Below are 72,089 nucleotides of genomic sequence, written 5' to 3'. Positions count from 1 at the left end.
GTTACAAAGGTAGGTCCAACAATTGTTTAATATCCTGTCACTCTGATTATAGCATCAAAAAGTGGGAATGTTTTACGAGATTGTTTTTCTCTTTTTCTGAATAAAACACTTTCTCTTAAAACTCCTTGTACTCTTTTCCACTTCAATTGAATAAATATTGCAGCCAGATAATTTTCAAGGTCATATTGGAACTTAAATTGTTTAGACATAAGGCAGATTATGCCAAATTTTTGCTCAAATTTTGACTTGCAGAAGTGAAAGAAAAAGCCTTAAATAGTCAACATGGAGTGCCATTAACCAGAAAATTAGTAATGTGTATGTTATAGCAGTCACTGTAAATTAAATATAAATAAAATTAGACCATGAAAAGTGTGTGGGTCAGACAAGAGGCAAGAAAGTAATGAAATCTCTGATTATGACACAACATGAATGAGCTGCTTCAAGAATCTGAGCTGAAGAAGAAACAAAGCATGAACTTCAGAATGGAATTTTCAATCTGATTGCATTCATATGTTTTAATCTCAAGGATGGAATGAGCATTTGGGAAGATTTTTTTTTTTTTTTAATTAAGAACCATGAGAAAAATTTTGGCTAACTCTGGGTCTCCCATAGACCATCAAACTATAGCTAACTTTGGTTTATAGCCTCCCAACAAACAAGTTGAAATTGGCAAACACAAGAAAAGTAAGTTATCTGGTCATTTACTAAAATGACATCAATCTTTTGAAAATCTTTAGCAGCCATAACTAAGATTAGAGATGACTGACACACTCTAGGGTTAATTGCACTTTTATCACGTCCATTTTGTCTTCTTCGTGGGCTTGTATGTACACAGAGCCAATATTTTGAATGGACTCTGCTAACAACACTTTATTCCAATTGTTTACTTACTCAGCAAATAAACGGATTCCATACATCTTAGTGCTCTCTTTGTTGTTTGAGATGGACTTTTTAAAGTTTCTAAAATATATACACTACCCCAGTCATGCTTGCTTCAATCTGTGTCAGCATTTAAAGAGAAAATTGTGGGGAAGTAAATCAAAATATGAACTAGGGTCTCTTTATCCCAGATCTATGCATTTTGTTAATTTTGTCCCTTTTTTAATATACTGTGGTTTACTTTATTGAGAGTTCATCTTAAGTGTTCTCACCACAAAAGAAAAAAAAATTATCTATGTGAGGTAATGGATATGTTAATTAGCTAATTATAAGAATCACATCACCTTTATATACATATATCAGAATATCATATTGTACACTGGAAATACATACAAATTTTATTTATCAATTATAATCTCTATAAAGCTGGAAAATATTTTTAAAATTTAAATAGAAAAGAAATAAAACATAAATTAAGCAAAATAAAAGAAATACAAAATTGCATTCTCCAAAAATATCAATTTTGTTTACCATGGTAGTTTTCAATCCTGTCCCTAAGCGTATTTACTGTTATAAATAAATTTTATTTTCTAGAATAATATTTTATATTGTACTGCAAATACTTTTTTGGTCACATTTATTTCTTTACCAAATTACAGCATTTCCATTACTTTTTACAATCTACAAATACAGTTAATTAATATTAATAGCATTCTGCAGTATCATTCATACAGAAAGAACTTTTAGAAAATCCTAATACATTATATTCCCTACAACTTACTTTTCTAACTTGAGAATTCATTGTTGGCATTTTTCTTGGCCAATAAAGATTAATTTTTGTTTTTTTCATTTTTAACACCAGCATACAACAGTGGAGCCCAGATTAATTACTTTGTATTTGACCTTTCTTTAACTGATGGACACTTGGTTGTTTGCAGGTTTTTATTTCTTTTGCCACTACTAAAAATGTTGTAATAAATAGCTTTGTGCTTATAACATGATATATGATTGCTTTTATTTCTAAAATAAATTCATAATGGTTCTTCCACATTCTATCTGTTGCTGGGTAAATGATTTACAAATTTGCATAATAATTTGAAATAAAAAAATAAAGCACTAAGAAAAAGTATTATGCACTGAGATTGTTCTTCCACGATTTAAAAAAAAATTCAAGAAGGGATACTAATATTTACTAACATATCGTTTTCATTGTGTGATGATAAAATTGCAAAGTGGCAATAATAGGTGAGTAACAGCAGCTATTATATATTGTAGATACAGTGTGAATGGTTCTAAAATGTTCCCTTCTTTTTAAACTTCACTAAGGTCACAATCTTAATTACCACAAAGCACATATTTCATCATAATTATAATGATGAATAGTTTAGAAATAATGCTTCCAACCTATGTAAAAGTCCCTTAGCATCTGTCCACTCACACCTCTTCCTCAGGTAGAACCTCTCATGTTCTTATGTTTACATTCACCACATATGTAATTAATGGCTTGATGCAGCAAAAGCTTTTAGTTAGGAAATTGGAATATATTTATATTAATTTTGAAATGGCAATAATTGTAAGGCCCTATTGACTCAATTGCATTCACTCAACCCCTAGTTATTTCTAAAAGTCCTTGTGATTGGTTTCCTGACTCTGGAATGATTTCTTCAATTCCTATCTAATTATTCCTCTATTAAGACAGCAAAGTATACTCTTTCTTGAAGGAACTTTCTCAAACACTTCAAGTTTCCCACATGTAACAGGAAGCCATTCTGACTTCAAGGTGTTGGGAAGAGACGTCTCCAAAAGGAAAAATTATCTCTTTTTAATATTTTATCCTCACCCTCTGAGTGACTCATCCCTTAAGTTAACTCTACAGTATTTAGACCAAAGTATACCTTTCAATAAGACTTAATTTTAAGTTCAAAATCAATTTTAATATTAAAATAATTTAATAACTGCTACTAAATGTGACCACTCTCGAAGTGAGCGGGCAAGTCTGGACCTATGCTCAAGGCGTAAAGTCAAGGTCGGTCATGTCTGGCTTTATGTCTGTTTCCATTTAGCAGAGAGAAGACCCAGAACAGCTGAAACAATTTCAAAGAAGAACAAAGTGAAAGAACTTACATGGCCAATTTCAAGACTATAAATTTATAATAATCAAAGTAGAGAAATATATGATAGAAATAGATACAAAGAGGAATGGAACAGAGTACAGAGTCCAAAAGATGTGCACATGTGTGTATTCAATTGATTATCAGCCAAGAAACAAAGTAAGTCAATGGGCTCCAAGATACACACAAATGTCCTCTATAAGTTAATGACTAAAAGACAACCTAAAGAAATGGGGGAAGGGACCTGAAAAAAACACTTCACAGAAGAGATATGAATAGTAAGTAAACACATTCAAAAAGGTTTAACATCCTTAGTCATCAGAGAAATGAAATTACAGTAACACTGAAATACTATTTGTCCACCAACTAGTGTGGGTAAAGTGAAAAATACTAGATTATCAAGTACAAAGCATCATATTGGTAACTAGGTTCAGCTCCTAGCTTAATAAATTTCCAAACCATATACATATGTTCAGCATTCCTCCATACTAAGAATACTCGTGAAGATTTTTATAGATTTTAATAATTTGTATTACTTCTGCAGAACAGATTTCAAGGAGCCATTTTCTGTCCACTGGAGATGTGCATGTTTTCAAGTGTTTTGAAACCTAGAGCAGGGTGTCCAGAATAAATACGCCCCTCAGTTCATGATGCCTTATCACTTTTAGGCCAGGTGAAGCCCCTCTTTTATTTACTTATTTTTCATTCCAATTTGTTCTGGGCTAAATTGTGTCCCACCAGAATTCATATGTTGAAGACTAAGTATCTCAGAATGTAAGTGTATTTGGGGGCAAGGCCTTTAAAGGAGTAATTAGTTCACATGGGTTGTCAAAGTGAGCCCTAATCCAATAATGATTGATCATTTATCTGAAAGCCAGGGAGACAGGCCTCACAGAAGATCCCAAATTTGCTAGCCTCTTGATCCAGGACTTCTAGAATCCAGAACTGAGGAAATATATTTCTGTTGTTTAAGCCACCAAGTCTGTGGTGTTTGGTTATGGCAGTCCAAGAAAACAAATACATTTCTCATCTTTATTTATTTATTCAGTCCCTGCTACCTCCATGAGGTAACCATCCCAGTGTATTCAAGGTGAATCTGTTTTCTTGTGTTCTTGCAAAGTATACACCACTGTTCCATGTGCATGCATGTATACCCTATATAAATGGCATTTCACTGTATACTTCAACTTCCAGCTTTAAATTTAAGGCCTACAGGGGAAAATCTTATGACAAAAAAATAAGTATTGTTGGAAAGAGGATTTAAGCACCAAAGAAGAGAATTCCTTCAGGCCAGTTTTCTTCCTACATAATTCTGTTAGTCTTTAAGCACACAAGAATGTGTATCTAAAACAGTTAGTCTTTAAAAAATATATTTGTGTGACTGGAAATTTATAGACATGACACAAAGGCTTTATTTTTAACTATTGTTTTGATTCCTCTCTAGGAGTTATCTTCTGCCTTTTCTTACCTGAAATATAATCATAAAGAAAATATTAAAATAATATTTTTATCACTGAGGATTATTTTTAGGAGAACACATCCTCCTTTTTTGGGGGGGGTGGAGGGAGTGGTAATTAGGTTTATTTATTTAATTTCATGGAGGTGCTGGGGATTGAACCCAGGACCTCTTGCACACTAAGCATGCGCTCTACCACTGAGCTCTACCCTCTCCCGACATCTTCCTTTTAACATCCACTCTATCCCATTTCTTAAAATAATAACTGTATGGATTTTGTGTCTTTGAAGTAAAAGTGGGAAAAAACCCACTAGAGATAGTGGCATAATACAAATATAATTTATAGATGGAGTTTGTTACAATTTCACCATTAGCCCAATGGTCTCTCGCTTTTCAATATTGCATTTTTGCAATAACAAATCTCTGATTGCAAATGAGTTACCTCTACAAATACACTTTAATCTGATGTCATGGAGTTGAGCTTCCTTCAGTAATGTAGGTGACTGACACAAAATAAGACTGCAGGGGTGTCTGGTTGAACTCCTACAGGGAGATCTTGTTAAGGAGCCAATCCCAAAAGACATCTTCCCAAAGGATGCAGAAGGCAATTTGTGGATGCTAGAGTGTCCAGTGCTTCAGAGTTGGGCTCTCAGTGGTTTATGAGGACCCATCAACCTTCACTGCCACAGAAATTTTAAGAAGCTAAAGCAGATTTTCCATTAGAGGTGGGTAGAAAATATTTATTTTATTTCTGTATAAATAACATTTAAAAGATCCAAAACTATACCTTAAACTGAGCCACTTCACTTTCATTTTGGAAGACAATGGGCATTATGAATGATCAAGTAATATGCTACTTAAAGTAAAGCTTATTTCCAAGATTTATAACATTTTTGGAGACAACACATCATTAAATATCATCCAGCTATTTATGTTTCAAAATTAGAATTGGCGTCCTTAGGTCTTCTGTATTTAAATAAATTATATCACTACTGAAACAATAGATTTTTGCTCACTGAGATTATTTATATCAGTTTTATTTCTATAATATTAGCTAAAATGAAAAAAAGTGTGTTTCACAAAAATAACCTGTGAAAGAAAACTGGGTACACAATTGCTCAAAATTTACATGATGTTCCTTTTTGAGAATATAACTATATATCACAAATTTTCTCACCAGGTTTCCTAAAGCAACTGCTTAAATTGTTCTAAAAATTTTGCTCATAATTTCTATCCTGTTCCAATCATTTAATTCATTATTTTCATAATAGAAATAGTTATTTTTTTAAAATGGAAAGCTGATCATATTATTCACTTACCTTAAAATTTACCAATGCCTTGCATTTCACTTAGAATAAAATTGAAATATTTATTGTGACCCACATCATCTGATTCTACTAATTCTGCATTTCCTCATTATTATTCCAGTCACACTGGCATCCATTAAATTCCTTCTCAAAAGCAAACAAGCAAGAAAAAACTCCAAAACTTAGTTACTTTTTACCCCAGAGCAGCATCTTCAAGAAATACACTCGTGCCTGGAATCCTGGAATGTTCGCCCTGTGGTTTATTCAATAGTAGGTTCCTTTCTGTCCTTTAGGTTTCAGTTCAAATGTCACCTCTCAGAAAGGTCTTCTCTCAATATCCTGTTTGAAATAGTTCTCCCAGGTTATCCTCATGCATATTTATGTGTAATTTACTGACTGTGCTTCCTGCAGTCTACAATTATCTTGTCCCTATGTTTTGTTACAGCCCTTTGTCTCTTTCTTATTATTGGAATTGTAGATCCAGAGGTGAGGGACAAGTAATTTAACTGAATCTTGAACATTCCTTGTCATGAGTAGGAAAGAAATGAATAAGAGCATGATTCAAAGAAATTAAGGGGAAGAATGATGTTTGGAGTCAGAAGCAAATGAATAACAAATGCTCAGTAATGTTAGGAGTTATTGTGGTCTTTATTACTTCAATTCTTTTTATATTGTTGCTTCATTCCCTTTCCTCACTGGAGAACAGTTTTCCTTTTTTTTTTAAATTGTATTCTTTTTCAAGAGATAAAATATTTCAAAAAGTCTTACAGTTCAGGCATTTATGATATATATCTTTTTTCAAACCTATTTCTTGAGGTATGATGAATGTGATTGACATGCAAAATGCTGTACCTCTTTAATGTACACAACTTGATGAATTTCTTGGCCACCTGAAGTCAAGTCTCATATACACATTCCTTTTTCTTATTAAAATTGCCACCAACCAATCTGGGATGACCTGCCTCTTTCTTTGGTCTCTCCTTTCCCTTCTTATATAGGTGGTTTTAGATTTCACCCAAGAAGCTCTCAAGTTTGCAAACCAATACCAAGTTTTCTTCATGCTGCTTGTCAAGCACTGCACTCTGAAAACTACTACCTCAAAAGACCTCTTTAACATATTTGTATGCAGCTCCTGGTGCATTTCCCCTCTTAAGAGGCAATGCTTACATCTCTTTTTTGGAGAACTGCTTCAGGTTACCTGAAGCGGTAATTCCTGCATGCCAGGGAGAAGTTACTGGAAATTTACATACCATGGAGGACAGCCCTTTGTCAATGACTGACAAGTGTGCAGAAGTATACAGTGGACCCTCAAACAATGCAGGTTTAAACTACATGGGTTCACTTACACATGGATATTTTCCAATGGTAAATACAGCAGTACTACAAGGTCTGTGGTTGGTTGAATTGGGGAATGCAGAGGAACTGCTGATATGGAGGACTGACTCTAAGTTATGCACAGATTAACTCATGCATTTATGGTTTAGGAGTTGTATAAGAGTCAGCTATAAATACTCAGTCTCCTTTGCTCACTCAGAGAAATTCTGAAGTTTAACTTACCATTTTCCCAGAAATCTTCCATGGAATCTGACCAAAATTTCTATCATGGGATGTTTACACTATACTATTCCTTGGCTTACTTCTTTTTTTAGGTCCCACCTCTCATCCCAATAACTATTTTGGGTACAATTCCTAATAAATCACAGTTACACAAAGCATTGACTCAGTGTCTCCTTTTGAGTGAACTCAACTTGGTATTATAATTTCTATACACTACATTATTTGTGTAATTTTCCAGCAAGCAATGTCATTTTGACAATAAACATATTTTGAAACATTAAAATTGTTTGGCATTTATCAACCTTTCTTAGCCATCTGAATCTTACTTGAGTACTTTCAGCATCTCTTCCTACCACAAAATTGGCTTAGAAGTTTAAAACACAAAACTTGGAAAATAAAAGTCTGAAGAATTCTTTAGAATATATAATCAGACCTAGTTTGTTCTTAATCACAAAATTCTGAGTCCTTTTTCTGAGGGAGAAGGAAGACAAATGAATAGATGTAGATGTTGGGAGGTATGGACTTGACTTATGATAGAACCACTAGCTGAATTACTTTTGGAAATTTACTGTTTCCCTTTTAAGGTGTGTATTTTCTCATTGGTAGAATAATGGGATTGTATTAGGTATATGGCTTTAATTTTTTTACAGAATTATTTTGCTCAAAAATGAATTTTTAATGTTAATAACAATAAACAATAAAAGCTACATTTACTCTGGTAGAATGAGGTGATAGACACAAATCTCTGTCCAGTTGTTGTTCTTAACACATTTTCTACACAAATTACTTCAGATGACTCAGAAACCACTTGAGTCCTTCCCAGAAAACCAGCTTATTTTTAAAGCACTGTCTGGAAATGGTGGGATTCAATATGGTATATGATCCCATGCTGCTCAGTAATTTTCTGGTTTTCAATTTCTCATAAGCATCCTAGGAATTCTACTTTGCCAAGGGAAATCCCTCTCACCAGTTGTTACTCCTGAACCATGACTAAATCTCCTCCATTCCTTATAACATTCATGTCCATTTTATCAGCAATTGTAAATTTTATTAAGTGCAGTATCACTCATGAGGATCTAAAGTCCACTATGGACTGAAAATTGTAAAATCTTAGATTAAAAAAATAAATTTTGTCTCTTGGAAAATTTGAGATCTGGATGGCCAACACTGGTTAGAAAATGTTATTCTTTTCAAACTGTTAAGGATAAATTTTCTTTAATAATGCTGCTAGGGAAAACATGAAATTGTGAAAATTACTGTGAGGTTCTGATTAAAAATATGTTATTGAAATGAGGTTAATTTTGAAGACATGTTTGGGGATCTAAAATTTCTATGATCCCCATTTGTCATAATTATTGTCATAATTTATTCCCAATACAAAGAAGTTTCTAAATAACTATATTAACACATTTAGTTTATTTATAAAGGCTCAATTCCCAGGTTCTTACCAATCACTCTCTGGTGACAACTCAAAAAGGAATGTGAAATAAATGAGCCCCAGTGGTACTTTCTCACTGGAGATGCAATGAAAACTTCTTTCAACTTTTCCTGGGCTTTCAAATAAAGATCTGCTGGGTGGGGGTTTAGGGAGACTCCCAAACTTTCTTTATACAAGTGAAAAACACAATGTTGAGGAGTGTTTCCCAGGGAAGAATTGAAGAGAACACTGTGCATATATACATATCCACATCCATATTCATGTAATATGCATATGTGTGTATGTATATATACATGTATATAAGTGTATATATATATATATGTATATAAGTGTATATATAAGGATAAATCTGAATTTATTCTGATATCACTCTTACCCTAATCCAGGGCCACAGGATTCACTCTAGCTTCAATTGCGTACTTATCTGTAAAGTTCCTCCCCGACAGTGAGAAACCTGGATCCACTTAAAAGATGTTTAATTATTTGTACAAACTTAACATATATGTAGAGTAATTCAAGAATTAACTTGAACTCTCCCAGGAAAGAAATTTACAAACTAGAACGTAAAGTTTGTATTCAGTTTCTTTTGCCTATAATTTTACACTTTCTAATCAAAACACCATTTTCCAAATTATTTAGGTCAGTAAATCCCCCAACTTGAGTGTAGTTATGTCATACATTGATAACAGAATTAAATACATTTGCCATAGTGTGGCCGGCATTCTGCCAGCCACTGGCATTGGCTAACAATCTAATTAACTTTTTATTAATTTGCATAGAAAATTTGCCCCTGCAGTATTCAGTTCTATGAATTTTATGACAAAAGTGCATAGAGTCAAGTAACTTAGGTAACATGCAGAACAGTTACTTCATCTTAAAAACTCCCTGAACGCATCTCCCAGTCAAGAACTGTCCCCTCCCCAAAGCTCTGATCAACTGAATTGGACTCTTTCTCCTGAAGTTTAAGAAATGAGAAGATAAAACATTCTCTGGGAAAAGCCTTTGATGATATATAAAAAACTCATGTTGAAATAACATTATAAAAACACAATTCTAACAAATTTTGGTTAATAACTCCTCTATGTTGTCATTCAAATTCAAACTAATTTATTTGTATGCATGAGTTTATATAGAAGATTTTTAGTTAATTTTCCAACATCCCTATACCAAGTACAAATCATGCCATTTTATAACAAAACATAAAAAAACCAGGGCATTTTTCCATCTGTATTAAGTATGTTTGCCCATTTAAAACAACATTAAGTACTGTGTATTCACAGAATAATTACTTATCTTAAGCATATTTCATGCTAGTACACATATCCTGATTTATACTGACAAATTGTGATCATGCCAAGCTGTGCGATGTAAAGATCTGCTGCTTCTTCCTGTTCAGTGAACCGCATGTGTTAATGCATCATGTACAGTGTCACACACTAACACACTGACCCTCCCATTGCCATTATATTAAAGCCCAGTGCCACATAGAAAACTACACAGTAAATTGTATATTCAAAGTCAGTATATGAAGCAGATAAGTCCCCTCCTGTTTCCTCACAAACCATATTCACTACCGTTTGCTTATCCATCATCAAATCCGCAATCCCTAAGGATGCAAACTTCCCCTTGCTTTGGACCCCAGGGTTTGCATCAAATGCCTTACTGATCCTCTCACTTATGTGTTTAATTCACCACGTATAAGTTAATTTGTGTTTTTCACCTTCTCTCTATTTGAGATCTCTCAGAGATATATCTGAAGTATCTAGTGCACCTTCAATTAAATGCTGGACCTCCTCAATTACTAAGACAACAGAAAATGTACTATATTGGAAAAAGAAAAATAATTCCATAATTCCTTTCCTCCCCCTCCCCCCACCAACCCAATAAAACACTTTTCAGTACTGAGGATTATTTTGTTTCTTTAAAGATGCTGTTTTTGTTAGTTTGAACTGCCATAACAAAATACTATTTTAAAAAACTGGGAGGCTTTTACCAACAGGAATTTATTTTCTCATGGTTCTGGAGGCAGGAAAGTTGAAGATCAAAATTCTGGACAATCTGGTTATTTGTAGACGCTCTCTTCCTGGATTGTAGATGGCTGCTACCTGACTGTGTGATCATGTGACCTCTTCTGTGTGAGTGCGTGTGGTGGGGGTGGGGGATAGGAGGGGAGTGTAGAATGAGAGAGAGATAGAGGGAACACTAGTGTTTTTCCTTATAAGGACACTAATTCCATCATGAAGGTCCCATTCTCATGACCTCATCTAACCCTGACCTCCTCTGGGAGGTACCCGAAGGCAATCTGCAAACACAATCACAATGGAGGGGAGGGCTTCAACCTGTGAATTTCAGGAGGATACAGTTGAGTTCATAGCAGATGCATTGTTTCTTAATAAGTTTTAAAATAATATTCTTCCTGAACACCCTTGCTGTGGACACAGATTGGCTAAGAATCAATCTGTAAGACTGCTCTTTAGAGTAGGTCACCAAGGAAATTAGGAATAAAGGATAGAGATAACCTGAAAGAGGAAATTAATATTTCATGAGCATTTCAAAGAGTAAGCCAAAGAGGGTCATGTCTCAACATGTTCAGAAATAGATCCTTGGAAGTGTTAGATATTTAGTTCTTTGAAAGACATGCTGTTGGAAAGATTCTTATCTTTTTTATGGATAGATTTAAATCCTGTTTTTGAGCAAAAACATTATGAACAATTATGACAGCAATCAGTAAATGATAGCAGCTCAAAAATGAGGGGATGCTAGGGTGGTTCCTCAAACAAGAGAGCAATGCTAATTGATCTCCAGCAGGCTGTGGGCTCCCTCTGGGGTGTGGTCTGTAACTTTCCTGATGATCTTACATCAGACCCTCAGTAAGATCCCTTGGGGTAGGTCATTGATAAAACCCTGCAGTTCACTGCTGCACAAACCCACTTGGAGAAGAAATAGGAACACCTTCTACCCAGGTAGTTTTAAAGGTTGTTTTTAAAAATTGTGACAAAAATCTGAATTTTTAAAATCAACTAGAATAGAATAGATTTTAAAATAAAGCTTTTTGGGTGACATTTTAGAAACGAGGGTAAAGAGTGTTTCTTCTAATTTTATTTCAGCTGTATAGGTAGGTGATATTATATGATACACATTTTATTTGTTTGGAGTAAAACTTTGAGATCTCTAAAATAGAGTCTATTCAATCATTTGGACAAGTCAGGCACTTAATTGATTATATTGTAAACTATGTCTAAACTGTTTTCATTTTTGCAAAAGCTAGTCATTTTACCCAGAATGAGAGGTGAGCACCTTATAATTGTCATCACTACATCCCTTAATATATTTGAAATAACTAAAGAACATTAATTATGAGCAGGAGAAATAAATTGAAATTTTATTACCAAAATTAACCTTTAATTCCCCATTGCCAAGCATCTAGAAGGGGCTACATTAGGAAATGAATCAAAAAGTCATGGTTTCTACCCATGGAGTCTACAGTCTCTCCAAAAAACAAATATGGAAACAGATGGAAACCACAAGTGATGTGCAAATAATTTATGCATAAAATGTTTCCAGAATGCAAAAATGAAAACTGGTAGGTAACAGCGCATGGGAATTGGAATTTAGGGAGATCTTTACAGGAACGGTGGGATTTTGATAGGCCTTGAAGGATAAATAGGAGTTTTTCCTCCAACCTTTCATTCACCACTCACCTGGTAGAGATGAGCACAGGAAAAAGAACATATGAAACAGGGATGCATGTACAGTCTTCTTATTGTAACCGAGGACCACAAAACAATTATTCTAAACAGATCAATGTGTGTTGGCTGTGGCAGAAGAGAAAAGATGTAAATGGAAGTTGAAGATAAAATATCACAGGTTAGATGCTAAAAGATCATATATAATATACTTTCAAATACATTTGCATTCATTTGCGTGTGCCATCTTTAAGATAAGATAAAAGGGCATATTGTAGTTCTTATAGCTGCTGAACAGGGGAGTCTTAGCTGGTATTTTGGGCCTTGTAAGCCAAATTTCTAATCAAACAGTTGCTTGATTATTTCAAAATGGAATTTATATATTGTGGGACCACTAACTAAGCTTTTAAATACTCCCATGACCTACTCATCTCACGTAATGAACAATAGCATCAGAGATTGTCCTCTTCCCATAGAAAGTTGTAGACACTTGCACAAAGACATAGCTAAAAATTATTTTTGATTTTGACGTCCATGCTTTATGAAGAACATCTACCTTCTCCTGATGTATCCTTACATCTGTTTCCTGACGTAAGAAAATGTATCAGGTAGGCTATATATTCCTTTGTTAATTTATTCTTTGTTGAGACTATATTTGAAGAGCTAAAAATAAAAATGAGACACTCTTCTATGTCTTTAATTTAACATATATATTGCATATAAATCCTTAACTACAGATGTCTGCATCCAACAGATAAGGACTGGCTGTGTCTTGTTGTGTAATTTCCATGTTCTAGTATCTTACCCTGACCAGTAAGTACTGCCTACCTCGCTACCAGTGAATTTTAACAGTGATTACTCTGACTTCACCCTACATCTACCTTTTACTAGATCAGGGGAGCAATTTTAACATAATATTTTCTATTTTAAAATCTACTCATGTAGGCAATGTGCAGACACATTATTTTATCTTAATGTTTGCATTTTTTAGATATAAAATAGCACCATTTACAGATTAAGAAACTGAGGAACAAAGGAATTTTTGACATGCTAAAATTACTGTGACTAGAGGGTGATGGAGCCATTTAAATATAGGTCTCCCAATTTTATTCTTGGTTCTTTCCACTGTATCCCACCTGGTACACATATCAATGAAATGATAGTTTTCAATAGTTACCTGTCATTCAAAAAGCAAGTGTTCATTACAGAAATTCCATAGTATTTTCTTCTCATAAATACAACAGTATAAGAGAGCTCAAATGGAAATTTTACATTTATTTTCCAAGGAGTGTGCCTCTGTTATTTCTTTCAGTAAACAAACCAAGAAATCCTGAGTAATTTCACTAAGAAACACACTCACTAGTACATAACATCACCATGATTCAAACTCTAATCTCATATTTTTAATGGCATGCCCTACTGCTGTTTGATATAAAAGATCATTATCAACATGATAAAATAAATGCTTCTAATGTAGCATGAGTAGAAAAGAATCAGAATGCATGGGCTGATGATTCTGCAAGTCTAATTTCTAGCATGTGCAGAGCAATTTGTTTTCTTAAAACTGTTTTTAAATTTTTGTGTGGAGAAAGAGAGATAAATATGACATGAGACATTATGGGATATACTAACAAGAAAATGTATAGCAATAAACAAAACTCATTTATAATTATCTTATTCTGTCCTAAATTGAAGCTTGTATTGATTTTTATATTTCAATTATGAAGAACAGACAAAAAGGATAGGTAAAATGAATGAAGATTATCCATTTCAAATGTCAACTTAAAAAAGAGAGAGAAACTGAGGTAAGCTTAAAGTTGTACAAAATGGGTTGGTTTGGGAATAGTTTGAGCTGTAATTTGGGAAACATAAAACTCTAGCAAGCTACAAACAAATCCATTGAGGGTTTAGGGTAGGCTGCATTTATGGAGTGGGTATAAACAAGGGGGAGTTCAATCAGAGTCAGTTAAAACAAACATATCTGGGTGCATTCTCCAAAAAACTTAAATTTAAATTTAATTAAAAAAAAAATAACAAAACAGAGACCATCCTTGATATGTTCATGGCAAACTTCTACCAGTTGCTATTCACTCACTTTGCTCTGGTTGTTTCTGAGTTTTTCACAAGTCCAAGAAGCAAGTTTATGGGCTCAAGGATGAGGAGAGATTCTTAGATAAATTTTGGTGTTTAGTACATCAGGCATTTACAAGAAATCAGCCTGTAACTCCCCACCAGTCCTTACCTTCTGTTTGCCTGAGGGCATATGTGTAAGATTTTTCCACTTTCTATCCTCCAGTTTCATTTTAGATTGAAATTCTTTCACAAAAATAGTACAGTAAAAACATGAAAATTAATATAAAAACAATCCAAATCTGTATGTTTTTAGTTTGGAGCCATGTACATTTATATAATTTTATTAGAAAGTAAATATCACTTTTATTTTAACTAAGCAAAATGTTTTTAAAATTTGAAGGTTTTCATTGAATTGATCAGTTCAGTTGATGCTTTACATAGAAAGATGTCTGTGAAACATTGTATTAACAAACGCTTGGCGAAATCTAGGCAATGTACCAACAGAATAAATCGGGAGTATTGAGAACTTAATAGTGGGTGGGTTGCTGCCTCAGAAAAACACGTTTGAATCCCAGCTGTGCTAGAGACTGGCTGTCTGAGCATACTCCAGGTGCATAATCTCTCAGAGTTCTTTCTCCATCTGTAGAATGGGCATATAAGGAACAAAGTAAATAAACAGCTTGCAAAGCATGCAATAGCATCTTTTGTAAAGTTACCTATTTCCAGCATTTGCATTAACAACATTATGAAGAATCTGTAGTAATGTATGGTGACTTCTTTGCAATAAGTAATGGTATACAACAGATGAATATAGCATTGAAGCAATGTGGAGTTTGCATCACACGGGCAAGTCTGGGTAATATCACTGCAGAAGATTCAATTTCTTTTATATTCTCAATGTTAGGATTTAAAAAAATAGTTCAAAATTTTGAAAAATTGATGGTAAAATTTAAATAATATAAAGTCAAGAGCTTTGAAAAGAGAGCCAGTGTGGACTGAATCATATCCCATGGCTCTTAACTTTAAATACAATTGACTTTGGGGAAAGAAATGTGCCTTTCCTACAAAAGATTTCTTTTCGACCTTTGTCCCATCCCCAGGCTTCAAGGATACCAATAATTTTAATATTAGCATTTTCCTGTTAACAATTAAATGGCTTTAAAGGATATTACAATTTAAATTTTATTTAATTAAGCTAGATTTATTTTCTCCTCTCTTCATCCAGACATACTGAAGATGCATGACCCAGATCAGTCGCACTCAGGTGACAGAGTTCATTCTCGTGGGCCTCACGGATTGTCAGGAGGTGAAGATTCCCCTCTTTGTTCTGCTCTTATCCATCTACCTCTTCACAGTAGTAGGCAACCTGGGTCTGATCCTGGTCATTAGAATGGATGAAAGACTCAACACACCAATGTACTTCTTTCTTAGCAAACTGGCTTTTGTTGATTTCTGTTATGCTTCTGTCATCATACCCAAGATGCTTGAGAACTTCTTGTACCAACAGAAAGTGATCACCTTCAATGCATGTGCTGCTCAATTAGGCTGTTTCCTGGCTTGCATGACAGCTGAGTGTTTGCTCCTGGCTTCCATGGCCTATGACCTCTATGTGGCCATTTGTAACACTCTCCTCTAAACAGTTGTGATGTCCCCAAGAATCTGCATCCAGCTTGTGGCTGCCCCCTACAGCTACAGCTTCCTTGTCACCCTGTTCCATAACATCCTCACCTTTCGCCTCTCCTATTGCCACTCCAATATCTGTAACCATTTCTACTGTGATGAAATGCCTCTCCTCAGGCTGACGTACACAGGCACTCATGCCAAGCAGCTGTGGATCTTTGTGCTGGTATCAAGTTCATTTCCTCCCTTCTGGTTGTCTTTGTCTCCTACTTGTACATCATCTCTGCCATCCTGAGGATGTGCTCAGCTGAGGTGAGACGCAAGGCTTTCTCCACGTGTAGCTCCCACATGCTGGCAGTCACCATATTCTATGGGTCCCTCATCTTCATGTACTTACAGCCAAGCTCTCACCATTCCCTGGACACAGACAAGATGGCCTTTGTCTTCTACACGGTGATCATTCCCATGCTGAACCCTTTAGTCTACAGCCTTAGGAACAAGGAGGTGAAGGATGCCTTGAAAAAAGTGATCATCAGTAGAAACCAGGCTTTTATGTTCATGAAGTTAAGAAAGTGACTTGAATAAATAAAAATGGAATTTCCTTCATGTTTTTTTCTCTTAAAAAAACTAGAATGTCTCTTCCTAATATGTGATTTCTACTTATCTGTTCACTGTACAATAAAATTTTCTATAGATTTTTACTTAGAATGAGATTTCAGACATAAGAGTAACCATAAGAAGTTATGTCCATTCTCTTACTTTTCAAATGAAAATGCATTTAAAATAATTAATTATCTGGTCCATAGGAATTTATGCCAATTTTCCTGTTTCTCAAATGAAGAACTGCATGAAAAGCTATTATCTGTTTATATAACTAGTATAGGACAAAAGTTCAGCCTCTCCACCCATCCAACTTCCCCAGTTCAGAATTCTTCAGCTGTATTAACAATATCCCATGTGAAAACTAAAGATGCATAGCACAAATAATTTTTCCTGATTTGCTAGTTTCTACGAAAATATGACATTATAAAGCTGTTCCATATTGATATATTTAACAAATTCTCTTTATTCAAGAGAACAGTATTATATCCTAACCTTTTCAATTTCACTGATTTAACGTGACCTAAAGTCTGGTTTGGTCTCTAAAGACTGATTCTCAAGTGAATTGTTCTTTTTTTTTAAAGCCCATGAGACCTCATTATATTTTTTCCAACTGTTTAAAAGTTAATAATAATAATAATGTAATTCAACGTAATTCAAGATAGAATCCCAGAGGTATCATACACTCTAATTAAACACACTCAGTATAATTGAAACATCATAGATCATCTTGCCAGTAGCAAGGATTATATGCAGTTATACTGGGCAGACCTTGGGTAAGTTGGTCATTACTGGGAAAGGAATAGCTTCTTAGAACACAATGAACCCATTAGGCAATGCATCCTTGTGAGAAGAACGTGCACCTTGTAGTCCAAGGATGGTGCTGCACAAGGTGTGGGCTCTCACAAGGTTAGTTACCAATTAAATAAGGACAATGTTACAGAATTTGGAGACTTTTAAACTCTTAAACAACATACAAAAGGTAATAATAAATGGCAGGTGCATGCCTATCATCTCCTTTCCTTCTCTGAGTCTAAAGACCTCAGTTCTTGTCCCAACTCTACTAATAAACTTGAGGGAGCAATTTATAAATGGGGGTTATCCTACACAACTGATAACTGTGATATAGACAGGTAGATAGAGATAGAGATGGGCATGTATGCATTTTAAATAAGTGTAATAATTTCATAATTTTCAGTTACACAGAAAATAGTTTTGAGTTTGCAACTCATGCATATCATTTTAATACATATGTGTATTAATACATATATGCCATTTGAATGCTTAATGACAAAGACTAGAAAGCTGCTACTAACAGCTAGAGGGGGAAATTTAATACATATTTTCATTGCTCACAGAACACAGGGCTAGCTTAATCCACAGTTCTCAAACATTAATTTTTTCATTGTTTATTTAAACACATTTGCCTACGATTGGACCATTTCAGTGGCTCCCAGTTTTCTCACAAAGCACCTGCAGCAGGATTTGAGTCTGCTGTCTAGATACTGGCCGCCTGCCATTACTGTCCTTGACCTCCTGTCTCAGCAGGCTGGAGCAATCACTGTGTCACAGCTTCTCTAGGAAAGGGCCTAGATTGCTTGGCATCTAAAAGCCTGCTGGGTCTGACATTTCCCGGGTCAAAAAAAGATCTCTGGCAATTTTTTTCAGTTCTGTATACCTTAGTTTCTTCATCAGTAAGAAGGTGAAAATAATATCAACTGCTAATTTTATTGTCATAAGATCAAAAAAGACAATGGATAAAAACATTTAAGAGTAAAAGATTTTTGAATTAATTGTTTTCAGATTTCCTACTCCTCATTTGAATATGATAAACATTTAGAAATCTGTCTACAGTAAAATTTAAGAATTTCAGGTTAAAACTGAAGATTTGCTACAAAACTATTAATATAAAAGAAAAACTTTGTCATGATTTTCACCTGAAATGTGATGATTTTGTTAATTGATTTTGTCCTTTTTGAGAAAGACTGCTTTCAATTAGCCAAGTAGTTCAAATTTCTTAACCTATGAATCTACCTAAGAAACATATCACAATGAGACATTTTCCCCCAAGAGGTGAGATTATGAAGTTCATTTTAGTGGTAAATAATTCAGAATACTTCAAATATCCATATGGACACCAGATAAGCACAAGTTATAGCAATAACAATATGAAAACTTAAGTTGTCAGTATTCATACACATGGAATGCAAGATGGAAATATACATATGACACTGACATCAAGTGTGTGGACAGAGAGCACAGCACAGACTGTGAAGACTGATTAAGAGGAATAGGAAGGAAGGAAGGACCACAGTATCACCTCATAGATAGAACAACAGGTAACATTTGACACATACAATATGAGCATTTTTCTGTTTGCACACATATCTCTAGGTCATTACATGTGATGTGATATACAGGAATTATTTATCGCTATAGAACCTGTTTAGCATGCTGCTTTTAAAACTTGATTATATCATGAACACTTTTCAATATCAATAAATGTAGACCTATTTCAGATTTTAAAGTTACCATTTACTATTTTACTGAAGAGCCACATAAGATCTAAGCAACTATTAGAATATATCTAGACAACTTCCTTTTTTTGGAGTAAGTAAAAACAGAACAATTCAGACACTTGCATACTTTCATGACTTTCCTAAGTTCCTAGAGTTAAAGTCATTATATTAAGTGGCAGGACTATTTTAAACAGTTTTGATGCTTACTCTTACACTGCCCTCCAGAAAGATGAAGACAATTATGCCTCTGTTGGATGTGTAAGCCCATGTCACATTCCCATGCCTTTACCAATAGTGGGTATCATTTATCATTTAATTTGATCAGTCTGATGGACACCTTATTATTAGCTAGTCATTTCATGTTTAATTAAATTTTCTCCTTTGTAATTAATAAGTATATTGGGAAAAGACACTCATTATATATATATTAATATAGTGTAGGGAGAGACATCATTAATTTAAAGTGCTGGTCTAGCATACAGTATAATCACATGTATATGTATCCTCTACCAAAATTATTTTGTATTATTTTGCTTATAATACCACTGACTTTTATTTAACTATACCAGTGCAGTGAGTAAAAAGTTGTGGTGTTATAAATGAGGTGAAAGAAAGGGCAGAAAATTATGGTCATTAAAAATATTAATTTTAGATATGTAGCATTTGATCTATTGCCATTTAAATAATTTTTTTCAAATAGAGCCATGGGAGTGGGACTTGCAAGTGGAGTGATGGCAGGGTCCCTGATCCCAAGGTCAAGAATTTAAGAAGATATATTGTTATTTTTTTAAATTGAAGTGTAGTTGATTTACAATACTGTGTTAATTTCTGTTGTGCAGCATAGTGATTCAGTCATATTATATATATATATATATGTATGTGTGTATATATATATATATATTATTTTTCAGATTCATTTCCATCATAGTTTATTACAAGATTTTGAATATTTCCCTGTGCTATACAGTAGGACCATGTTTTATCTGTTTTATACATAGTAGTTAGTATCTTTTAACCCCAAACTCCTAATTTATCTCCCCACTCTCCTTCCCTTCCCCATAACCACAAGTTTGTTTTCTATGTCTATGAGTCTGTCTCTGTTTTGTAAATAAGTTCATTTGCCTCATTTTTTAAGATTCCACATATAAGTTGCATCATATGCTATTTGTCTTTCTCTGACTTACTTCATTTAATGTGATAATCTCTAGGTCCATCCATGTTGTTTCGAATGACATTATTTCATTCTTTTTTAATGGCTGAGTAGTATTCCATTGTATATACATATACGACATTTTCTTTATCCAGTCATCTGTCAATGGACATTTAGTTTGCTTCCATGTCTTGACTTGGCCCTTGTAAATAATGTTGCTATGAACACTGGGATGCATGCTTACCTTTGAACTTGAGTTTTCTCTGCCTATATGCCCAGGGGTGCGATTGCTGGATCATATGCTAAGTCTATTTTTAGTTTTTTAAGAAATCTGCATACTGTTGTCCATAGTGGCTGCACCAATCTACATTCCCACCAACAGTGTCCACAGTCTCTCCAACATTTATCATTTGTGGACACTGTAATGATGGCCATTCTGACAGACGTGAAATGATATCTTATTATAATTTTGTTTTGCATTTCTCTGATAATTAAAGATATTGAGCATCTTTTCACAGGCCTATTAGCCATCTGTATGTCTTCATTGCAGAAATGTCTGTTTAGGTCTTCTGCCCATTTTTTGATTGGGTTGTTTGTTTTATTGTTGTTGCATGAGCTGTTTTTACATTCTGGAAGTTAAGCCCTTATCAGTCACATTCTTTGCAAATATTGTCTTTTCTTTTTGTTTATGGTTTCTTTTTCTGTGAAAAAGCTTATAAGTTTAATTAGGTCCCACTTGTTGATTTTTGCTTTTATTTCCATTGCCAGAGCTAATGTGAAGATTCTCCTCTGAACACATTCATCATAAGATCATGGTGGGTCAGAACCAGTTTCTAATATTTACTTGATTATTGCCAAGGGAGACAGGAATAAACAGAATGTGTACTCTGGGGGGTTTTATTGTAAAAATATTTTAAAATCTGTACCATGGCAAAAGGCAATTATTCAGCAGTGTCTGACTTTATCCTCTTGGGACTCACAGATAATCCAGAGCTTTAAGCAATTTTCTTTGGTGTATTCCTGGTAATCTATTTAGCTAGTGTCATGGGTAAACTTGGTTTGTTTGTGCTAATACAAGTCAGTCCTCAGCTTCACATACCCATGTATTTTTTTTCTCAGCCATCTGGCTTTTGTTGATGTTTCTTTTACATCTCCTGTCACTCCCATCACCTTGGTGAATTTCCTATGTGATGTTAAAAGCATAACATTTTATGCATGCGCCCTTCAGGTGTGCTGTTTCATCACATTTGTAGTTTGTGAGCAGTATTTGCTCTCAATCATGGCATATGATAGGTATGTGGCCATCTGCAGCCCTTTACTCTACATCATTCTCATGCCTAAAAAACTCTGTAACCGAATCATCACTAGCATGTATGTTTATGGGTTCAGTGTGGGTCTCGTACAGACAGTGGCAACATTCCAGTTGTCTTTTTGTGGCTCCAATTTGGTCAACCACTTCTACTGTGATGATGTGCCCCTGGTTGCTCTGGCCTGTTCTGACACTCAGGTCAAAGAGCTGATGTTGTTAGTCATCGCTGGGTTCAATACACTCTGCTCTCTACTGGTCGTGATCATCTCCTATGTCTTCATCCTCCTTGCCATCCTGAGGATCCATTCTGCTGAAGGAAGACAGAAAGCCTTTTCCACCTGTGCTTCCCATGTGACCTCCATCACCATATTTTATGGGACAATAATTTTTATGTACCTACTGCCCAAGTCAAGCCATTTTCTGAACACAGATAAGTTTGCTTTGGTGTTTTATGTGGTGGTGATTCCCATGTTGAACCCATTGATCTATAGCTTGAGGAATCAGGAAGTAAAAAGTACACTTAAAAGAATTACAGAGAAGTTGTGTTTGGCTGTCAAGTAACTGAAAAATCATTGGACAGGGAGGCATCAGAAGACTTGGAATTGTGGCTCATTTAGAGTCACCATGCTGATAAATGAACCAACTTCCTCACTTCCAGTGCTCAGATCCACTCAGAATATGTCTCACCCACTGTTTCATTCTTAGTGATTTCCACATGAAATGCATTTTGTGAACTTTGAGTTACTGAATTATAAAAGGGAAGAGAAAAAAAACAAGAGAGAGCGAGAAAGAGAGAGATCTTAATCCTGTTTGATCACAACACCCTCTTCCTCATTAAAGAAGCAGTATTGGAAAAGAGAGCTTTATCTGAATTCCGTGTCATCTATTGAGAAATCTGCGTTGTACTGAAATGGTACATCAACATCTGGTATCTTATGTTTAAGCATGCTGCACAGGTAATCTTGAAAGCATGTTGAAGCTTAAGGGCAGGGATATTTGGTTTTAACACTCAAGACAATCTTCCTAGCATTCCATTTTCTGCAACTCAGCTACAAGGGTAGCCTGACATTGAACACTTGGTGACACTTTGGCTGTGAGAGTTTAGTTCATTGGAGCCATTTCACACCATTTTAAGTCATCGCCTGTTCTATATAAGTGTGTGATTAGGAATGTGAATCTTCATTCACACAGTTTGGCTAACAATTTTAGCTTTTCCAAGTAATAGCTGTTATCTTGGGTAAATTATTTCACAGTTCTGTTTCTTAGCTTTTTCATCAGCAAAAGCAGGTAATAATTCCCTTTGTCTTGGACTAATTGTGAAGGTTAAATAATCCTACAAATATAAAAGGCATCACACAGCTCCTAGCAAAGAGCAAGCACCTTGTATATGTTGACTCACACCTAATGAGCAATATTAATTATTTACAGCATTGTTATTGTGTCAATGATCTCTTTTATTTGGTAGTAGTCTTTTTTTTTAGAAACAGTTGACAATATTAAATGCTTTATTTTAGAATCAACAAATTGAAAATATAAAAGCTAACAAGTTATTTTATTGTAATCTTTAAAGCAATTTAATTCTTTTTAATTTCTTTTTGTGTGTGTTTATAAACATATTTTTAATGTATTTTCACTGAAGTATAGTCAGTTTACAATGTTGTGTCAATTTCTGGTGTATAGCACAACACTTCAGTCATACATGAACATACACATATTTGTTTTCATATTCTTTTTCACCATAAGTTACTACAAGATACTGTATGTAGTTCCCTGTGTTATACAGTATAAACTTGTTGTTTATCTATTTATGAACATATTTTAAACTGAATTTTTGAGTCCTTCATTTCTGCTATTAAAATAAGCATATTTTTTTCTTGAAAAAAATTAAGCTGCTTTTGTTACATTTAGTAAAAATTGCCTTAATAAATGATGCATTTATTTAGTTTCAAACTTTTCAAAGTAAAAATAAAGCTACCATCTACTGAATGTGTCTGGTGCTGAATGAAATGCTTTAAATGGACAGTCTCAGTTAATTTTTATAACAACCTACTGAGACAGATATTTTAAAAATAAAGAGATCCAAAACAATTTATGTAATTTATTAATGAACATGTAGCTAAAAACTAGGGAAAAAACACAAGATTTGAGTTTAACTTCATTAAATCTCAGTTTTAACAAAGTAAGTGAAGAGATGATGAAGGCGGGGAGCCTCTGCCGCATACATGGTCACCTTTTCCCTTTACTTTCTTCTCCAGAGTCCAGTACAATATGAAGGGCCCGTTTGTTGTGCCAGATTCAGGCTCACATAACTTTCAAATTATTTTCTAATTGAAAGATTAACTTAAACCTAGTTTTTGGATGACATCTTGTGAATCACCCATTTTTTCTTAGTTTTTAAAATTGTGTAAAGATGTGGAAACATCGATTCAATTAGTGTTTAAGCATTGCTTTTATAAATATTATGAAGGAAAAAGATAAATTGAAACTCCAGAAAAGCGGTGTTCCTCAGTGAGGCATTAAGATTCTGTAGGTCTGAACTTCTTTACCTGTAAGAGAGACTGGCTATGCTGCACCTGTGGGCCCTGTACGTGATATGTGATAGGATGTGTGTGGATAGCTGTCTATATAAATATACACTCACAAGACACAGTATGGTAAATAGAAGCACCAGGTTTCTCTGTCAAAACTGTTTTAAAAAGTTGAGAATTCATTCAATTCACAAGATTTGAAAAGCACCTCATGGCAGCATAAATGAGTTATTTACAAAATAATCTCAGAAGAAGAACTAATCCCCTTGTACTGCAGACTTCAAACAGCATTTTATATAGCGACTGTAACTGTCAGCATCTCCTTCTAAAACGGTAAAATAATAGATAATACTAAATCACTAATTTAACTATTTGTATGAAGTGTCAAAATAATTAAAGCATGTCAAATCACTAATATTTTCATATCATGACCCTATAAGGGTGATTGAATAAGTGACATTATAAACAAAGGTTATTTCTATTTGAACAATATGCAAATGCATCAATTATTTATTTTAAAACACAGTTTCTTATAAACCATGTTCTTCCACTTATATTTTAAAAAATCCAATAATGACATTTTTAAGTCCAGATAATCTATAATACTCATAGTGGTTAAGAAAACGAAATTCAGAAAGACTTCCAATTGCATTTAGAATTTTCATATTACTAATTATGTGACCTTACACAATTTATGAAAAATTGAAGCCCAGAGGTGAAATCTTACCCAACTCTGAGATTTGTTTTATTGCAATAAGTAACAGTACTTGATTCAGTGCCCGGCAGGTAGTAGAAACCTAATCAGGCTTTCCCTTATTACTTAAAGAAGTAAATTTTTAAGAGCTCGATGAATTATTTTTTAATTATACATAACAAACACTTATATAGCAAACAATTACATAGCATTTATTATCACAGGATATTGTTATAAATGTTTTATAAATATTAATCTGTTTAGTCTTTAAAACCAAACAATGAGTTAGGTCTTATTTATTTTCCAAAAATGGAAAGAGAGTCACAGAGTTCAGGTTCATTGCCCAAAGCTGCACAGTCAGAAAAGGAAGAAGACAGAATTCAAGTTTAGGCGGTCTTGGTTCCAGAGTCCTCAGTTCTAACAAAGACACAGTGATGCCCTTGCTTGGGATACATGTATGTATATTTGAGACCATGTTTGTGTTTCTATTCAAACAAAATTTCACTGGTCTCTAAAGGCTATGGTGGCCTGAACAGGACTTGGAATCAAACTGACTTTCTAGAATTGGCCAGGGACCTGGTAGAGAATATTAAAGCCACATTTCCAGTTGATTGGGAAAGAATTACAAGAAATGTCAGAAAGAGAAAGCTTGATTCATTTACCTTCTTGTATTTAATAAGCTATTATTACTATTATTTTCTTAATTTTAACATCTTTACAGTTTCACAGCCTTTCTCCAAGGCTTTCTTGGAGGCGTCTCTCACTTCTTTGTTTCTTAGGCTGTAGATTAGGGGGTTCAACATGGGGGTCACCACCATGTAGAATACGGATGCCATGTTGTCTGTGTCCAGGGAGTGGCTGGATCTGGGCTGTAGGTACATGAAGATCAGCATGCCATAAAAAACAATGACAGCCACCACGTGGGAGCCACAGGTAGAAATGGCCTTGTGTTGCCCCTGGGTAGAGTGAATCTTCAGGATGGCAGCAGTGATAAAGGTGTAGGAGGTGAGGACAATGGAAGAAGAGCAGATCATATCAAAGCCAGCAAAGGCAAAGATCAGAACTTCCCTCACATGTGTTTCTGAGCAGGACAGAGCCAAGAGAGGGAGGTCATCACAGTAGAAATGGTTAATAGCATTGGGGCCACAGTAAGTTAGGTGAAAGGTGATAATGGTATGGAAGAGGGTGACCAGAAAGCTGTATACATATGGAACTGCCACTAGTTGAATGCAGACCCTCTTTGATATCAGTGTGGAGTAATGCAGGGGTCTACAGATGGCCACATAACGATCATAGGCCATGGAGGCTAAAAGGAAACACTCCATGATCATGAAGGTGAGAAAAAAGCACAGTTGTATTGCACAAGCATGGAGAGAAATGTTGTGTTCCACAACAAAATTCACCATCATCTTGGGAGTGATAGCAGAGGAGTAACAAAGGTCAACAAAGGCCAAGTGACTGAGGAAGTAGTATGTCGGTGTCTGGAGCTGAGCATCCATCCTGATCAAGGATATCAACCCAAGGTTGCCCAGCACTGTGACCAGGTAGATGACTGAAAACCCACAAAGCATGTGGCCTGAAGCTCTGGCCGGTCTGTAATTCCACTGAGAATGAATTCAGTGACATGAGTGACATTAACTTCAGCCATTGAGTCTGATGAAGGCTGCAGATTTTGCTATAAGATGAAGAACAGGAATGGCATTTTTTATGGCCTGTGCCAGTGTTGGGGGAGGTGGTCACTAGCATCTTCTAGCCTTGCATTGTGTTACCTTGTGGGCAAAAATTACACCTTAGCTCTCCAATGACATGCCATTCTTGCCCCAGGGAAAGAGTTCTTCACTCTCAGAATACACCTCTTAAGCATTATTTTGTTTTGTGATTTTAGAAACTATGGGAGAATGTTGGTTAAACTTAAATATTATCTGAAAGAAAGCACTTGAGACAGCTACCAGTAATATTTCAGTGGTTTTGGTGCCCCTAAGTTTCATATGCACACATAAATATGGCAGCACAGCATAAAAATACAAAATATATAAATAAAAGCAAATTTATATTCCCCTGTTTTTCATTTTTGTGCATGTTCCAAAAGTTTTAAAAATTTTCAAAGTGATCTGAGACCGACTCACTTTCCTGCATCCCTTCCCTTACAGAGTAAGGACTGGATGCTGTAGAAGCTAAAAGGAAATTAACAAGAGCTGTGGAAAAACATGCAATTTTATCTGCATAAAAATTAAGGAGACATGTTTTTCTTTCCAATTCAAAATTAACCACACTTTGAAGTTTGCTGCCCAAAGAGTTACCATTAAGTAGTTTATTAGACAACTTATTCTAAACTGCATGTAGATAAATCCCTTTCCCCATAAATATGTGTCAATATATTTCAGGGGCTCATGATACCCAAAGACTTATTCTAGTATGTTTCACTTTTTAGCAACATATCCTAAAGAACAGCCAGTTGTAATCAAACTTCTATGGAAACATATACAGGTGGGTAGAGTTCTTGATGAACACTTCTGAAAAATTGCAATTATTTTTATTTCTGCCAACTCTGAATAAAAAAGGACTAATCTCATTAAGCCCAACGTTAGTCTATTTGAAATTTATTTTGCCCCAGCTTTATTTTCCCACCAAGTGGAACCATAATATATTAACAAAGAAAGGAGCCTTGAAACATCATCATGTCGAAATCCTTCATATTTTAATTTTATTTATTGCTACTATAAGTATTTATCTGTTGCTGCTGAGGACTGCCCTTATCAGATACTCTAATTTGTGCAATACATGAATTAACTTATGATAGTTTTTTACTGAGAGTATGATGAAATTCTATCCCATCATCTCTGATTAACAATTGAAAAAAACCCAGGCTTAGAGCTATAGTCCCAGAGATCACATGGCATAGTATGGGGGTGATCAGATTTGTCTGACTGCAAAGCCCATATTCCTAAACAACAAACTATGCTGCCCAGTATGCAACCACCCTGGCAGATACATCCATTTGTCTATAGTATGAACCTAATGTTTCAAGCTTAGAGAAGACAAACATAACACCTGTAGTTTCTTAAAGATTGCTAAGCTTTCCATGTACTTTGCCAAGGTAAAACTACAGAAGCCTGAGTATCTAAAAAGTTATTATTTCATGCTGTCCCTCCTGCTAAATAACTGTTTCTCTCACGAGTACTCTGAATTAAGGGTTCTCTTACAGGTCTTGCACATACTCAACGTGTTCTCACAAAGTCTTTTATATCAATTCCAGCTGTGAAGACATGGTTTGACTGCTATTTGAGAATAATGAAAAGGCTACCATAAAATGGAAAAGTTAAGCAGACCACCCTTGCTGAAAAATGGGGTCAGAGGAAGAGGTTGATTTATATTTATCATAATATTTTACTTAAAATAACAAAGGCCACCTGTGCATTAGTTTCTTTTGTTTTCTATTTTATGTAATTTCAGGATTTTTCGTGGTTGCAACATACATGTCAAATCAGCTGAGTGAGAAAATAAATGCACCAACGAGAAAATTAGCTCTGGTAGGTACTTACTATTAAGGGGGATATTTAAGCAGCAAATGAAGCAAACAAAAATGAAGTTTATATATAATGGAGTTGCATGTTAAGCTGGAGTTTGGATTCTAAATTTAAAAAACTTAAAAATTACATGGATACAGTTACCTATGAAAACCTTTAAAATGCTTATAGAGTGCAGCATTTATGATTTTGCACCTACTCGATGACTTTCTAGATTATTTTATTAATTCCTCTATTTTTTAAAAGTAATGTTTCTTCATAGCCTCCAGTTAGTTTCTGCAGATTGCTCTGGAGCAGTTATCACCCCAAAGCCTCACCATTTATTCAGTCATTTCCACACTCTGTCAATTTTGAGGGACATCCTTGAAGTTGAAACCTTTGATGTCAAAGTATTTTTAATGAGCATGATGTTTCTTGCTCATTGTATCTTTCCCTAAGTGAGTTTTGCCTCAAATTTTATGGCACGTTGAAACCATCTATAAAGTTGTCAAGATCCTAATATCCAGGCACCCCTCTGCCAATTTAATCAAAACATCTGGGTAACATTCAGGTTTCAGTGTATTTAAAGCTACCTGGTTGGTTCTAATGATAGCCATGTTTGAGAACCAGTAGTCAAAAGAAAAAACTCAGCGGTTGTGTGAATGAAAAATACTGCAAACCATGTCAGTAAACAGAGAATGCTGAAGCCATCAAGTCATCAGTGACTGCCACCACCCCCCAGTGGGGACAGGCCTGCAGCACAGCCTCTGCAGCCACTCACAATGGTGCCCTCTGAGTGGACTCAGAATAAGAAAGGAGAGGATATTGGCCCTAGATAGCTAGATGCTTGTCAAAGGAATGAATTCAGTGAGCCCAAATGTTTGCTTCTTCCCATACATAGAAAAATGCTAAATTCTTTAACCTGAGATGCCTGGTTTTCTTTAGTTAACAGCCAATCTTTTAAGGTTCCAACTCCCTGGTCTTTGTTGTAAAGCTCCTATATATCCTAGCCCCTCCCCTACCTCTTCAGAGTGGTCTCTCAGGGCTGCATCCTCAGAATTGTCCACCAAATAAAACACAACTCTCAACTTTTAGGTTGTGCATTTATTTCAGTCACAGTTTGAATGGCAGGCATAACTCACACATACTTCCAAAGTTACTTGTTTCTCTTAGTTTTGTTTGCCCAACCTATGATTGAATGAGTTCATCGTGCCAGTCAAATTCAACTTAGAATATGCCTATTTTTTTCATATGAAAAGACTCACCAAGGATTAGGAGGACAAGAGCAGTTTTAAGATTAATTTTCAAATCCCAGTCTATCCCTTCTAGATAAACAAGATTATACTGTATAGCACAGTGAAATATACACCAAAATGTTATGGTAGCTCACAGAGAAAAAAATGTGACAATGAGTGTGTATATGTCCACATATGACTGAAAAATTGTGCTGAACACTGGAATTTGATGCAACATTGTAAAATGATTATAAATCAATAAAAAATGTTAAAAAAGAGAAGATTAATTTTCAGTACCTCCGCTTCCCATGCCTGTCTCTTTGTGAAAATGATTTGCCTGAGAGCACCTATGGTTTTGGTCCTTTTGTATCCTGCATTTTCAAAGCCCAGACTTCTCCCAGTTTACAAATGAAAATATTTCTCACTCATCTGAAATCTTATATGATTCCTTGCTCCAAGGTATAAAACTATACAGAGTTCTAAACAGTTTAGGAAAACACTCCCATCTAATTAATAAGACAAATTTCAAACAAAAGTTAAATTTATGTTTAATGATTAATCATCAAAATTGGAAGTTTATAGGCAATTTTAATCAGTTTATTCTAAAATAATTTTAATTTTAATGCAAACAGAAATATTTTACTATTATAATACATAGAATATATAGTAACTTATGGTTACAAGAATACAATTCCAATCAGTGTGTGTATGTGTGTGAGTTTATCTGAATTTTAAAGAAGTAAAATAAGAAATAAGGTAAAATAACCAAAGAAATAGTTCCAGTAGTAAAAATAAATTACTTTTGCACAGAAATGGCTTGCACGAATAGTGTTTAACTATAAGACAGAAAAAAAAAATGGTCATTGAGAAACTTCCTCTTTCTTATTCTTTGCTCTATTAATCAAGAAATTTCCTAATTTGCTTACTACCTAGTGATACCATACCCTGCCTGGTGTTCTGTCAGGGTCTACAGCAGCTTTTCCAAGCCAAGCATCCTTCATTCTACAGCTACATGGAGCTTGATCTCTGTACCAGAGCTTACTGCCCAGCCTGCAGAGGCATTGTGCACCACCAGTGCACTGCAGATGTGCAGCCCTGGTGACTTCTTCAGCCATCAGACGCTCCCTCCATGTATGCCAAAACACATGCAAATAACATGACATGGCATAGGAAAAGGCTGGGATGCACTGGTTTGAGTCTGATTTTTTAGAGTGCAATTTGAGGCCAAAAACCTATTCTGAAAAGCAATATTAGAGAAATGAAATACCAAGTTCTATTTTACATTAAAAATAAGAGTAAGCATACAGTCTTGACTTAAAGATTTTACTTAAGAAGGGACTTTTTACCTTATGTTTGGTGTTTCCAAAGACCAAAAATGGACTTAGAAAGCACTGTTACCTACACCTAAGTATACAGCCATTCTTGGCCACTCATTCCCATGAGAAAACTTTAGACAGGAAATCTCACTTACGTTCTTATTTCTAATCCATCCACCTAGAAGAGGAACTGTTCTCTTCTGTGGGTGCCACTGCAGGAGGGAGGGTACTTCTAATTGATTAACTCAGTACAAAGTCATTTAATGTGTCTATGTCTGTGTGTGTGTGTGTGTGTGTAAAAGAGAGAGAGAGATAAGACAGAGTGAAGGGAGGAAGATATTTGAAGATTGATGCAGTATTTTAAGTACAAACAGATGTCCTTTACAAAGAACTGAAAAGGAGAGGGTATGAAAGTGAGAAATGCAACTGGGATGTTAGAGGCATTATCTGTAAAAGCAGACTGGTTCAATTAAATACCACAGCTCACCAAGGAGAGGTGTCTCTAACGGGAAGCCAGCTTGTCGGTGGAGGGTTGGCGATTCACTCCGTGTGCAAACTCTGTATGACTCACTGCTTAGCCAGATCCTGGCTCCCAGAGAGCTCATTCTGAAGTTGTTTGGGTAATTTATTAGTTCCTAGATCCCTCTGAGCCTAAACTTGAACTTCTAGAGATACCTGAAAGTGGTAATATTCCTTTCCCTGTTTTTCTCGAAGTAAGATGAGTTGGACAAATTATATTGGGGATTAAAAAGTTACCTGTATCCTTGAAGGAACTATACTTCAAGTATACCAATCAATCTCCAGAAAAGTTAAAGAAGGCTATACTACAGGCTTAAAAAAAAGAACAGTAAACTTTGGTTCATTTGAATAAGAAAATCAAATTATGTGAAAGGATAAGACCAGCATTAAATTTTGGATAACTGAACTTATGAGAATGTGAGCAACATCCATATTTGGTTTTTTAAGTCTCAATTTCCTCAACTGTAAAATCAAGTAAAAATGATGCATCTTTTATGTTTTTGTGAATATTAGATGAATTAATGTATGCAAATATCCCAGCAAACTCTATGATAAGTAGTTAGTATTCAAAAGGTATTTGCTTAAAAAGTAAGACAAATCAGAATAATAAATAAAATGAAGATACTCCAAGAACTTACTTGAAAACAAGAGCTACTTCTACTACAGTGTCAGAGTCTCTCTTGGTGAATCTACACAATAAGGGAAATGCATTATTATTAATGGTGAAATCCAGTTTTTTCCACAATTTTCAAACTAGAAAACCATTTTCTAACCAATTTCAGAATGTGTGTGTGTGTGTGTGTGTTTCAATAAAAACTAAAGGAATGTGAATGAAGACACATGCAGACGACCATTCATGCAGAGCCATACACTCCTTTGCCATTAAGTAAGAAAGACTGAAACTAGGTAAGTTAGGGAAAAAGTGCCAAAAGTTGGGTGAAGAAAATAAAATGCTCCATGTAAATTGATTTAGGAATTAAAAAGAAAAAAAAACTAAATAGAAGTCTCTTTTTAGACACTTGATCTGTAGTTCCTGACACAAACTGGGGATTTAATATATTATTGTTGAGCAATAAATGAATCTCTCAGAAAGTTTTTGGCAATTTGACTCCCAATTATGCCAAGCTAGTTATTTTTTTTAAAAGGATGTTTCTTCTTTTGCTAATATGTGTTTAATTATTGCTAAAATATAAATTTATCAATGATTAATATATAGTTTACTAATGATGAAATATACATAAAAGAGAAAACACCATTTTTAGAGAATAAGCTTGGAAAAGTAAAAACTGTATGGATAATTGTTACTGTTACTGCAGAAAAATATGGAAATGCTCACAGCTCTGCAAGAAATTGAGCTGTGTCCCCTCAAGATTTTGGTGTCAAGGCTATGAGGAGGAGCCAGCAATGAACCTGAGAAGGAACGTGCAGGAAGAAAACCAGGAGAAGGGGGAATTCGAGTGGAGAAGGTTAACCAAGTAATGGTGACCTATGGCAAATACCACTGTTAGGCTGAGTAACACAACCTTGGTAAGGGGACTTTCCACTGAATAATGGAAGGAAACGGCTTACTGGAATGATCTCGAGAAAGGTCGGAGGACCTGATTTGGAGGCAACATGGAAACACACACAACTCTGCTAGGATCAGTGCTGGAAAAAAAAGATAATTTAGCAAGTTATTTTAAAATAGACACATTCTTTTATTCATTTCTATTTTTTAATATTTATCCTAAAAATATTTGATCATTCTAAACCAATTTTGACTAAGATAATTTATCATAGCATTATTATTTTCCTAATTAGAAAAAAAAAACCCAAGATTTTAATATAGATAAATTAGAGTCATGCTTTGGGAAGAATCTCGAATGTTATGTAAAATCCCAATATACCATCTGCCCTTCATATTTGTGGGTCCTGAATTTGTGATTCATCCAAGATCCATGGTTGGTGAATCCACTGATGTGGAACCCCTGGATTGAAGGTCCGACTGCCCTGTGCAATTGTGAATAAGGGACTTCAGCATCCACCGGTTTGGGCAATGATGCACTGGGGGAAGGAAGAGGTGTCCTGGACCAATTCCCCATAGAAATGAATTGCTGGAAAAAAATTCATTATAAGCAGTAAATTGTCAAATACTCTGAACACAATTTAATAAAATACAAAAAAAAAAAAAAGAAAAATGAAAAATGAGTTGTCCCCAAACTTAAAGAGCAGCTACCTCTAGAGATTTTTTTCATATATTTCTGTAAATCAAATTTTGTAAACAGCTAACATAAACCTTGAGCAACGTAGGGTTAGGGGCACCAACCCCTCTAGATGGAAAATCTGCCTACAAGTTTACAGCAGAGTTGCACCTGCAGCTCCACACCTGCAGAGCCACCCGACCTCAGGAGGTGTAGTACTGGAGTAGTATTTATTGGAAAAAATCTCCTATGAGTGGATCCATGCTGTTCACACCTGTGTTGTTCAGGTTTCAACTGTACTTTCTTTTTATCCTAGAAAAATGTATGTATGTATATATATTTTAACAAAATAAAGGATATATAAAAATGCCCCATACCTATCAATACTAATACTCCAAGGTTTTTTTAAATTTATACAGAAATTGGTTGATTTTATTGAATCAGAATCCCTTTGGCTGAGAAGATCACAGGGAATGGAAGGGATAAATGAAAACAAATGATGACAATACATTAAAAGTGGTTGTAATATTTGAATACTTGCCATTTGTTTTTGCTTTACTTTGTTTTGTCTATAACAATTGAACTGGACATACATAACCAAGGACTAGTGATTTCATGCTGACATTATTCTAGTTTCAAACATAACTTAAAGTTACCTTTGTTTTTACCAGCTAATCTTCATCTAATTGGAACTTTCTAATCATGGTTGTACACTGGAGGCTGCACAGTTGCACTCTGGTGCACTCACATTGGGAGAACACTAGGAATTAACTCTCAAAAGAATCGAAACTGCATTATATAAAGACCTGGGGTACTCATTCACATATCCCGAGTATCTGAGAGAGTCCTTGGAAAGGAGACCCCTGGGGAAACATTCAGGGGAAGATTTCTTCCACATGCTGGTAGGTTAAAAAGTGCTGCTGTTGGTCATTACCATAGTGCCTTATTTCCAGGCCATCCACAATCTTCCCCCATTTAAACAAAGGAGATTGCCCTGGCTAGTTCAGCTCCAACTAGATGAAGCTGGCGTCTCTTCTCAAGAATGAAACACCTTTCTTAACCCTCCCCAAATGAATTATCTTCTTCAACTGCTGCCTGAGACTTGGGTGTCCTTTAGAAGAAGAAAACCCATTTTATCTGTTGATAAAAAGTCACAAGTCAAATCCTCTGATGAAGAGCCTTTGTGTGTGGGGGAGTTGTCTTTCTCTCAGGGGGAAATGTTGATGGTTTAAGAAACATCTATCAGAGACATTCATGGGTCAATTTGAAATTGATGAGCATGTCTGGGTTTTGCAAGTTTTTTCTTTAATTACAAAGAAGAAAAATTAAAAAATAAGCCTAATTCCAATGTATGCACAAAGAAAAGTAACTCAATACCAACACTTCCACTAATTACCCCTAAAACATCTGAAACTATATTTATCGTTGAAGACCGAGAGTGGGACCAGAGTCAATATGTTGCCATGGATGGTAGTGAGCACATGGCGGCCAAATCAATGTTTTCTCATTTCTTCTTCTATTCTATTCCCAGAGTAGTGAGCTATAGCACTGTAGCTGTGTTAGGATGCCAGTTCAGGAAAACAAGCCAGTTCAAACACACCTCTCACAAGGTAGGTTTTGACTTCGCTAAGTGGAAAACAAATGGATGGAGGGAAATTCTGTTTTCATGTCAGGTTTTAAATATGCACTAATATGTAACTATGCATATGTGTGTATATATGCATATATCTATGTATATGTGTGTGTTTGTGTATATATGTATGTACATGTTTGTGTATGTATGCATATATATTTTTTGTTTCTTGTTTTTTGAGAGCACATTAGGTACAAGTAATAGTATTAAGATGATTCAATAGAGAGAGAAGAAAGAAGTTTAAAGGAATAATTTTCTGACCACTCTCACTGAACTGTTAGAAAAAAAAGTTTCCCTTTGGACAAAATGTTTGAGGAGAAAACAGGAATTATTTTTTCTACTTTGTACACCTTTTAAATTTGATAAGGATGATAATTTTTTACTTTACTACATTCCTTTTGAAATTAGAGTTAGCTATTTGTCTTCCTTTATAAGTTGAAAGAAGCATCTAATTCACAGTGACACATCGTGCAAGTAGAACAGCATAAGGCAGGAGTCTCACTTCCTCACATTTTCTATTTCTCTCATCAAAGAGATTACCACCTTTTAAAAGGAGGAATGTAGTTATAATCACTGAAAACTTAACAGAGATTGTAGAAAACATTCTTGATTATAAATGTCATAAATAGTTAAAATGCAACATGGCACAACACTTTAATTTTGATAACTATACTTTAAAAAACAAATTAAAATATCTACTCAAAAAGGCAATAAATTTTTACATTAAGGTTCTGCTCTACCAAGAAGAAGATATGGGAGCAGGAAATAAAAAAATGGTTTCTTTTCTTTATTCAATATAATTGAAAATAGTCTGAATCTAAAATATTAAATATCTTTTCAAACATATGGCTCATTTTTTCATCTTTACTCTGCAGACTTTAATTGGTTTATTTTTATGAGCACTCAACTTTTGACCTCATAAAATTATGAACAGCCAGAGAGGAGAGTTTCAAATGGGATGTGTTTGTTTGTTCTGATATTCTACCACAATGAACAATAATTTCTGAAGCTAAAACACACAAGAGTTGATGTCTGGTGACAATTTCTTATGCCTAGCGATTTTTTGGTCTTTAACTAATCTTTCTTCAGCAATTGAATGATTGGAACAAATGACTGAAAGGAACAGCACCAGGGTGATGGAATTCATTCTTTTGGCTCTTCAATCCGTAGAGAGATTGAACTCATTCTCTTCCTGCTCATTTTAGTGGTATATTCTCTAACTCTGGTAGGAAACCTTGGGGTGATTTCACTAATCCAATTGGATTCTCGACTTCACACACCCATGTATTTTTTCTCAGTAATCTGGCCTTTGTAGACCTTTGCTACTTTTCATCAATAGCCCCCAAGTTCCTGCAGACCCCCCTGACCAGACACAGGTCCATATCTTTCTATGCATGTGCCACACAGCTGGGCTTTTTCCTGAACTTCTTGATCTTGGAGATGTTCCTTCTTGCAGTAATGGCTTATGACCACTATGTCACCATCTGCAATCCTCTTCTCTACATGGTGGTCATGTCCCCAAATGTGTCTATGCAGCTAGTAATGGGCCCCGTCTTATATAGCTTTTCTGTTGCTTTGCTCCACACAGTTGTTACTTTCCAACTGATCTACTGTGGCCCCAAAGTCATCAATCATTTCTACTGTGATGATGTCCCATTGATGGCCCTTGCCTGCTCAGACACCAGCCACAAGGAGATCTTGATTTTCATCTTTGCTGGATTCAGTATGATCAGTTCTTTGACCACCGTCCTTATTTCTTACTTACACATTGTGACTGCCATCCTGAGAATCCAGTCGACAGAAGGGAGGTGCAAAGCATTCTCTACTTGTGGCTCTCATCTGACCACTGTGACTATATTCTATGGGACTCTGATCTTTATGTATCTGCTGCCCAAATCAAACCATTCCCTTGACAGGGACAAAATGGCCTCCGTGTTCTACACAAAAGTCATTCCTATGCTCAGCCCCATGATCTACAGCTTGAGGAACCAAGAAGTAAAGAATTCCTTGGGAAAAGCCATTGACACATGCTATGTCCTGCCTCTAATAAACTTTAAAAAGTGACTTGCAACAAAGCCTGACTTGGAACAATGCCACCTGCAGATAGACATGTTGTTTTTCTAATCTTTTGATGAAGTACTTTTTTTTTTTTACCATTCTTTATATGAGTAAAATGATTTTGTACATGAGGTCTAGTTTGCATGTAATCAATAGATGAAATTTTTAAAAGAGTAGAATTTATATTTTTAACAAATTGCTACTCTTAGGGTATGTGACACTGATAGCTTTGACCTGACTAGCTTCTATTCAACTGATAATAAGGTTTAATCAGTCTTTTCAAAATTGTTCCTGTTTTGTATATCGTGGAAGACAGAGAAAGGGGCAAGGATGGTGATGAAGTAAGTTTCTTATCCATCCCCATGTCATTCCATACGAGAGCCTCCTCCTCCAATGTTCCCTGTCTGCGACCCATCATTCCTCTCTCAGCTGCTGACCCCCACATTCACTACTGGCCACTCCCTGAAATTGCATGATTAGCACATCCTTTGAAAGAAAGTCATTTTTCACCATGTAGACCTGGGAACCAGGATTAGCCTTTGGAAAGCATATTCACTTTTATTACTCTATCAAAACAAAAATGCAGATCTATCCCTACATTCCCTAAGCAAAGCTGTGCTTTCTAAAGGTTTTTTAAAGTTTTAGGGGTATGAGAAAATTACAGTGGGTTGGGGGACAGGAAGGGGTAGCTTAAAACCAAGAGATAAATATGGTGGCTATTAGATGTCAAGAATATAATTCCATGTTCAGGTAATATAAAGAGACATAATCCAAAACCCACTTAAACATTCAACTGGGATATAATAGATTATATTTTCACTCATAAATTCAAATGTTCATGTCTACCATGTGCATGATATTGGGAGTCATTCTTGGAGAGCAAAAAACAAACAAAGAGAATATTTCCTGCCTCACAGTGTTGGACACTCTGGGAGAAGAGGCAGGCTAGCAACAGACCAGATTAGAGTGGCAGGTGGCAGGTTTGATAAGGAAAAGAACTTACAGATGAGGCTTGTCTTGGATGTAGATCTCTGCATTTGTCTGCTAGAATCTTCAACATGTATAAAGAAGCTTTAACTGGATTCATTTTCACATACCATCCAGATGGTTTCAACAACACCTGCATCCTCTTACTTTGGGAACAGTGGGCAGAACATACATTCAAAGGAGAAGGGAGTGGGTAAGGAGCCACCAAATTGCCAGGGTTTATCTTGTGAGTCACTTAGCAGAAAAATCCTTTCAATGGCCTCCTCTAGGAATAAGACAACTAGAAAGTGAATGGATTCAAAATAAGTCAGCCTGCTGAAATATAATATTATGCCACCATGACATTCATACCATGATAGATGTTAGAATGAATCTGGCAAACCAGGAAATACATTTTGTTCATTTGATAATGCAGTTGTGAACAATAAACAATGAACAAAGTGAACAAGCAACGAACAAATGAAGTTCATTATCAAATGAATGAAGTGAAGCTATGCCAATGATGTATGTGCTAGGATTATGTGTGAGCCCTCTGCTACCATGAACTGATTTCTTTTTCCATTCTTTCTGTCAGTTCTGCTTTCATCCCATGAAGGCTCATGATTCTAACCCAAGCATGACCAGGAATCAAAATCTGCCTGCATTCAAGCTATGGCATCTCAGTAAACTAGAAAAAAAACTCATTCTTGGAATTGTGCTTTTGAGTTCAAACCTGAGTATTACCACTTCTAGTTGGATGATGCTGAAAGCATCTCTGACTTTCATTAACCAGGCTCCTCAAAACCATGTGTCAGTGATGGGAAACAGATGCCTAAACATTATTAATTTCTGAGTGAGTGTTGCTTATAAAGATCAGGCATTCAAAGATGATTCTGTCCTAGAGTCACAGTTAATTGAACAATTCTCTTTTGATATGTGTGTGTGTGTGTGTATATATATATATATATATATATATATATATATATATATATATGACTAAAATTAACATAATAAAACAGTATGGCAACAGAGATTTTCACAGATGACTTACCAGATTTTGCCCCACTTAAATGACTTAATAGTCTTGGAAATTGCAGAAACAATAGAGCTCTGAAAAAATTAAAGAGAGGGTTGTTTAAAAACCCTGTGGGAAGTAGTGTCTGATACAAAGCTAGTACCCTGAGAAGTTGCTGAATTAAGCAAATACATATATACCACAATATATATAATATACACATATTGTACTCTATACTAAGTATAGAGTAACTAGGTATGTCAGTTTATCTCTCTATCTGTCTGTCTATCTAACTATCAGCCTGTCTATCTATCTATCTTTATATGGTAGTGTGTGTGCTTTTGTGTGTGTGTGTGTGTGTGTGTGATGGTAGTGACTAGCCATGTGTTTGTGTTTTCTGACTTTTAGTTAATGTTATGCTTTATTATTTTTCATATATTGGCACATTTATTATTTGCTTAATATATTTTAATTGACTCACTAACTTATTTAAATAAACCTGAAAACTAAACTTTCTGTAACCATTGCAAAGGAGAAAAATCCATGCCAAAATCTTCATGAAGTAACAAGAATTCTGAATACTGAAAAAGTTAAAATAACACAATCTCTGGGTGCTATGTGAAATTATTTCTTGTGCTGTATTTTGGGAAATACTGGCAAGAGAAATTGTAGAAGTTAATCAAAAGCCTATGATATCCACCTTAGCTTGCTATTCCAAGTTAGGTTAGGACAGGGTTCATGGTTAAATTTAGAATTTAGATTTCTGTGAAGACATCAATATTGTTATATTAAATTATGTATCTTAAAAATTAGTTTTACATCCTCCTTAACCAACACCAACTCTATCACTAAATCAACAATGAGGTGTTCTAAGTGGATACAAACAGTACAGATTCTGAAGAAAGGCAGAATTACAATTATGCCTTTCAGGCTCTAAATTAATTCCTTTGGGGGCAGAGGCATCATACCAAAAAATGAATCTTGGAAGTCATGGCTGTCAATTGCCAAGGGCAAGAACTCAAATAAGGAAAGCACCTTTGTTGTTGCTGTGTTTGTTTTGCCTGTTCTGTAATCCCAAAAGCATAGTATTGAACAGTGAAGAGACTATCACGGAGTTTATACAGAAAACTGGAAAGTAGAAGAGGTCTCCTAACGACACAGGAGCCGTTTTCCTGGCAGCAAGCAGTAAGGGCCCAACCTGTGCCTGGTGATGCGAGTGAGATGTAAAGGTTAGTGACACTTTGGAAAGGAATCTGCTGCCCCTTCCTCTCGGTAGCACAGTGGATTCAGGTGAGGTTGCTGCAAAATCACACAGTTGCCAAAAGAAAGCTCAGAGGGGTTTGAAGAGCTCCCGGAGCAGCAAGGTTGATAGCTTACCTCCCCAAGGTAGAGCCTGGTTTACTGAAACAAAAAGCCTAATAGAAAAACCAGAGTCCCAGCATTGTAGCAAATTGGTGAAGGAATACATTTATTTTATCAGGACACAATTCAACTCATTCCAAATAAGAAGAGCTAAAGATGTGTTGTCTAAAACATCTGATGGAAGCTCACCTGGTCCACACCTACAAACACTGCACAGAGGAGGTGGCTGAGATTCCCTGAGCCTGTGAAAGAGACTTGTAAGCGCCTGCAAAGACTAGTGAGGAGAAGCCACCTAGAAGCTGGGGCCAAAGGGATTCAAGACCAACTAAATGGACAGCTGGAGGTAATGACAGGTCCAAGGACTCACCAGGTAGTTAGGAAAAGGGGATACAACCTATCATCTAAGACCAGAGGTTGATTTTTCCCTCCTTCTGGCTAAGACAGAGAACCAGGTTCCCTCTTTGCTCAGTATACTCAGTGTCCGAACAGACGTTTTCTGAGGAGACATTCATCCTCAAGGCAACATTTACCCTGGGAAGTGGTCAGATGCAGAGGCCAGGTGCTAAGGACCATGTTTCTGGAAAGAATTATAAGAACAACTTCAGCGCTATAGCCACACTCTGTAAGGAGCAAACTCCTAAAATGCAGTGACTTAGTGAGATAGGATTTGATTCCTTTCTCAGGGGACAGTGTGAGTTATGGGGTTTGGGTTAGGCAATTAGACCCTCCATAAGTGGCTTTCTTTTCTCAGTCTACAGCAACCATTTCAGTGGCAACATTTTCAAGAAGGAAGAGAAAGGAAAAAGTCTACATCTAGTGGCTTTGACTTGAGGAAATGACCTTGGGTTTTAGGCATATCTTTCTACTGACAGCTCATTGCCAAAACATTTGTAACAACGTTAGCTACCTGGCTAATAGAAATGAGGGCAACTGTGGTTAACAGCTGGAGGGCTAGTGTTTTATTTCTAAAAGTAAAAATAAAATAGTGGACCTTAAGGAATATTTCTGCCATAAGGATCAGAGAAAATATGGTCTTAGAATGCCAGGCTATAATGCCAATCTCTGTGAAAGCAAAAGTTTCTTGAGTGGTCTTACTTTGACACCACATTGACATGAACTCTTTAGAACCAAATTTGGGTGGTTTAACAACATAAAAAAGAAATCCACTTTGTTAATATAATTTCCAATAGCAATTAGTGGTAATTTTTCTTCCTACTCAGAACCTAAATTTATGAAAAACAACATCCCTCCTCCCATCAGCTACCTTTTCTCAGATCCAATCGGAAGGAAAGTGGCTTATGGTTAATTAGTAAATTAGCCTGAGCAGCCATACTTTCTGCTCTTGAATTAGTCCATCCTCCCAGTGGTGTTTCCAAAACCATATGTTACTTCTCAGAGTCCTCCTGCACATCTTTCATTGTGCATTCCTTTTAATTCAATTAGCCCTGTGTAGAATCAGGGTCAGTAAACAGGGCTTCTTTAGTCCCAAGAATAAACTCAATCATCAGAAATTACTTCTACTTCCCATTCACCTTTATGCTGATGAGAGTCATTAAGGGCAGAAAAGTCTGTATTCTTCCTGTAGCAAGAATGAATGTAGATCAAGTGGGTACCAATCTGTATAAATGGAACAGTGAGATTTTAAGAACTTTTAACTGGGTCCTGGTGGATACCATTTTGAGTTGTTGACCATAGTTTAATGCATACCCAGTGCAATGGCTTTTAGTTGAACAGGGCTTCTTATCTGGTTGATCCACTCTAAGCCCTGAAAGCTTGATTTAAGCTGCTAAAACAGAACCAAAGAATGTAACATTCATGAGAAGAAATTGGAACTAAACAATAGTTTCAAATCATATCAACCAAAGGTTTAATAGAATGAAGGCTATGACCAAAGGTTAGATTTTTAAATATCAGAAAGCTCATATTGGTTCATTTTTTTTTTTATTATGATGAAGACAGGAAAGTCTTATGTCATAAATATATCACACTTTAAAACCAAGAAAACTAACCAGAATCCATGCTAAGGAGTAGAATCAGGGTAAGTAAACAGATTGTTTGACACACAAAATGTGTTGATAATTATCAAGCTATACATACCGAGAACAAAACTTAGGACTGTGTTACAACACTAGTTGAAGATTCTGAATACAACTTTGTTATCTAAAGTCTGTGTGTGTATGAACATTATCAAAAAGTTATTTGGTAAATCAGGGTCCATCAGCATTCTGTAATCAGGGAATAAAGATGAATTCCTATTATTTTCCTCATGAAATTATATATTTCTTATGAAATTTGAGTAAAGAAAACATCATAGAAATCATGTTCAACTCTAACAAAGATATCTCCAAAACACCATGTATTTATCTCAACTTTTCTATGAGTCCTCCAGTGACTGCACAATTTTAAACACACCGTGAATGTGTAATATGTCAGTTTGAATAATATAGTTGCATATGCGGAGTAACAATCTTGGTACTTAGAGGCCATTCATGGGGTAAAAGCCTCACTGGGTTAGAATGGAGCTCAGTATATGTAAGAGTTGCCTTTAGACAGTCTCTATTGAGCTAGGAACTTTCATGCCTGCACACTTATCACAAGTAGCAACATACTCAGAAATATCTATTGCAGTTTCACTGCCCCAAGTTTGCCTTGATGATTGCTTTGTTGACTGCCTCTTTCACATCTTTGTTTCTCAAACTGTAGATCATAGGATTCAGCATGGGAATCACTGTGGTATAAAACACAGCTACCATTTTCCCCTGCTCCACAGATTCTTCAGTGGGCCTCCTGAGATACATAAATATGAGAGTCCCATAAAACATGGTAACAGCCGTCAAGTGGGACCCACAGGTGGAGAATGCCTTCTTCCTCCCGTCAGCAGAGTGCATGCATATCATGGCTATTACGATGAGGATATAGGAGATGAGGACCACTGAGAGGGAATACGTGAAGTTAATCCCAGCAATAACTATCATGGTGTATTCTTTGATGTGGACCCCACCACAGGCAATCTTGATGAGAGGAGGGTCAGCACAATAGAAGTGGTTATTTTCAAAATTTCCACAGAAGTACAAGCCATATGTCCACAGGGTGCATATCAGGTTAACAGAGAATCCATAGACATAAGGCACAGAGATGAACCAAACACAGACAGTCCTGGACATTTTACTGCCATAAAGCAGAGTGTTGCAGATGGCCATGTGGCGATCAAAGGCCATCACAGCCAAGATATATACCTCCACATGGACAAAGGTGATGAAAAAGTAACACTGCACCAGACACCCCACGTAGGAGATGGTTTTTGTCTCTGATAATAAGTTTTCCAGCATTTTGGGAGTAACATTGGAAGAGAACCACACATCCACAAAAGACGGGTGACTTAAGAAAAAGTACATAGGGGTCTGAAGCTGGGGACTGATGCTGATCAAAATAATCATACCAATGTTCCCTAACAGAGTGATCATGTAAACTACTAGGAACACCCCAAAAAGGAGAACCCGAAGCTCCTGATGACTGGTCAACCCCAGAAGAATAAACTCTCTCACATCTGTGAAACTTGGCATTGCCTTCATGGAGACCCAGCCTGTACTGTCTGTGGGGGAAAGAAAAAAAATGGATTTGTTTTATTCTTGGAAGTCTTGAGTCACGTGCATCTGTATTCTAATTCAAATAATTGAAAAAATTAATGTATATTTCACACAGTGTCCCATAAAAGAATATCTAGGCACAATTATTTCCTTTAGTAGGTCTTATAGGTAATGACCATCAATATTTATATCAGTTTCTTAGTCCTAAAGTAGACAATTGCATTCATATATTACTAGAACTATATATTTATATTTGGTAAATTATTACCATAATGTTAACATCCCAGGGCTCAGATAAGACTAAAGCCAGACTGAGAGTTGTCAGAGAATGACTAAATCCATTCCAATATATTGCTTTTTAGAAAAAAGCTGGAGACTCATCAGTATTAAGTGTTCACTCAGGTCAGCTAGCCACTTAGTACTCACAGGCAAGTCAGTAGAGTGGATCCTCTGAAACTCCACTGAATGCTATCTTCCAGTATGATAGCTGGCTCTCAATGTCAGTAAAAATACCAACACACATGTGACATTAACTGACCTATTTTCACATGCTTTGGACAGTAGCCTCTTATTTATATAATCTTATGGGACAGTGGTCTTATACGTTGGTCTTATAACCTGGTTATTGACATATTAGTCCTACATTATGCCAGTTTATGATACCACATGCTTTCGACATTTGAAATTCCTAATCACATTTTAGTTTGTTTAGCCTTACATTATACTTGCTTGATGACTGCTACTAGCAGGGTAAGGTGAGAGGTATTTAAAAGCACAGGCTCTACTAGCTTTTGTTATCTTAAAAAAAAAATGTAAACCACAGGTGGTTAAATCACATAGCACTCAACATCAGAATTATGTCAATAGATAAGTACCTAGACAAATGCCATGAGGTAAAATTGAAGTGACCCTTTTTAATAATTATTGTCTCTTATTTCAGATTCCTCTGGTTTTCAGGAAGAATCAATTCTATGCCTATTTATATTCAAATTTAATGTCACCACAAGGAAAATTTTCACAAGAAATCTCTCTCCTTTTAATACATTTCCCCTGTTGACTTCTCCAAGAAATAAAAATTTGCTGTGAGTTCTTAAGGCTGCATCTGTATAACTACCATCATCTTGGGAATTTAAGCTCTCCATATTAATTGTGTTTGAAGGGGATGTTACTGACATATAAATGGGTCTTTGCTTGTAATTGCTTAGGTTAATTCATTTTACAAACATCAAAGCCAGTTATATGTCAGATATATTTGTTATATCTAGAAGTATTCTAAATTCTGGAAATAGGGGGTTAAACAAGATATACAGGATTCTGGCCTGCATCATAATTTATTCCCACTGAAAAGAAGTAAAGGATAAATATACAAGTGAGATACTTCAGGAATTGGAGCCACAGTGACAAATACAGTTTGCCAATGGGATCAGAAATAAGGAGAGGCAGGATACAGACAGGGTGATAGAAGATCACTTTGAAAATATGACTCTTTACTTAGTGAGAAGAAGCCAGCCATGTAGAAATACAGGGAAGAAGAGAATGAAAATGAAAAAGGAACTCTTAGCTTGCCATGTTGAAAAAGAATGTTTCTAGAGCCATTCGTTTAACATTAAACAGTGTGTAAATTCTATGATTATATTCACAATCCCCTCCAATCCATAGCAGAGGACATTTAGGAAGTTAATTAGTCTTTATGAACTATTTTTCCATCTCTGATTATTCACATGGGGATGAAATACACCATGTATAAAGTAAATTGGGCACATAAGATAGGAGGCACTGAAGTTTCATGTCTGATCTGGCTTCCCCCTTACTGTAGATTTCCATGATTGTAGATCATCTGGCTTCTCTTAAGTGTGGAAATACTCAGCCAAATGAGAGATGCAGACTCCGGTCAGGAAGCAGAGTTAAGGCTGGGGATTTTCCTGTGTGAAAACTCCTGACCCTGCTCGATGAGCCCATAGTTCTCTGACCAACAGAGTCTGACTGGGTTAATGGTACTACTAAGCATAAAATATATTTAACAAAAGCATCAAGGCATCTAAGAAACATAGACTAAAACTGCTTCTCCAGTTTTGCTTCCTGCGTGATGTATGTAGTTTTCTTCCTCTACACATAATCGTTAGCTCTGTGATAGTAGCGTTTGTCTCATTCATCTTGGAAATCTTTAAACTGCCCGGCTTAGCTGTTAAATATAACTGATACTCAGCAATATTCACACTTCAGATTTTTTAAAGTGTCCTGATCTCTAGATCAGCTTTATGTAATGCATTACAGTATTCCAATATTATTAAAACCTCTAGGAAAGATTGTTTTAGTGGCAACTGTCTCAGCTTTAAAATATGAGTAAGAATAGCTAATTTTTGTTGAGTGCTTACTAAACCTTTTGCATGTAAAGTTCCGATGGACCAGGTTTTATTCACGTAGTCAATCTAAAACTGTGGAAACTGAAGCAATGAAAGGCTAAGAAGGTCTCCCTGGATCAGACATCTGCTAACTGGTCAGAATGAGATGCAAACCAATTAATTCGACTTTCGTGCTGTATCCTTAATAATCTTATATTGCTGCCTCTTTGATAACCTATTCCAATATTCTATTTCTTTACATTTAAATTTTCAGTTTGAGTATCCTCCAAAAAAGAAGAATATTATCCTTTGAATAGTTCATTCTTGATGAACCAGAAGAGCTTTGCATGACCCTAGAGCAGGCTGAAGTACAGAGTAAATGGACCACTGCTTCACGCTACCACTCAAGGTTAGGCAATCCCGGAGTCCTAGGATCAGACGGTCAAGTGACTTCTGGGATAGAGCCAATTTATTATATAAGTGTGCATCATCTATTAAACAATTAAAAATATAGCATGTGTAACATATGAGTTTTAAAAATGAATTTTAATAATGTTTTTGGAATTTCTCATGAAGAGGAACAGTGAAGGTATAATTACTGCTCTAATCTTTTCCACTGACACAAAACCTTCAACTCCATCCACATTTATTTTAAAACACAATGTGAAAATCAATGGTCATTGTAGAGAAGAGGTAAAAGGATAAATAATGCAGGATAATTTTTTTGTTAATCCCCATTGTAGCTAGATCACACATATGAAGTTTTAAATAACTGTGGATACAAATAAGACTATTTCCCTGTAATATATTTCCACACAATAAAACCCTGTGATAACCAATATGTCTACAAATGAGGTTTTAGTCTACTCTTCAAAACAAGAATAAAAATTAAAAGATGTGACTGCATTAATCTGTATTGTAAAGAGTGTAAAATTTGCAGACCTACCTTCAGCAGTGAGAAAACCAAATGATAATGACTCACTACTTATAATAAAACCTTAAACACTGATAGGACTGAGAGCATCTCCCCAAGGAACTACCCAGGTAATTACGAAAGAAGTGATACTTAAAATTCTAGAAACATCTCAGGGGTAAGAGAAGTTAAGGATTGTTAATCAGAAGACTACTTTTTATGGTTCTAAAATTAAGAAATCAAAATTCTTAATATAATGGTTTAATCTCTCCCACCTTCACATGGGTTCTGCTCCCTTCCATTCACACCTGGCAATTATGCACCTAAGAAAAACAGTCGTGGTTTGCATTATAAGCTTTTGGTCAGTCGTTTTCATGTCTGTTATGCTACATTTCTAGTAAGCATCATCTCTCAGGAGAGACCATCACAGCAATGCTTGCCCTACGCATCTCATGAATGTTAGACACATGGCAGATGCCTCAAAGACCATTTGGAAACATCTGCAGAGAATGAGTAAAAGTAGAGGTCATTTTTGAAGAAGTTGATTATAGTAGAACAACTTGTCTCACTTAATTGAGGCTCTTCTGGGAGTCAGTAGAGCATTGACTTTGATGTCAGAAGGATCAGGAATCAAACCTTCTTAACTCTGAACTTTAATTATGTGTCATGGGTGAGTAACAATTCTCAGCTTCAGTTCTCATCTGCAGAATGTGAGACTACTATCTCCTAGGCTGGGGCGGGGATCTCAGATAACATAGGGCTAACTCTCAGGACAATGTCTGTCTTGTACAAAGCTCTCAAAGACTTGAAATTCTTTTTGCATTTTCTCTTATAAACAGTTCACAAGTATGAAGTTGCCACCTCTGTAGGACTGTGGTCAATATCATTGTTATGTTGAAGGATAAAAATATGCATACATAAAATAACTCCGAGGTTAAGTTTTTCTACCAAGTTTAGGTAGCTAACAGGTTAAAGAAACAGAATGCCAATGTGGATCATTCATAAACTCTAAACTATATACTACCCCAAGTTCATCTGCAAAATAATGCTCAGGCAAAGTTTTCTTCTGCATTCTTTATCCCTGAGTACCCACAACTCCTAAGTTCCTTCTCACTCATTATGAAGACAGTGCATCTGGTGAACTCTTTGTCACCATGCTATTATAATGTAGAATGCACTCTCTCAAGTAAATGTACATTTAAAAAGAAGAAAGTGTGTGTGTGTGTGTGTGTGTGTGTGTGTTGGAGAGAGCAAAATACAGAGAGAGTGACAGAGAAAGATAAATACACTTTATGTTGGAAATGCTGAAATGTAATGATGTTGATAGATGTAGAAATGAATGTAACATTAAGGTGTAGTTTTATAAGTATTTTACAAAACTATCCTGAATTTTCAGCAAATGGCAAAATTGCTTTATATTCTGCTCAAGAATCCAAACTCATGGAAATTATGAGCCAGAAAAGATCTCGGAGCCAGACACTAGAACCTAAAAGTTAACTGGATGAATAACAAGAAATGATTAGATCAAGGTCACCCACAAATTTATTTGAAATCTGGAAACTCAAACCAGGAACATGATTGAGCCATTTACCTTGCTGTCATCATTCTTCATGTAACACTAAACCAACACTCCAGAAAGTAAGTAGAGAAAGCAGTTCGCTTTTGAAGAAAAAGATGTAACAAAGATCATCCAAATCCATTTGCTCACAGGTATTAAAATGCTTTAAAACCATATTTTAAAATTTGTTAGTAATCAGCAACTAATTTGGTATGCCAAGTTTTCCAATAAATGGTGAATTAATGGTTTTACTGCCAAAAGAAATTACATTTAACTCACTTAAAAGTAACAATAAGTAAATAAAATCTTAAATTCTTTTAGGGGTTTAAGTTTTGCAACTCTAAGCAAAGTAATATTATTATAATTTAATCTGAATAAGCAATTTATTTACATGCAAATAGCTTTAAAGTTTTGACCATGATGTATGTGCTTGTATGTGGAAATGAGTTCATATGCATCACTGGTTTCCCTTAAGGAAAATAAAATCTCAAAAATGGCCACAAAAGAATGTTTGTTCTCATACTGCACCAATCTCATTTATATTTATATCTTTGCAGATCAATTTGTGATTACTTAAATGCATCATTTAAATGTGTGATTGAACTTTCAGTAGCTATGTATTTTCTAAATCAAAAGAGAAGATTATTTATTATTCATTTATTTATTTTTATTAGAGGACACAGACACTTTATGGAAGTTCAAGTTGTAAGGTTGTTGCCTCATGCTTATACTTGCCTAAATGAGGTGCAAGAGAGAACCAGATTATATTAATATATTATATCAGTACATGTCAATGTTAATGACAGATAGACACCCCCAATATTTTATTTCTTTCAAATACAAACTTATTTTAAAGTACTTATGTACCGTACCTAAGTCACAAATGTGCAAAATATTCTGCATGAATATCAATTTAATTCTTTAAGTGAAAACTGTGCTTTCAAAATGAAACATCTAAATCCATTTGCTCACAGGTATTAAAATGCTTTAAAACCATATTTTAAACAAGGGCTTTCCAAAATATACAAGCAGCCAGTACAACTCAATAACAAAAAAACACAACCCAATCTAAAAATGAGCAGAAGACCTAAATGAGCATTTCTCCAATGAAAACATACAAATGGCTAATAGGCATATGAAAAAAATGCTCAATATCACTAACTATCAAAGAAATGCAAATCAAAACTATAATGAGGCATCACCTCACACCAGTCAGAATGTCTATCATTAAAGAGTCCACAAATGATAAATGCTGGAGTGGCTGTGGAGAGAAGGAAATCTTCCTACAGTGTTGGTGGAAATGTAGCCTGGTGCACCCATTATGGAAAACAGTATGATCATTCCTTGAAAAACTAAAATTAGACTTACCATATGATCCAGCAATCCCACTCCTGGGTACATATCCAAATGAAACTCTAATTAAAAAAGGTGTATGCTCAACAGTGTTCATAGCAGCACTATATACAATAGCCAAGTGATGGAAACAATCTGAATGTCCATCAACAGATGATTGAATATAGAAGATGTTCTCTCTCTGTCTCTCTCTCTCTCCCTCTCTCTCTCTCTATATATATATACACACATACATATGTATATATAAATATATCACACATGTACAATAGAATACTACTCAGCCATATAAAAGGATAAAATAATGCCATTTACACCAACATAGATGGACCTGGAGAACATCATAATACATGAAGTAACCTAGAAAGAGAAAGAAGAATACCATATGATATCACTTATATGTGAAATTTTTAAAAATGACACAAATAGATTTATTTAAAAACCAGCAACAGACTTACAGACATAAAAAACAAACTATGGTTATCAGGAGGGTGGGAAGGTGAAGAGATGTCGGGAGACCAAGATTCGCAGATACTAATTACTATGTATAAAATAGATAAACAATAAAGTCCTACTGAATAGCACAGGGAACTATATTCAATATTATGTAATAGTCTATAATAAAAAAATATGAAAAAGAATAATATATATAAATAGCTGAATCACTATGTCATGCATTAGAAATTAACACATTGCAAACCACCTTTTCTTCAATAAAAATTTTAAAAAGACATAAAATAGGAAAGAAAAAAATACCAGTGACTTATTGTGAAATAACAGTCAATTTAAGCATTTAAAAGTAACAACATATATCCTGCGTCAATGCCTATGTTAGGTGCAAGAAGGGACCATAATAGTTCTTCTAAACTCAGAATTGAAAGAGTGGGCTTTTAAAATACTGAAAGCCCATAAAAAAATACTTCCAGTTACAAAATAATCTACTATTGTGTGGAAGGAAAAATGATAAATGAAATTATCAGCATGGTTTCATGCATTATAGAACCAGGGAGTCTTGTTTACAATGTGCTTCTTTTGTCCTTACACCGTTCTTCCCTATTGAATTGTATAGTATCTTTGTCTGTTCATTGAAAACAAAAATAACAAATTTCCTCAAAATTATCCAAGAGAAACGGTTAATTTCTTCCCCTTTTACTGAGCCATGGGTCTCATCAGACATTTAAACTTTCTATTTTATTTAGTTAAAAATGTTCTGAAGATCACTTTGCTCATGGCCTCCTTCACATCTTTGTTCCTGAGGCTGTAGATCATGGGATTCAACATGGGAATCACTGTGGTGTAAAACACAGCCACCATTTTCCCCTGCTCCACGGACTCCTCGGTGGGATGTCTGAAATACATGAAAATAAGAGTTCCATAAAATATGACAACTGCTGTCCAAATGGGAGCCACAGGTGGAAAAGGCCTTCCACCTCCCATCTGCTGAGTGCATCCGCAGAATGGCAATGAGAATAAATAGGTAAGATATGATCACTACAGTTAGAGAATAAGTGAAGTTAATGCCTGCAAGTATGATCATCGAATATTCCTTAACAAAGGTCCCAGCACAGGCCATCTTGATGAGAGCTGGGTCTGCACAGTAGAAGTGGTTGATCTCAATTTTCCCACAGAAGTACAAGCCATGCATCCATAACGTTGCTGCCAGACTCGTCAGAAAGCCATATATGTAAGGGAAAGAAATCAGTCACATACAGACAAGCCTTGATATTTTACTGCCATAGAGCAGAGGGTTGCCAATTGCCATGTACTTGTCAAAGGCCATCACAGCGAGAATAAAAATCTCTACGCGGACAAGAGCTATAATGAAGAAACACTGTACCAAGCAACCAGCGTAAGAAATAGTTTTTGTCTCTGATAACAGGTTTTCCAACATTTTAGGGGTGACATTGGAAGAAAACCACACATCCACAAATGACAGATGACTTAGAAAAAAGTACATGGGGCTGCTGAGCTGTGGACTGACCTTAATTAACATGAACATGCCGATATCACCCACCACGGTGATGATGTAGACCACCATGAAAATGATGAGGAAGACGACTTGCCATTCCTGATGACTGGTGAGTCCCAAGAGAATAAATTCTGTCACATCAGTGAAATTGAGCATTTTCTCAGTTCTGGGTCAATATTAGCTACAAATCCCTGTGATAACTACAAGGAAATAAATTTCAAAATCACATAGTAACCATGTATTAATTTACATTTTTATCCATGCCTTTTTTCATTTTTTTCTTTATTAAACATCTATGACTGCATTTTGCTACTCTTTTCAGCAAATCATTTCTGAGCACTTGCTAATGTAACGTGCTCTTGGAAGGCTACCTGGTTGGATAAATACAGAGCCCCACTTACATAACAGGTGTACAAAATGTGATTGAAACACGCTAGTACTTGATAGTGAATTTGCCAAATTTCCAAGACCACTTCTTTAACATCCCTTGTTTCCAACACTGGCTTGTTTGGTATTTTCATATTTTGAAGATATTTTGGAGGGCTATAGTTCTCTTTTTATCATCACTCAAAATTACTATTTTATCTGTTTCATTATAGGCATATTCTCCATGATTAGAGAAGGAAGTCACTTAATCAAATAATTCACCAGCCCTAAATGTCAAATAAAATTTATTTTTAATCTAACCTCATCCTTGGACTCATTTAAAGAGGGATGAACTGATCACAGCAATCATCAAAATAAAGGTGTAAGCCATTTATACACATTCCTACATTGTGCACAGTACCTGGACACGGACTCTTGGCATCTCTAACGTGTAATTGTAATCTACTAGACATCATCCGCTCTTACATTCTGGAAAGTCAAATAGAAGTAAGACAAGGAGATCAATGTCTATTCAGAGTGGTGTTGATGTCAATGGTCTTTCTAAAACCATGGTGTACTCTTATAGAATTATGCTGGAGGCAGAAAATGGGGACTGTTTGCCTTTTCTTTGGTGATCAATGGAGTTCTTCCTGGATATAAGTTGTATCATAGGAACATTTTTCTAAAACAATATTTCCAAAATTATTTTCCTATAGAAACACTAGTGCTGTGTATGCTGTTAATAGGTATTGTGGAGAAAAATCCACAAGGGTTCATTCATCAGATAATGAGAAATCTTTGTATCTTCTGCAAACTCTTAGAGACACATGACTTATCTAGTAAAGGTAAACTGTGAGAAGCTGTGTGGGAAAGAATTCTATTATACTTAGTCTAGCTGGCATTTACTTAGCTTAAAAATGAAGGAGAGGAGAGAGAATAATAAAGCAAAAAGAGAGACACAGAGAGAGAGTTCCTCAAAATTAGCAAACATCGAAGATCTTTGGAACACAGGGAGTAATTCTATCAAAAAAGATTCCTGAGAGAGCTTTGCAACAGGGCAATAAGCTTGTTGGATTTGGGACTGTGCCATGCTCTCCAAGGGCTAAATGTCATTTGATTATTCCCCAAACCCTTGTTTTTACCTCCAGGATTATACTTTGTGCAACTACCCTCTGATGCGTATCCAAAGTTATCTTAGGGTTATGACCAAGAAAGATCACAGCAGGTAAGAAGATGACCTCATTGCCAGAGTGAAAATAAATAGACTCTTATTCACGAAGGTAATCCACTGCCTTCTACTCACCCCTTTTGGAAAGAAAAGGTTTTCATGAGGAAGGAGAATGCTACGAACCCAAGTAAATTAGACTGACAAATGACTCCTGGGTCTTAGGCTAATTAGTAAAAAATTGAAGCATTAACTCATGGCTTAAAAATATTAGGAATAATAAGAGTTAAAATTGGAAAAGATAAAATCTTTTGTTTTGTGATGTAAAGAATACCATTCTTTCTGTATAATTTTGGTTTCTTCTCCCCATCCACCCAACTCCCCATCCCAAGGCCTCATGTCACCTTTATGGAACTCATTCTCCCCTCGAAGAGTTTTCGATGGTCAATTTGACGTGACCATTTGGGTTTAAGAATACGTAGTTAGACACAGACACATTAAAGCTTAGAGAACACATGTGATCACTTTGGATAGTAGTTTGGCATCAATCTATGCCTAAAGCAGAGTTTCCTTAAAATTATATTAAAGATTAAGTCAAGCGCTTGTTTTGCTATTGCTCAGCTTATGATTCATAGTATGTGTATTAATGAATTTACTAAAATTATTTATCTACCAATTTATCATTCATGTTATAAAACTTATATTATCTCCTTAAAGGAATATATTTATGAGTCTTTAGGAAATAAAAGGTGACTTCACATCACGAGGTGGAAAGTAGTAATATGGAAGTATTTTTTTGTTTTGGGGCGTTTTTTTATTCCAAAGTTTCTCAGATATGCTCAGTAACCACGTGTGGCACTTATAAAGCTAAAAAAATGGAAACTAATGCAAACAAAATTATAAACCAGTTGCGTTACGACAGGCGATTGAGTGAATATGGTGATGGTGTGGTTTTCTCTTGACAGTGTGGAGCAAGGGCGTCACAACCTGCTTCTGTATTCATATATATCGCCTGTGACAACCCAGATCTTCACATCTTTTTATTTTTTGAACTTCCGTGGAATCATTCTGACATAGAGATAAATTATTTTTTAACTATTTTGTTAAATATTGATGCCTACTCAAATTAAAACCTTGTTGTTCAACTTTGTTTTTAACCCTCAAAAAACTGTTGTCATAGGTTTGGGAAAAAAGAAAAAACAGGTAATACCAAGTAGGAAAACAAGTTGATAAAATATTCTCCCTCTCTGCTGGTTGTACGCTTTTGTAGTGTGTTGCTACGTGCTCAGCTTTAGAGCGGGGCCTAGGAAGTCTGGAAAGGAGAGCAAACGTATTATGAGTACAGTCAGCACTCTTGCAGGTTCCACAACCTCGAATAGAAAATATATATTTTCTTAATCCAGAAAGTTCCAAATGCCAAAACTTGAATTTGCCAGGCTATGGCAACTATTTACATAACATTTGCATCGCATTGTGTGTTAGACATCATCTAGACATGATTTAAAGTATATGAGAGGGTGTGCATCAGTTATATGCAAAAACTACACCTTTCTATAGAAGGGACTTGATCATCTGCAGATTTCGGTAACCTGGGAGGCAGCAGGGGTCCTGGAACGCACCCCTCTCAGATACTGACGCAGGACTGTATCTGTCCTGAACGTGCTGTAGGATCATATCGAGCTGCCTGTGAACATGTTCAGTCCATGGGAACAGGAACAGGAAAAACAGATCACAGATCTATCTGTAAACTGCCCAAACTATGCTAATTCATTTGTAAAAATGTAAAAAATAATATATTAACTTTTGAAATAGAATTCCCTAAACAAGAAAAAATGGATTTTTTAAGATTCACAGGTTCATAGACAAAGAGAAATTAATGGAAGATCTGCTTAAGACAGCATCACAAAAGACAGGAGAAATACAAAGATGAAGGAGAGAGTCTGTGCCTGGAACAGGGTGACAAGCCTTTCCACAGATCGCAATGATGCTGAGTCAGCAGAGTGTGGCTGGGCTGCCCATGGTTTTTGCATTCTTGCATTTATCAAAGATTAGCAATAGAGGAATTCTTGTTTGAAAACCAGATCTAATTACAGGCAACCAAGGATGCCTGAGAAAAAAAAAGAAGATATAAAAAAGTGGTGTTGTTAGTACTTTGCAAAAATTAAATCCATGCAAACTTGCGTGGTGATTAGCCAGATGATACAGAGTGATGGTGAGCTCACAGCAAAGTGGAATGATCAGCTCTGATCTTAGTGGGTGTGAGGTCTGGGGAAGAATGGAGGGTCTGGGAAACTGAGAAGCACTTACAGGATTTTCCTCGCCATCTCCAGGCAAAGCAGATGTACCCAAACAGCCATGTTGCAGCATTTTGTATTTCAAATTAAGTTACCCATGAATGTGGATTCTTTCTCCTTCAGGTTCAGGCATGAGAAATTATTAAGTATTCCATTCTGTTGCTTTGTCAGACATTGGCTGAATTCTGGCTCCATGACTTATTTAAGAACTTGGACAGGATTACTCTTGTTTTGTTTATAGTTTCACTATACTAATATGATGTAACAATAATAACAGTATTAATTTCTTTGTGTGTTTGTGAATATGAAAAGATTTATTACACACTAACACATAATAAATATTCAAGGCACAATTATTATTAAAGATTAAATGCACTCCTGGAAACTGTAGCTTCCATTAATAGTTTGCAATAATCAAATAATCAAATCTCTATAGAAAATTTCTTTCTGTTTCTCTCTCTGACACACACAAATACAAATCTACACACAGATAACATTTATGAATTAATTCATGTTAATTCATGTTAATTTTAGTGATAAGGAATAAATGTAAATAAAATTCAAGATGCAACCTTCATTTTCCAGTTCCAGATCAATGCATTTGTGTACCAACCTCAGAATGAAGAGAAGTGTTCCCAGAAAGGATGCAGAATTGAACAGTGGAGGCTGTAGAAGAGATGGCAAACAACATGAACCAGGCAAAAGAGAAACTGGAAGGACACAGAAGTTTTCCTTAAATGTTTACATTAGAAAAAAGAAGCAATTAAGAGGCTTTCACCAGAAATGATCCTGGGGAAAGTGCATCTCCAGAGGAACACATACTGATGAGATTTGTGGTTTTTATTTTATTTTATTTTTGTTACAATTTGCACAATTTTATTTTTCCCCAAACTCAAACTCAAGTTATTTTGAAGGTGTCCTGGGATCAAATGACATGATTTGCTTTGAGTTTGCATCACACTAAACCTGGTGATGGTGTCATTTAGCCTGCATAAGCCAGTCCCATGTTCTGTACTTCACGATCTGTGTGACTCCACTTTTCCAGTGAAAGATGAAACAAGTATGAGTCCCTGAAACTAAAATTTTGACCTAGCACACAACTGCGTGGCTCAGCTCTAAACCACCTGCAGAGGTTTTTTGCTCAGTTATCATCTCAAAGAAATCTACCTTTATTCCCATGACTAAATTAGAAGCACTCTTTTGCTCCTTTATATCACGATATTTTTTCCAGATTTCACCATAACATATCTAACATACTATATGATTTATTTATATATTATGCTAATTGTTTACACTATGTCTCACACTCCTAGACTCATGAGATCAAGAATTTCTTTTTCTGTTTTGCTCATTGATAACAAATAACTAAAACAGTGTCTGGTACATAATAGGCACTCAGCTAATATTTGTTAGATGAATGAGTCATTAATTAATTAAAGAACAGAATAGAATGATGGGGAATGAACTAAAAGAAATAGAAACAAGTTGATGTATAATATTACTGGCATTTAAAATTATCAGGGATAAGAAGATTATTAAAAAAAAACAAGTGGCAATTGATATTTTATGAAAATTAGTATTAGTTTCTTGCTTCAGACCACATGCAAAAAAGAAATTCTAAATCATTTAAATTAAGCATAAATATGCTAATATATGTATCCATTGCATGAGCTGTTATGTGAATGGTTATACAGTTTATTTATTTATTTAAAACATTTTATTTTTATATTTTATTTAATTGTTATTATATTTTAAATTGTTTTATTTTGGCAGTGAGGGGGTGGTAATTAAGTTTACTTACTTTTTTTAGAGGAGATACTAGGGATTGAACCCAGAAACTCATGTATGCTAAGCACGTGCTCTACCACTTGAGCTGTATCCTCCCCCCATACAGTTTGTTTATAATTGTTAAAATAACACAGCTGGCCATAACAAGCTTTAAAATCTCTTGGTTTTCAAGTGGACTAAGTTTTACAATCTGTGGTCAGGAGAGAGCTAAGTAGAGAAAGTAGTTCTGTTGTGGGTGAAGTAGGCCGTTTGGAGTTATACACTAAATGTAGTGGGCAGGGAAATAATGCAGTACGAGACTGTGTATAATACAACGTAAAGTGTAATAAATGACATCATTATGTTGGTTAATTCATGTTACAACTAGTCTGATCCTTTGGAAAATTCCTAAGTAGCAACTCCTGCAAAGTCCTGATCAGGTTGACAACTCTGAAACGCACGCCTCCACACAAACACACACACACACGTACAAACAGAAATATCCATACATGTACATGTGGATGGATGTGTAACAGGTATATATACATGTATATACACATATATAATGCATGCATGATTTTGCTTTATTTGTGAAAATCCTGCTTTATTTTTTAAATTTCTTGACAAAATATTGTTAAATAAAAGAAAATGAACAGGACTTCAATCTTGACAAGAAATGTTATAGATTTTGTGCATTTACAATCAAAATCAGCAATTTGTGCCTCAAATTGTTCTCATCTTTTAAGTAAAAGTATTTTGAAACAGAGGCAACAATATCATTAAAAAAAAAACACAATTCAGGGCATCTGTTATATTGATGATGTGTTAATTTTAAAAACAGATATAAAATGAATGACAAGTTACAAATGCATGTGTTAGAACCAATGAGGGTTCAGCTGCTTTCTACTACCACCAAACCCCAAAACACTTCAATAATAAAGGAAAAAAAAAAAAGTAAATATATATCTACAATTTCCCCAATAGATTTATGGAAATACAATCCAAAACTAACCAATGAGATTGTGTTATTACCTTCTGATAGTCATTATAAGGTAAGATACAAATAGGATTTAAATACATATGTTTACATATAAATGAGGCTTATTTAATTAATTAGCATACATTTGAAAAGGTAAACTCATATAGCATACAGTTAAATTCATTAGCATTTCTTACACGGAGCTTATAACATATTCTGCAGAAATTATTCCACTGTCAGGGCTGTTGTCTACAATTATACCAATGACTACCAGTGAAATAATAGTCAATTTCAGTATTTAAAAATAACAACATACATCATGAACCACCACCTCATTTAGATGCAAGAACGGACCATTATGGTTCTTCTAAAAACAGAATTGAAAGAGTGGACTTGTAAAATACTGAAAAGCCATAACAAACGCTTCCAGCTACAAAATGACCTGTCGAATTTGACACTGTGTGGGAAAGGATGCTGTTGTCAGCATGCTTTCATATCGTCATGTGTTATAGACCCAGGGAGTCCTGTTTACAATGTGCTGCTTTTATCCTTACACCTTATTTCTTATTCAATTGTGTAGTATCTTTGTCTGTTCATTGAAAACAAAAATAACAATTTTTCTCAACATTATCCAAGAGAAATGGTTAATTCTAACCTTTATATTGAACCATGGGCCTCATCATACATTTTAAGTTTCTATTTTATTTCATTAAGTATGTCCTACTGATCACTTTGCTCATGGCCTCCTTCACATCTTTGTTCCTGAGGTTGTAGATCATGGGATTCAACATGGAAACCACCGTGGTATAAAACACAGCCACAACTTTCCCCTGCTCCATGGACTCTTCAGTTGGACTTCTGAGGTACCTGAAGAAGAGAGTTCCATAAAATATGGTGACAGCTGTCAAATGAGATCCACACGTGGAGAAGGCTTTCTTTCTTCCTTCTGCTGAGAGCATTCTTAGGATGGCAATAAGGAAAATATGTAGGAGATGATAATGACTAGCAAAGAGTAAGAGAAGTTGAGACCCGCCATTGTGCACCTTCTTTAATGAAGGTTCCTGCTAAGGCCATCTTGATGAGGGCTGGGTCTGCACAGTAGAAGTGGTTGATCTCAGTGTTCCCACAGAAGTACAAGCCATGGGTCCACAATGTGGAGATGCAACTAATAAAGAAGCCATATACATAAGGGAAAGAGATCAGTCAAATACAGACAATCCTTGACATTCTGCTACCATAGAGCAGAGGGTTGCCAATTGCCATGTACCTGTCAAAGGCCATCACAGTGAGGATGAAGACTTCTACATGGATGAAGGCAATGAAGAAGAAACACTGCACTATACAACCAGGGTAGGAAATAGTTTTGGTCTCAGACACCAAATTTTCCAACATTTTGGGAGTGACATTAGAGGAGAACCACACATCTGCAAAAGACAAGTGACTGAGGAAAAAATACATGGGGCTGTTGAGCTGGGGACTGACCCTGATGAGTATGATCATACCAACATTCCCAACCAGGGTGACAATGTAGACCAGTAAGAAGACCACAAAGAACAGGAGCTGTAAATCAGGACGACTAGTTAGTCCCAAGAGAATAAATTCTGTCACGTCAGTAAAATTGAGCATTTTCTTGAATATGATCCAGGCAGAGATGCACTTTGTCTAATAAAATAAACAGAAATAAAAAATACTCATCTCAAATATAGTCATTCTTCATTTGTATTTTATCTTACTGATCCATTCTCTTTCAATTCCTCTGCAAGTTTTCTTTTTATCTCTCCTCTCCTTTCCCCATGTCTTTACTTAGCAGTATTTCTTTCCCTTATGCACATATATATACATAAGTTTTCTTTTACAGAGCAACTGGCAGAATAATATAAAATTATAGAATATAATGACATAACTTATTGCATCTAGTTTTACTTGTTTATATAGAAAAAGTTTAGAGGAAGAATTTTTGTTCTTGCTCTCTCTTGGAAAGGGAAAGAATTTTTATTAATGGCCCCAACTTTTAGGAAGTGCATACATTTTTTTATTCACTAGATTTATAGAGTTAGAAGGTCTATAAAATATGTAAGAAATTTATTCAAAGTCATAGGCAAAGAAATGCTGATCCATAATCAGAAAGTTAAGTGATACCTCCATTTCTTAACCTTGAAAGCTTGAGAAGTTTTTTATTTTAAAAAATGACTTAATAACACTGTATAAAATGGTTTAAAATAAAACAACTATCTTTATTGGAAAAAAAGAAAAGAAAAAAACCTCTTAAAGAATTACATTGATTTGGTGATTTTTTTTTTAATTTGGAAAATCAACATAAGAAAATGAATCCTTGCCAGCCATTGTCCATGTTGCAAATAAGCCTAAAAGAAATAAATTGAAGCATCACCTCCATTTTTTAAAACTCTTCTCCTCCCTTGAGTCTTGAAGCATTAACACATTCTATAGCAGTCTCTTCCTTTTTTCTTAGAACTTTGAATAAATTAGGAACAACAGAATACTAAATGAAGGACTGTATTATTATTCAATAATTATTTACACTTTAATGAAATTTTTTAAATGTACCAGAAAGTGAAGGAAATTTTTTGAGGGTTTAGAGAGGAAGTTTCTTTTTTTTACTTTTGACTGTATCAGATTAAGATGGCCGATCTGTCTGGATTCTGGATCCTTCTAGCACATTCTGATATGCTAGTTTAAATATTTTGAGCTCATTTACCAGCAGTAAGATTTTACTTATGGTCCATTTATTTATGAGCCATGGGAGTGCACAGCTGATGGTTCTTCATGAAAATATCCTGTATTTGCCATCAAAGTACAAGTTAGAAAAACATCATCATCACTTTTATATTTATTTATTCATCCATTCATTCATGTAGTAAACAACTTCCAGAAAAATCACTGGTTCTTCTCTTATCTATAATAAGCTGTTATGACCAACCTGTTTCTTGCCTATTTCTCTTCCTACCCATTGTTAGTTGAGATCTGTCCTTCCTTTTTCATCCCCTAGAATTTGTCTTTATCTTAGCTTCCTTGTTATATCTGTGCCTCCCACTACTCATCTCTTGGTTGAAATTTACATGATAGATATCAGATGGCGATTGGAAAAATGAGATGATTTTCATCCTCCCCTGGAATGTTGGTAGTGACTAAAGTAAAGTAAAAAGACCTACACCCTAGGCTGCCTCTGCCAAAATGCCAAATACAAAGAGGTGTTACCTCATCTAACCATGAATTGGTAAAGGAGGGAAATAGAGAATGCGGTCAAACCTATTCAAATATCCTCTTTGTGCTGCAGTGAGATCTGCATGATTCTTTCTGCCTCTTCTTCCAAATAATTAGCCATTTCCCACATATTTAGGTAAGAAATCTGTTTATATTCCCAGCCTCCTCTATACACTCTATACAGCCATTCTAAAGAAACATTTTCTACAAAGTTATTGATTTATTTGATGATTAATAAACCTTATATATGTAATGAGAATTTTTAAACTGTTTTTTCACTTTTATAGCAAATGTCATCAAGAAACATAAGCAAAAGGAAAATGGTATCAGGCTTTAAGCACTTAGTGAGAAGTGTATCAGTGTGTAAGTCAAGCTACATGAGCCGAGTCTTCAGCTCCAAGGAGGCCTTCAATTTTAGTAGCCACTGAATGACAAATCTGCACAGGGGAGCAGAATGAGATTCAAACAGTTGGCCCTGTAATGAAATCCATCTATGTCTGCTACCAGTTCAGTCTGTGGTGGGAGAAATGTGACATAAGCAGCTGCCACCCAATTTAGCCAGAAATTTCCCGGTCTAGGAATGTTAAGTTTTGACTGAGGGAAACACCTCAGTCCTGGGCAAACCAAGATAATTGGCCACCCTAAGAAATGCTGGGCCCATGATTTACAACTGCCTGAGTCTTACAGGCTTCCTCAGGGAGCTAGTTGTAACAGGGCAGAGAATGCTAGAATATCACATGCAAGGAGAAGATGTTTCCTTAGGTTACCCCCATGTGAAACCCCAACCACTAGTCTGTAGAAGGTAGAATGAGGAAAAGATGGTCGGGATTCTAAGGAGCACAGGATCATTTATGAATGTTTTGAGGTCCAGTGTGCTTCTTTATCAAGAACTGTGTTTGAACATATGTTACTGGTATCTTATATGTATTAGTATATATAAAAGTTTAATTTCATGACTTTATGTTTGTATATGGGGAAGAGAGAGAAGCAGAGACAGAAAGACAGAGAGGGAGAGACTGAGACCAGCACTTGCACTGAAGAGAAAATGTCTTTAGCAGAGAAAACAGAAACACAAAGGTTTGATTGCCACGTAGTGACCCTTTATGGGGAGAACTCTCATTGTTATGTAGTATGGTGTACACTTTTGTCACTGAATGACTGCATTTCTTGGACAAGGGCATCAAACCAGAGCCCCCAACCACAGCTGACCACCACTGCCACAGTGGGGCCTTTCTAATTACACCTCCTAACAACCCTTCCAGAACATGCTCTTCCTATGGAGAATTACAAGGGCAACCTAGAGGGCTCACACTCCAGACTGACTTTATGAAAATACACAGACTCTACCTGTGCATGAACCTACCTGTGCATGAAGAAAAAATGTTCTTGGGAACATCTCATGTGGTGTCACCACTGCATGATTCAGAAGGCTTTGTAAGAGCTGGATTTCCCACTGTGGGGCTTTCTCACTGGAGAATATGGACAGAAAGCTGCAGAGATAATTAAAATGCTACAGATGGCATCAACTGTAATGGAAAATGAAACTCAAGAGCAAAATAACTCTCAGCAGAATTAGAGTTTTTTAAATTAGTTAATTAATTATAAGTCTAAAAGGACTTGAGGTTTTGCTTTTTGTCCTCTTTTTTTTTACAGTGTTTTCTCTGTATACTGATGACTGTGCTGCATTTGTGGGTGGGAGTGGTTCTTAGTTTCCCATGTGATAATAAACATGTCGATATTGCATCAGCCACAACATATATTTCAAATAATCTGTACTTAGCACAATTCTTTGTATTAATGAAGAACATTCCTCCCATTTTTCAGTAAGAAAGAATTGTAAGCAATGAGAGAATAAAAAAGGATGTCATATACACATGTAATGAGCCTCAGATGAGCTTCCCCTTGTCTGAAAGAATTAATGAACTTCTCTAAAACCCAACTTAATTCTTGCATTAGGGGTGACCACTTTTTATTGCTGTTGTTTATATTTTGTTCTATTTCTTAACACTGTAAAAAAAATTCCCCATACCACCCTGAATGCATCCGATCTTGTCTTAATAAATTATTTTAATTGATAGAAGATGATCTACAATAGCTATCCTTCTCATGTCTATAATTTCTACCCATTTTGGAGAGAAAATAAATTAATGTACTTGAGGAATATAATTTTAATTTTTACTGACATAATTGCAAATGCCATGGGTACAATTTTTAGCCCACAATCTCTATATTGTAAGCTGTGCAACTTTATTCCTCTAATTGAGCTTAATTCATATTTTAAGGATCCATTTTCCAAAGTGGAAGAAAGTTAACTTGACTAATCCCTACTCTGCTTTCCACAGGGTTGTTCCTGTATTTTAGAGGGTATGTCTACCCCCAAAGCATTGGAAAACACAGCATTCTTAACCTTGGTGTCATTGTCTTTAGACAGTAACATGCATTTATTTGTTTATTTGTTTGTCTATTTACTATGTGCCTGAAATCCAGGGAAATATAATAATAGTACCTGCTCTCATGGACCTCATGCTCTAGTTTTATACTGCCATTCTTACTGGATGCTTTCTCCATATTAGGAACTCTGCAACCTCTTAATTTTTTAACTTTATGTGTTTTTTGTTCCTTTGAGAAACAGGAAACACTTTGGAGCTACCACACTCTGTTGGAGCACAGAAGCCCTTGGGAGACTGAGACCCTCCCTCTCCAGCCAGACACATGCAACAATCACTGTTTGGGGGATTTGTTGCTTGTGGTTCAATGAGAAAAAAGAACACAGGCCACCCTTGTACTTGAGTGCTAAAAATCTAATGGAATAAGTGTGATGTTTCCCCTCTATTCCCAAATCTAACACAAAGAAATTGGATTAAGGTCATAGATGTCTCTGTTTCTCAGGCAAACAGCCTGAAAACTTCAAGCTTACTTTTTGTCTCTCCCCTTTCTCCAAAGATAAGTTACTATTATAGATGTTAAAAACTCAGCTTTCACATTTATTATTTATTTCTGAGTCCCCTTTTCCCTGCCTCCTATGCATATAATATATAATTACATAATATTAGCTAACATTAACTGAATAAGTTTTTTAATAATAATAACTGAGAAGCAAGGCCGTTTGGACCACCTATCAGTCAACGCATTTTAAATAAATGCTCACAAACCCTGAAGACCACATTCCATTTCTCATGATCATAACAATCACAGTATTGATAAACTGAGTTTCTATTAGCAAAATTGTTTTTAAGCAAAAGACTCACTTATTGAACTAATGCTTAGATTTTACTAACATTAACTTAAGAAGACAGTGATAATCATTATACATGAACTGCTGCTTAGTGCATTCTTGCATCTTTTATGAAACAGGTCTAGATGTGATCCTGTAGGGCAGAGGATTGCAGATAGCCACATAGCAGTTGTACACCATGACGGCCAGCATGTAATGCTCTGTAAGGACCACAGCCATGACAATACATCACTGCACCAGACAGCCTGCATATAAGATAGTCTTCCTCTCTGATAAGAAATTCTCTGACATTTTGGGAGTGACATTTGTGGAGAAACACAGATCTAGAACAGACAAACTTGAGAGGGAAAAGTACATGGGCATGTGAAGTCGAGCATCAGTTCTGATTAAGACAATCATGTCCAGGTTTCCTATCACAATGACTATGTAAACTGCAAGGAACAAGACAAAGAAAGCAACCTGCAATGGCTTGCCAGACCCAAGAGAATAAACTCTGTCACTTCAGTTTGGTTTCTTCTGAACATGCCTTTGTCATATGTGAGGCATTGGTTGATTATCTAAGGAGAGATATAAAAGATTTTTTAAATCACTGAAACTGTGGTTAAAAATTGTGCCATGCTGGAAGTGAGGGGTATAGTTCAGTGGTAGACCTTATCCTGGGTTCAAACCCCAGTACATCCTTTAAAGGGGAAAAAAACTGTACCAGGATAAATATTGTAAAAATAGGCAAAAGATTTTAGTTATGGTATCTCAGTAGTGTTTCCATAATTAGACATCAATACATATGCCATACAGCAAGTCTAAAAGCTTTTCAACAAGTGATCTGCATTCAGGTTGTATTTGCAATCACACTATGCCAGTAAGCTGGGGACTGAGGCCAAAATTAAAAATTTAAGTATCTCATTACTTAGGGAAATTTTTTAAAAAATCTAGATAAGTTATATGTCAAAGAAATATCATAATCTAAATTTGGAAATGCTTGGAATTCTGTCTACATGCTTTCATATATACATATAGATACATAGGTTAGAAAAGACATTGATGATAACAAAGGTAATGTTCATTCTGAACACTGACAAATGGAATCCCACAAAGACAAAGTGAGTTTTTCATCAAACCTTCATTTCATATTTCCCAGTTCAGTCATCTACTGATGCATTATATCTTCCACCAAGTCCAGCTCATTTTCTGGAACCCAACAAGAGATTGTATTTGTTATTGTGGTTGATGGTGATGACAGTGGTGGTGGCAATGTGTTGGTGGTCATGGTGAAGAAGAGTTCAAAACTGAGAGAGGACAGAGGTATCTATGTATATATTGGATAACCAACTATTTTTTGTTTGTTTTTTGTTTTTAAAAATTTTTATTTGTTTATATATATTTTGGGGATGGGGAGGTAATTTTGTTTGTTTGTTTGTTTGTTTTAATGGAAGTACTGGGAACTGAACCCAGGACCCCGTGCATGCTAAGCACCTGCTCTACCACTGAGCTATTACCTTCCCCCAGATAACCAACTATTAAGACAAGAATAATGAACATATTAAAAGTGGGAACACACTGAAAGTGTTGCTCTAAGGTCAGAGAAATGAGTCATCTGAGAATTAAAAGTTGTCAGCAAAAATATACTTAACACAAAGTTCAATGCTTTTTAATCTTTAGAATACAAATATGAAAATAACATCCTCCCTGTAGAGGAGTTTGCACTTTGAAAGGATGTCTATGATATGTAAATAAATAGTAATAGCTGTACATGATTAATTTCCAGAAGAAAAACACATGGAATGTGACAGGTAGGAGAGATTGATAACTCCCCATGACAATAACAGCACCTGATAGAAAATAATCAACAAGTATACGTAAATACATGAATGACTAGCTAGCATACTCTAATAACTAAATAACTAATCCCATTCCTGAGGGCTATGCCTTTGATGTAATCACCAGCCAAGTCCCCAGCATCTAGCACCGCCACACTGGAGGTTAGGTTGTAGCATGTGAATGTTGGCGGGACACAAATATTCAGTCTACAGCATGATTTCCACTCAAGCTGCTGAAGGTAGTGAGCACAGCAGTAGCTCTTTTATTACCACTGCTGCATAGTATCCATTGTATGACTGTACTTAATTTATATATTCTTCTTATTTTTGAGAACTATTTAGAATGCACCCAGGTGCAGCTATTACAAAATATATTTTTGCAAATATCTCTGTATGTCCACATTCATTCATTTCTGCCTGGTAGAACTCTGGGTAGAGTTGCTGGTTTGCAGGATATGCATATATTGTGCTCAAACTGATATTGAGTTTTACAAACTGAGAAAAGTTTTACAAACTGGTTCTATCAATTACTTTCCGACCAGCACTATGTAAGTAGTCCTGTTGCTACACAGTCTCTCCAATTCTTAATATTGGAGGGTTTTTTTTATCTTTTTTTTCCCTATGCTGGGTGGTATGTGTAGGTACAGATAGCTTGTAGTTATAATTTGCATTTTCCTGATCACGAGTGAAGTTGAGCACATCGTGACATGTGACTTGGTTCTTTAAATGTGTTTTGTTGAGAACTGTTCATAATTTGCTGTACTTTTTGTCCTGCACTCTTATGGGCTGATTCAGTAGTATTAAAACATACTACCATAAATTAGAGCTCGATCACATCATAATTTCCAGCTCCACCTGTTACTTCCTGTATAACCTGTGGCAAGTCATTTAATGACTCTGTTTCAGGTTTTCTGAGTTTAATATTGAGACAGTAACATCACATGTCTCAGTTGTTCTGATGACTATTGACAAAACATCTGTAAATATCTGGGAAAAAGTCTGTAAAGAGCTTTGAATATCATTCTGCACATAGTCAACACTATAAATGTGTTATCTACTGACCATCTTTCTCCCAAATTTTGGCTAGATAGATTCCATGTTTAATCTTTCATTAATACTATTTGGTAGATTAACACCCACACTAACCTTAATAAATCTAAAGATACCCAATGTTTTTACTATCCTAAAAATACAAAGATTAAAGAAAAAAAACTTAGCTACCATCACTTCCTCCTTCTTGATAATCTACTGTTTTCCAGGAAGTCAGTTATATCTTTTTGAACCCACAAATTATATGGTATTATTGCTCTATGTCATCTGTATTTATATGTGTGTGTGTGCGTGTGTGCATGTGTGTGTGTATAGTCACCTATTTTTTCTCCTTCTTGGAAGCTGGTTTTCCTGACAAACCCAGTTTTTCCTCAATTCTAAATTGTCGGTTTCCTTTGAAGTTCTGGTTGTACATTGCAATCTATAGTCTCATAGTTTTAAATTTAACCTTTATTGCTTTCAACTAGTAAGTGTATTTTTGCCATAATTTGCATCAAGTAATGCAAATATCTGAAGTTGAGAGTATCCACCTATGTTTTTCCTTATTTTTCTGAAACTTTGCAGGAACAGGAGCTTTCTCTATGGAAATTCTTGGAGGTCTGAGTGGCTGAGAGTTCACTCCTTTGACATGTGTTTGTGTATGTCTGTGCCAGTCCCATGCAGTGTTTCCTAAACAAGGAGCCCTTCAATTTTTTTTTTTTTCGAGCTTAGGATCTGACAGATCATGAAAGCAGTGTAAATCTAAACCTCAAATTGACAAAATAATTCAATTATTGTTTTAAATTTTCAGATGGGATTATTTTTAACGTCTCCATCAGTCAAAGCCTAAACAGACTACTTTGGTTTTGTTGTTGTTCTCGTGGACTCTGCTGGTGCAGAGATAGGAGCCCTTCAACAGCCCCAGCACCATGAGGGGTCTCTGTTCTCACCACTCACCTTGTGTGCACCTCATCGCTGGCTTCTCATCTTCCCTGCAGCTGATTATCCTTAAAGCTCCAGTCACCTTCAAGGGATCTGTTTGCATCAGCACCCAGAAAACCCACACCTACAAGACTGGAAGAGCTGGTACTGGATTTGACTCTCTGTGGTCAGTCTAACATTTGAGCTGCAAGGTTTTTGTCTTTATAGGAAAAATAATTTCTGTTCACATGGTTCCCATTGAAAATAAATATCATCTACTCTTCATATTCTGTGCAATCGAGTGGGGGTAAGGAAAAGGACCATGGAATTTACAAAGTGCTCTGCAAATGTGAGGTGACATTTTATTATAACTATGTTGCACACGTCATGGGTTGATATACTAGTATTAGACGCATGTTCAATGCATTATCAAGTAACTGTATATCTCTTAATTCAGACTTATAAAAAATACAATTTGACCAATTAATATTTTTTCTTTGTTTTTCTTCATGAGTTCAAAGAGAATAGGCAGGAATATATCATGGCAAGATAAGCATGCTTCCCAGGGGAAAAAGGCTATGGTGTATTTCAGGCCAGAGTTGAGTTTAATGGAAGGAGGGCCAAGAATTAAGCTGCAGATGAGTTAAATGAGATGAGACTTGTGTTGCAGACTGGATGAGTTTGCTGGGGCTCAGAGAAGGGCACCCCAAGATGAACCACAGTTGCATACTGGTTACTTTGAAATAAAGTTACTTGAGAAACAGGTAGTGAAAAAAAATTTATTTTAAAAAATCTCTGACCCTCCTCTTTTCCTCAAATGTGGGAAATAAATCTCCCACATAAAGGTATCCTCCATAGCAGGAGGATAGAGATCATCTTTGTCACCACAGTAAGGGAATCCAGGCCTCAGAAAGCTGTCTAACAAACCTCGTGACTTCTTCATTACTTCAGTACCCCAGCACAATCACCTTGGTCTTGTTAAATCTTCACAGATAATGGTGTCTTGTCTAAAAATGGTATGTAAACAGCTTGCTTTGGTCACTTTGAGTGTCTCTTTTTTTATGACAACACTTTGCATATGAATTAAATTGTTTCATTATATTTATCTTTCTTGTGTCCATTTAATTATTAGACTAGTCAAAAGAACTCAAATGAGGTAGGGGGGAAATTTTCCCCACCCTGAAATTTCAAGTGCAATGCTGGTTTTCAGCTGTAAGGAAGGCACGTTTATTTAGTAAAGTTGTACAAAAGTGTTTTTTTTTTTTTAAGTTATTGGCTACATGTTAAAGTGAATAATCCCCATTAAGAGACAGCTAAAACTGTATGATTAAACCTTCCAAAGATAAAATACAATTCTAGCTTTAATATTTTTTTCCCAAAGGGTAAATTGAATTTCTTACTGGCAATGATCCATCAACGTACAGGTCTTTACTTTTGGGTCTCAACAAACAAAGTTTTCCTGGATAATTCAAAATTCTTAACAGTTGACATTGATACTCAGATTCCTTTTAGTTAAATTTTCTCTATGGAAATTTCCCCCAGCCTTTCAAGAAAAGGATATGGATTTGGACAAATTATTTTTGTATTAAGATCTAAGAGAAGGTCATAAGACATATAAAATAAAAGTGTTTAACTAAAATTAGCGCCCAAATTTATTTAGAAAGCAGTTTCCTGCTGAACAGTTCTCTGATCAGAGCCTCTTTCACATCCTTGTTTCTCAGACTGTAGATCATGGGATTCAACATGGGGATCACAGTGGTATAAAACACGGCCACCATTTTCCCCTGTGCCACGGATTCCTTCGAGGGTGGTCTGAGGTACATGAAGAAAAGAGCTGCGTAGAATATGGTGACAGCTGTCAGGTGAGAGCCACAGGTAGAGAAAGCTTTGCACCTTCCTTCTGAGGAATGAATCCTCAGGATAGCAGGAAAAATATAAAGGTAGGAAACCAGGATGATGAGGAGAGAAAAGGAAAGGTTACATCCAGCCACAGCAAACATTGATGTTTCTTTGTTGTAGGTGTCAGAACAAGCCAGCTTAATCAGTGGAGGGTCAGCACAGTAGAAGTGATTAATTTCATTGAGGCCACAGAAGACGAGGCTGTAGGTCCACATGGTCTCCATCAGACCAGTGAGTGCCCCATACACATAAGGCACTGTGATGAGGGAGGCACACACGCTCCTGGACATTTTGCTGCCATAAAGCAGAGGGTTGCAGATGGCCATGTACCGATCCAAGGCCATCACAGCCAGGATGTAGATCTCCACATGGACCAGGGCAATAAAGAAGTAACACTGCACCAGACAAGCAGAATAGGAGATGGTTTTCCTCTCTGATAAGAAGATCTCCAGCATCTTTGGAGTCACATTGGAAGAGAAGCACAGATCCACGAAGGACAAGTGGCTCAGGAAAAAGTACATGGGCGTGTGGAGCCGCACGTGGACCCGGATGAGGACGATCATGCCAAGATTTCCTGCCACCGTGGTCACGTAAATGGCCAGAAACAGCACAAAGAAGAGAATCTGCAATTCGAGGTGACTGGTCAGTCCCAAAAGAATGAACTCAGTCACTGAAGTGAAGTTTCTTCTCATAATTTTCTTCAATGGAAAATGAGAACTTTGAATCAACACAGGATTTTTTTAAGTGGCAAAAAATATCACAGAATCTTAGAACATTATTTTTTTCTCTGAATTTTTTGCTTTCATTTTCTATGACTTGTCTTTGTCCTAAGAGACCCCAGACATAGTGGTTTCATTAAAACTAGATCTAATTAAACACTAGCAAATAAGCTCAAACTGATGCTGGGTGTCTGTCATTCAACTACTTCAATTGTTTTTCTTTGTTAATTTTTCTGTTAT

The 72,089-nt window shown here is 35.7% G+C and overlaps 5 protein-coding genes and 4 pseudogenes across 5 annotated transcripts; 4 read left to right on the top strand and 5 right to left on the bottom strand.

Moving 5' to 3' along the window:
* LOC135322949 (olfactory receptor 8K1-like) overlaps positions 1–7,540 on the top strand; it is an 8,491-nt pseudogene extending 951 nt beyond the window's left edge.
* An 8,165-nt stretch (positions 7,541–15,705) lies between these two features.
* LOC135322948 (olfactory receptor 8U9-like) lies at positions 15,706–16,703 on the top strand (annotated as a pseudogene).
* Positions 16,704–21,292: 4,589 nt separating this feature from the next.
* LOC135322946 (olfactory receptor 5AL1-like) lies at positions 21,293–22,274 on the top strand. The gene is given in 2 exon segments (XM_064494217.1): positions 21,293–21,503; positions 21,505–22,274. Coding segments are annotated over 2 exon segments (942 nt in total). The 5' UTR covers positions 21,293–21,323; the 3' UTR covers positions 22,267–22,274.
* A 3,345-nt stretch (positions 22,275–25,619) lies between these two features.
* On the bottom strand, positions 25,620–26,832 carry LOC135322947 (olfactory receptor 8U3-like). The gene is given in 2 exon segments (XM_064494218.1): positions 25,620–26,488; positions 26,491–26,832. Coding segments are annotated over 2 exon segments (954 nt in total). The 5' UTR covers positions 26,576–26,832.
* Positions 26,833–36,288: 9,456 nt separating this feature from the next.
* On the top strand, positions 36,289–37,380 carry LOC116155204 (olfactory receptor 8U3-like; annotated as a pseudogene).
* A 5,773-nt stretch (positions 37,381–43,153) lies between these two features.
* LOC105090069 (olfactory receptor 5M9) lies at positions 43,154–44,527 on the bottom strand. The gene has a single exon (XM_010981257.3). The coding sequence runs from the start codon at positions 44,287–44,289 to the stop codon at positions 43,348–43,350; it is 942 nt and encodes a 313-aa protein (XP_010979559.3). The 5' UTR covers positions 44,290–44,527; the 3' UTR covers positions 43,154–43,347.
* A 7,087-nt stretch (positions 44,528–51,614) lies between these two features.
* Positions 51,615–52,592, bottom strand: LOC105091023 (olfactory receptor 5M3-like). Its single transcript, XM_064494216.1, is given in 2 exon segments — positions 51,615–51,862; positions 51,864–52,592. Coding segments are annotated over 2 exon segments (933 nt in total). The 3' UTR covers positions 51,615–51,658.
* Positions 52,593–59,687: 7,095 nt separating this feature from the next.
* LOC135322945 (olfactory receptor 5M3-like) lies at positions 59,688–60,646 on the bottom strand (annotated as a pseudogene).
* Positions 60,647–70,783: 10,137 nt separating this feature from the next.
* On the bottom strand, positions 70,784–71,822 carry LOC135323020 (olfactory receptor 5M8-like). Its single transcript, XM_064494272.1, has one exon. It carries the CDS (start codon positions 71,820–71,822, stop codon positions 70,884–70,886), a length of 939 nt encoding a protein of 312 aa, XP_064350342.1. The 3' UTR covers positions 70,784–70,883.
* Positions 71,823–72,089: the final 267 nt, after the last annotated feature.

This window comes from Camelus dromedarius, chromosome 15, assembly GCF_036321535.1.
Source record: "Camelus dromedarius isolate mCamDro1 chromosome 15, mCamDro1.pat, whole genome shotgun sequence".
Taxonomy (NCBI): Eukaryota; Metazoa; Chordata; class Mammalia; order Artiodactyla; family Camelidae; genus Camelus; species Camelus dromedarius.
Note: the sequence above shows the minus strand (reverse complement) of the source record. Positions and strands in the feature narration are given on the sequence as shown.

What these genes read in the sequence shown, in the direction of transcription:
- LOC105090069 (XM_010981257.3), bottom strand. Translation starts at nt 44,289, where the DNA reads ATGAAGGCAATGCCAAGTTTCACAGATGTGAGAGAGTTTATTCTTCTG.
- LOC135323020 (XM_064494272.1), bottom strand. Translation starts at nt 71,822, where the DNA reads ATGAGAAGAAACTTCACTTCAGTGACTGAGTTCATTCTTTTGGGACTG.